At 53.7% G+C, this 70,953-nt stretch overlaps 1 protein-coding gene across 1 annotated transcript; it reads right to left on the bottom strand.

Annotated features, from left to right (window-relative positions):
- Window positions 1-16,690: 16,690 nt before the first annotated feature.
- HS3ST2 (heparan sulfate-glucosamine 3-sulfotransferase 2) lies at window positions 16,691-59,305 on the bottom strand. Its single transcript, XM_038419602.2, has 2 exons — window positions 58,478-59,305; window positions 16,691-18,175 (listed from the first exon to the last, which is right to left on the bottom strand). Exons 1-2 carry the CDS (start codon window positions 58,987-58,989, stop codon window positions 17,557-17,559), a joined length of 1,131 nt encoding a protein of 376 aa, XP_038275530.1. The 5' UTR covers window positions 58,990-59,305; the 3' UTR covers window positions 16,691-17,556.
- Window positions 59,306-70,953: the final 11,648 nt, after the last annotated feature.

Genomic DNA, 70,953 nt, shown 5'->3' with positions numbered 1-70,953 from the left:
AAGCAGGACCAAGTCCCAGTTAAATCATCCCAGCCAGGGCTTTGTCAAGCCTGACCTTAAAAACCTCTAAGGAAGGAGATTCTACCACCTCCCTAGGTAACGCATTCCAGTGTTTCACCACCCTCTTAGTGAAAAAGTTTTTCCTAATATCCAATCTAAACCTCCCCCATTGCAACTTGAGACCATTACTCCTCGTTCTGTCATCTGCTACCATTGAGAACAGTCTAGAGCCATCCTCTTTGAAACCCCCTTTCAGGTAGTTGAAAGCAGCTATCAAATCCCCCCTCATTCTTCTCTTCTGCAGACTAAACAATCCCAGCTCCCTCAGCCTCTCCTCATAAGTCATGTGCTCTAGACCCCTAATCATTTTTGTTGCCCTTCGTTGTACTCTTTCCAATTTATCCACATCCTTCCTGTAGTGTGGGGCCCAAAACTGGACACAGTACTCCAGATGAGGCCTCACCAGTGTCGAATAGAGGGGAACGATCACGTCCCTCGATCTGCTCGCTATGCCCCTACTTATACAACCCAAAATGCCATTGGAGAGTCTTGGAGTCACAGTCCATGAATCCAGGGCACCAGCTCAGCAGCTGCTGTGAAGTCTTTCTTACAGCTTGAATTGCTTGGTTTTTAATGGATATTTTCCTCCGCCGTTTAGCACCTATAACTACAGGTCATAATGAACTGGAGGAAATGTTAATCATGTTAAGGGACTGATCTAACACTGCAGGCGAATTAGCAATGGGGCTTAAACTCTTTCCCCTCTTCCCACCAGTGCCTTGCTATGACATCTAGCTATCTGCAAACCCACAGCAGAATGAGCCAGGCTAGGGACGGTGTTTGAGTCTTTGCCTCAGACATCCCCACTTTCTGGTCAGAGCCTTTATACACACTGTGCATGTGGTTTGCTGAGATTTAATATAACTCATGGCCAGCGCAAGGCAGCTTTGTCAAATGCCAGCGGAGCATGTGTTCATACCCATGTGTGCACCGGGCAGCCCCGGAGGGAGGTAGCTGGCTAGTCTATATTACAGTTACAAGGGCAGTGCTATTTCACTACAGGCTGAACTTTAGTTCTGACATGCTATTACTGAAATCTCGTCCCCCCTCGCTGTGCAATCAGGTGTTAGCATTTTGGACTTGGAATGCACATTAATCATGTCACTGAAAGGTCTGCCTTGTCACCATCTTTGGACATTTTCATCAAGTATTCACAGTATATTGGAGCAAAGCGCACTGTCTCCCTTACCAAGTAAATAGATGGCTTCAATTATCAAAATTGTACACTGGCCATTACAATTTATATGCTAGCTTATAAAATCCACACTCAAAGAAAATATTTTCCCTAAAACTATCCTAGTAGTTAAACAGCGGGGAAGCTGTTCAGGGCCGCAGTGTCCTAAAAGAGGAAATATTGAACAATCAAAGATAATTGGCTTTGGAAAAGGGAAGCCCAGCTCTCAGTTAGGGGCAGGACTGAGTCTTGTCTGAGAGAATGCAAATAACCATAGACAAAAGCTCTATTAGCTCAACTAGCCCACCCCCCTCAGAACCTGGATTGGTCCCTACTGCACATTTATTAGCTTTTCATCCAGTCCACTTTTACATCTGCCAAATAACAGAGCTTCTACTGCTTCCCATGGGAAACTGCCACAGCCTAGCATACCTCACTCACCCCCTTTCGTAAATGTCCCCTTCCTTAACTTCATCACGGGATTCCTAGTTCTACTCCGTGTATATGATGCTAAATAAGTCCTTGGTGTTCACCCCCCCCATTATCCCCATATCCTCCTGAGTTGTTGGGTAGCCAAGCTATATAGGGTTAACTCTTTTAAACTTCCACCCAAGTCAATCCCTCTGCCTCCATGGTCCATTTTATTGCTCTTCTGCGAGCTCTCCAGTTTAAGATGTTTCTGGGAATGAGTTCCTTGGAGCTGAGCACAGAATTCCAGATGTGACGACACCAGAGCCATGTATTAGTGCTACTGCCCAGGGCACCATTATTATTTCTCCGTAGTGCTTGCAGTACACTAAGTGCAACACAACGTCAGTCTCCATTACAGATAACCTCACCAAAGCATTGCATTGGAATATAAGGTCGACCAGACTGGGTCAGACCAAAGGTCCATCTAGCCCGGTATCCTGTCTTCCAACAGTGGCCAGTGCCAGGTGCCCCAGAGGGAATGAACTGAACAGGGAGTCGCTGTGTGATCCATTCCCTGCTTCTGGCAAACAGAGGCTAAGGAAATCCAGAGCACAGCACTGCATCCCTGACCATCCTGGCTAGTAGTCATTGTTGGACCTATCCCTCCATGAACTTATCTAGTTCTTTTTTGAGCCCTGTTATAGCTATGTAGAGAGGCCAGCATATTCTAAAGTGGCCACTCCTTGTTTGGTGGCTCAGTGTGTGAGTGATTCTGTCTGAGACACAGGGGCTGATTCTCAGAGGTGCTCAGCACCTGCAGCTCCCAGGTACTGTACTGGGATTTGTGGTGCTCAGCACTTCTGAGAATCGGCTGTATTGACGGTATCTCCCAACAGTAACTGCCACTTTTGAAGATATTGGTCACAGTGGCTGTTTTTACCTTCCAAACAGCTCCAAAGCTGCCAGGCAATCTGAAAGAACAGGGATAATTTAGTGGTGTCTGGGGGGGTGGGGGGGAAGCATATTCAGAGTTGAAGGTTCAGAACACGTGGCTCGGGGGCGGGGGTAGTGAGAACTCAGCCAGAACCCTGCCATCATCCCCTGCTAGTGTAAGAACACTGTGATTGTGCGTGTCTCCCCCTGCCCCACCCGTGAAAAGGGCTCCGGTTGGTACCTCCTCCGTATCCCCCTCGCGCTGAGAATCTATTGTTACCATATCAACACTGGGGACAAAGAAACCACCACCTCCTGATTTGAATGACTGAGCTTGTCTGTGTCACCAGTGACCTCACCCACGGGTAATGTGACTATGTAATAAGCAGATGTTTGTGTCCTTTTTAACATCAAACATGTAGGAAAGACATAGACCTAATGGCAGCTTCTACGGGCCATGCGGACAGTCCCATTCATTCACTAGAGGTTGTGGTTGTTGGGTTCAGAAGTTGCTCTCACTGGTGTCGGACGAGTTGTCCCATTCCTGACTAACCCAGGATCCTCCGAGCACCTCTGTGTTGAGCCCAAACCAATATGGCTCTACCGAGGGCCTTGCAGCGCATGATCTGGGGGGAATGGCAGGGGCCAATGGCCTCGGGGGATTTATAGCTTTGGAGAGATGTTATTGGCACATCTAGCAAAAGGGAGCAGCCTCTTGATTTGGGGTGGGGGTAGGAAACTGTGTTACCAGACCGGTGAGTCAAGAATGGACGCTGGTGATTTAAATGCCTCCTGATTCCTTTTAAGACTCATTCAGTTTCTGAAGCAGCCATCAAAACTAAACAAGATCTCTCTCGAGTGCTAGTTTTGAACAGGTTTAGCTGCTGGGAAAAGATTCGTCTAGCTAATCTAATCAGTTTAAAACTACGCTTGTCACAGGGGGCCCAGCTCCTCAAAGGTGTAACACCCATTGATTTCCCTTTGCTGTCTCTCACCTTGAGGGCCATGGCCCGGATTCCTATCAGAAAGCACCAGAGAAGCTTGACAATTGCTCAGGGATCTGTAGGGATCAATAACAAGCCTTTGGTTGGCATGTAATGAGGCAGTGCCTGGGGCGTATGTGTGCCCCGTGACTGACTGGTCTAACCAAAGATGTGAAGGGAGCTGAGCCATGGTTAATTCACCTTTCACGGTAAGAGCTGATGTTCAGCATGTCCCAGATCATTAACTGCCTCATTCTTTGGAATGTAAAACGGAGCCCAGCAGGATCTCTGTGTCCCCGGCGGGCTCCCCCGCTCAGTAGAAGCCCCTGGCCTTGTGCCCTCTGGGGAAGGGCTTGCGTGGGAGGGGGAAATGGCTGCTTGCCCTTGAGGCATGTGTTTGAAGTCCCAGTACCAGCCTGCTAGTTCTGGGTTCTATACAGTGCAGCCTGTGGGGATAGGTAGGTAAGATACAGACGTGGAGTAAGGCGCTAATGCAAAAGCCAATAGGTATCAAGCCTATAAAGAGAATAGCTCAGCCAAGCTCAGGCCCAAGGCGTAAAGTTTTGGCGTAAAACCCAACCCAGAAATGACCCTACAGGATTGGAAGCTGTAGTACACAACCGGACTAAACTGCTGACAGGTAGGCAGATGATGCCAGTTGATATCTGCTTTAGATATTTTAAGTTAGGAACATCAGCAGACTTTTGACCACAAGAATGCCATGGTGACTAATTGACCTATATGTGATAAGTCTGAGGTGAAAGGCCTAGTAACCTATGGGAGAAGGGTACCCCAGCATTCGCAAGGTGAGGAAATACAGATAAGGACAAGGGGCTGAAAGCCCTACTGAATAGGCTACGTGTCGTGGGAGATGCCAGCATGACCACTGGTGGTGGTGATGGTGATGAGGAGCATTGAGGTGGTGACTACACTGGGTTTTTCCCCAAGGATGATGCGAGTACATGGATGCTCAAGCGAGGGACGTTTTGACTGTGCTCTACTATCTCGATCCACTTTGCTGGGTTGGAGAGTTTGTACTTTTGCTAACGGTGCTTATAAAAATATTACAAGAACAGACTGCCTTTCCAAAGTGTAACTGTCTGTCTTGTGCACGCTGGGGTCCTCATAATAACTCTAATATTTCTGGCTCTGGTCATGAGGCAGAACCCTGCCAGACTACAGAGTGTTAATTGGTTTTGCTAATTAATCAATAGAACTAATACAAAACCCATAGCTATGCAAATCACCAGTGTTTTAGGGTAGACACCCGGCTGGCTTCCAGAGGTGATGTGGTTTGGAGGAATGAGCACAGGCTGGGGATTCTGGCTGACTTGGGTGAATCATTTCACCTTTCTGTCTTGATTTCTGCTTCTGTAAAATGGGGGAGGGAGGTTCAATAATTTTCACTCCCCTGCCTCACTAGGGGGTTGTGAGGATCAATGAGTTCAGGTCTTTACATGGCTTTGCACACAGAAAACTATATAATATGATAATATTACTTAGCATTTACAGAGTGCTTTCCAAATGGCTCAGTGACCAGAGTGGTGAGTGCAGTGTAACTGGTATGCAGGACCCCAAGCCTCTGCTGCACTTGGACCATGCATGAAAGAAAGACACTTCTGGGGAAGCCCATCTTGGCAAGCAGGAATCAGGTCTTGTAGCTGAAAACTTCCAGCCATAGTGAAGGGATATTCCAGGCACCTTCTACACGTCCAGGCTCAGATGCTCAAATGGTGTAAAGGGGGGCAGCTCCTTTGGAGTCAAATGCATTTGGAAGGCTTGGGGTGTAGAATTCACTGAAGTCAATGGTGCTGTGCTGATCTGTGTCACCTGGGGATCGGGCCATCAGTCTATAATGAGCAATGTGTCAGGAGGTTCCATGCATGCACACAACCTGCAGTGCTTTAATTCCCAAAACACTTGAGAAATCCAGGGTGCGTTCCATTTCCATGGCCTCTGTCACAGGGATGGGGGGGTCCCAAGGTACCAGCTGCCCAATGTGCCCCCAGTGTAAGGAGAGACTTGCAATGACTGGCTGTGGGAGGTTCCTGGCTCCAGCGAGGGAGGAGTACACAGGGCTGGAGAGCCTCTGCTGATAGACCAAGGAGGGGGGGGCAGTTTGATACTAAAGTGAGTCCAAGCCTCACTAAACAAACAGCAGGAATGGAAGGGTGAAGCACATCTCATAACAATGCATAACAAGCTCCCTCTGCCGTGCCTGGAGTAACGAGGACTGGCTGTGTGCATTCTGGGCTTTGCAGGCTCATCCATTTACCACGCAGTGACGTACTGTGTAAGAACCACAGCTCTGGAAACATTTACGTGCCTGGCCTGGAAGATCTCTGGCCAGAGAAGGCATTTTACTGAGGCTGGAACAATCCTGCTTGGACTGCAGCTGATTAACAACCTGCTGAACAATGGCAGGCCCAGGAGGGTCTAGCTCATTGGTGCTATGCATATTATAGGCTCGAGGGCTTTCTGGGCTCGCAGAAAGTGCTGTGTGAGGATGTGTTGAGACACAAAATAGCCCAAGCAGACGCTGGGCTGACCTTCACTCACTGCAGCTTTGATTGCCCTTCTCCAACCATCGCCAGTGTCCCTTAAGGTGCAACTTTAACCCTTTGCTTCTGATCCATCCTTGCGCTGCATGTCCATGGTCAATAATTGATGACAGACTTCTCTGTGTCTATCAGGTATTCTCTGTCATATGGCTTGCAGCCCCACAAAGCCCTGCATGTCTGCCCTGTGCCTGATCCCGCTGGGGATCTGCCCCTGGACCAGGACATCACAGGCATCAAACAGGAGAAAGCCAAAAAGCAAACACGCAAACAGGTCTGCCTTAGGTCCACACTAAGCTCTTTATTTGAGCAAAGGAGGCAGCAAGGCCTGGAGGTTAAACTCTTGGCATGGTAGTACCACTGGGCAGAGCAGAGTGTCCAGTAGCAACACTGCTTGATCCAGGTCAGAGAGAAGAAATAAGTACAGGTTTGGAGCATAATCCCCCCCCCATGTGGCTTTGGCTCATAGCCTGTCACCCCTCTGCATTCTGCTGCTCCCTTTCTGGCCTGGGGCAGTCCTGTGACCCCAGAGGGTTGGAAAAGTTCAGGGAAGTTTCCAAACCGTTGGGTACGTATTCAAACTGAACGTTTGCAACATGTGAGGTATTTCAAGATCCTGGCCAGTAAGTCTGGCTACACATGTAGCCTAGCAAGAGACTTGCCCAGCTCATCCCGTGTAGGTCAGTCTCTGCTCTGTCATGTCATCACAAGGGATTTTCGTCCTCATGCAGTTACGGTTGCTCACAATATGGCAGCGACGCATTAGGCCTGATTCTGAGCCACACCCAGATAACACTCTATTGATCAAGCTGGGTAGAGAAAGGTCATTCCATTTCATGGAAGATTGACGTCTGATTTCACTCCAATTTAGAACAAAACCCAAAATGTCATGCAAAAGGGAATAGAGCCCCGGTTTCAGGGCAGTCTACCTGCCAGGCTGCCCCAGACTCAAAGACCTGGAAACTTGTGGGGGTCCTTGAGGCCAAGGTAGTCCAACAGGTGGGCTGCAGAGGAGCTGGGTGGGTGAGCTGCCAGCAAGTTTCCGTCAGAACTTCGTAGAAATTGAACTGTCTCAGAAAAAGGTTTTGATTTTGACAAATCAGCAAATTCCGATGACAGAATGTGACTTATCTATTGACTGATGTAATCCTGATTACAAAGGGTGTGTCAGAATGAGACTCACCTGTATAAACCCCGAGACAGCTCTCATTTGAATTCCTAAGTACCTGTGAGAATAACTGAGGTCCAAAGTATAAATCAATGGCTAATGTGAAGGTAAAAAAGGAACAACAGTATAATTTAATGCTTCAACAAAGCCTAAAGCAATTGGAGCACAAAAAACCTACTCTTCCATCTTTAGCTTGACGTGGTACTTTAAAACTCACACGGTACCTCCGCAGGAGCCATTTCATCATTGGGATGAAATTACAGTGGAGAAGAAATTGCCATTTCTGTTCTGTGATATCCCTCAGCCATTTGCATTAGGGCTAAACTAATTAGATCCAACCATCTCTCTCCATCTGGAGAAGGAGCAGTTTCCTTCTAAGGCCTTTTGCATTTGGAACAAGAAAAAACACCAATAAGAATATTTTATGTTGTTCAGTCTGAAGGATCCGTTACAAAGGGTCATATATTCAGAGGAGAGCACGACCCAGTTGTCACTATACAAACAATAATTCCATCTACAACAAAACTGACATGAACAAGATGTTCAGGCTGCTTGGCTGAGTATTCAGGTCGGGAAATGCTTGATTTAAAGCCGCATGGCTAGTTTGTGTGCATCACAATAGTGCTTCACTCCCAAGACCCTCTGTTATTTCTCAGGTAACACAGTAGTGTCTCACGCCCTCTCCTTGCATATGCTTCGTGTAGCACCGTGCACGACAGTGTGCCAAACCAGCTGCGAAAGTCACTCGTATGCGTGATGCCAATGTGGCCATGATCAAAAGCCACGGAGGTCAAGGGGAGTCTTTCCACTGACTTCAGTGTGGTTTGGTGGGGCTCATGTTGCCTCCGGCACCTTTCCCTGTGTGCCTTACAAGACAGGTCTCACCAGGAGGTGGACGATCCTGCATGGTATGATCTGATAAGTATTGCTGGACATGTTCTCTGAGAAGCAGTACATAGCCATGTACTAGAGCTGGTGTCCTAAGACAGCTAAGGGAAGGAGGCATAATTAACTTGGGCATTTCCTTGTCTTTTGAATCTTTGCAGTCTTCATTATTTTAAATAAAGTTTTTTGATGGAAATTCCTAGGTGTTTTTCCTTAATCCCCTCCCCCCAAGTTAGAAAAAAGGGAAAGATGCCTCCCCCACTGAGGTTCATAGCAGGGAGCACCTGGTCTGTGCATAGTGTGAGTCTATCCTACAAGACGCCATCCCGGGGACAGTAAATTTTGTTCCATGCTGCTTGTTGAATGAACGGTTGGTCCTGCTCCCTGCGCTGCAAGGCATCCTGGGGGCTGTGTCCCTCGACTTGCAATGCTCATAGATATGTGAGGCAGAACTGTGGGCCTGTAGAAGTGGGCTGGGCCGGGCAGTCTCTTGTTCTGGGCAAAAATGGCTGGGAATGACTGTGTCTGCCAAACGCTAGCTGCATCCTGCTATGAACCTATCTGGGGGGTAGGGCCTGCTGTGCTCACATTGTGCCTTTTCTGAACTACCCCCCTGGGCACATGGGCAAAGGCTGCATCACATGAGCCAGGCAGGGGATCTCCTTGGTCCAGCTGGCTGGAGCAGTGCTGAGCTGGTCTCTACTGTGATTCCCCTCTGGCTGTGAGGGGCTTGTCCCAGCTGGAAGCCTCTCTGGCCCAGCCTCGGCATCATCTCACTACCTTTGCAACAGACTGTTAGCAACCCCGGCTCGCTCTGTGCAAATGCCTCCGCTCGAGCCTTTTCAATTTCCGTCCCAGCTCTCTCGAATGTCTGTTGTCTACACTAATGCTTTGAAGCTGCATTTTAAGAGCACCTAATGTGATAAACATTTTCAGCTTTACAGCCCTTCCTGAGCACTCATTTGCTTACCCTTTAGAAATCTAACACTTGATTGAAGCACACATCTGCTCCCTCCCTTTGTAAGGCCAAATGTAAAGTAACTGTCTGATATTGCAGCGCTTCCCTCAGCCTCAACAGGGACCCCGCAGGCACTTGGGTTCTGTTCCCTGGGTGTGTTTTCAGTGAGTTCCCATGGAAGGCAGGGAATAGCTGGGAGCAGGCAAAGCAGCCTGGGCTGTAACATGCCAACAAGCACGTGGCTCTCGCCTTCCTGCCAACCCTGGCACTGCCACGGGCACTTCATCCAGTCGTAAGCCCAGGAGCAGCGTGAAGTGCTCTTGGCCTCCCGTTGGGTGTGGTGTCTAGGCTGCCTTACAATGTAGCCATCGGTTGTGTTACAGACTGGATCAGGGCCCCTCTGTGTGATGTATTGGCTGGGTCCGGCCTGACCAATGGAACCCAACCCTGACACCTACACCGTGGCTGACACAGCCTGGTGAGTCGATGCTGCAGCCATGGTCTGCAAAGGGGAGGCAGGGAGACAAACTTCTGTAACCCGGCTGAAGGTGCCCTCAAAATGTCCCCACAGCTTCATGGCAAGAGCTCGTTGGCACGTCCTGCCCTAGAGGACTGGAGTGTTACTTCTGCTGGTATCACCGCATGGTGTTGGTACAGTCTGCCAAGTTGTTTTCACCGCATGTGAGCAAGGTTTGCTCCTTTGGGTGCACGGGGCTGCTAGCTTTCGTTACGCGAGGGTGGCTTTAGAGGAAGGGAGCTGTGTGGGCAGCAGAGTTTTACAGTCGGTTCTGGAGGCAGAGCTGCTCTCCAGGAGCTGGGCTGAGACGCCTGGAGGAAGGGACTGCCCTGTGAGCTGTGGGCTCTGGATTGGTGTGTATGTACATAAAGCAAGTGACACGTAGAATGTGCTCAGGCTCTACCTCGCGGGTGGCTTCCTAGTGCCAGAGAAAATCTTCAAGGCCCCAGTTGTCTGTTCCCCCTTGGCAGAGGAGGGGCAACAGGATTCTGTGGCCGTGAGCTGTTCTACAGCTGCTGCGTTTAATGTCGGGGTGGAAGCACTGCGGTGGCGTGTAACTTAGCCTTGTTTGTCTAGTTTAAGGTTACAAGGTGCTTCTGAATCCTTTTGGGGGTGAAGTGGCCTAGGGCAGTGTAAGCTCGTTCTCGCGTATTATCTGTTGTTGCTATTTACGGGCCTAGCTGCAGATGGACCCATTGGGGCTCCAGTCCTGTTTTCTAGTCTGCCCCGCTCATCCCCTAGCTGCCCTCTGACTCCCATCTGACTGGCAGTTCTGGGGAGGGGGCTGCAGGTAAGTGGACAAGTACCACTTGCAAGCAGGAATAAGCAGCCTGAGCTGGGCATGGGAAGGCAGCTTTCTCCTCAGCCTCTTATGCCCTGCTTGGTTCTGTCCTTACAAACGGCAGTTTAACAGCTGGTGGGAGCATCTTGCTCCTACCTGGTTAGGCACTTTGGGAGGGGCTGGGGACCAGAGGTTTTTACACGCTGACGCTGCGATTCCTTTGGCACCAGGAGACCAGTTCAGCCGGGCGTTTCTTGGCCTCCTGTGACTCCCCCGGCCGCCCCAGGGAGAGCGGCTCAGTGGTTTACAAAATGGTACTTTAAACTATTTTTACTATCACACGGAGGAGGCTGGAAGCAGTGGCCACTCCATTGTGATTTAGATGCGAGTGGTAAATTGTAACCTTTGACAGAAATAGCTGAGATTTACTAGGGAAATCAATAGATGACTCGCACAGGCCAGCACTCCACGAGGCAAATAACACTTCACCATCATGCCCATGCCGGCAGGTGTCCGCTTTGATAGTCAGTGAAGGGGCCACTCGTTCCAGCAGCTGGGCACAGGCTAGTGAGATGGATTGCTGCAGGAGGGGCTTGGGACAGGAGTGTGTAATTACACAACCCCCTCTCCCTTTGTGGTGCATGTCTACAGCCTGCCCTACAGTCATGTCACCAGGGCAGTCTAGGCGGCTCCAAACCCACCACTAGCAATGCTTCGCTCCAAAGCCAAGCTGGGCCAGCTCCAGCCTAGTTTTCCTGAGCTGTGGCTGGTTCCCAGGGAAGACGTGCACAATCCCCTGGCAGCTGGGCGGAGAAGACTGAAGCCAGCGGTCATACTGCCCAGAGCTTAGAGACGGGGCTTTCTATTGCCAAAACACTCTCCAGACTTTGACCAGGAGCCCAGATACCCTGGTAACGAGTGTGGTCTAATGACCTGAACAGAATGGACTAGGATACACCACCCCCATGGGCTGGAATTTGTTCTGAATCCCAGTTTTGCAGGTGGGGAAAGCAAGGCACGGGCTTGGTCAAGGCTGCCCCAAGGGTGGTGGCAGAGGTGGGGTTAAAACCGAGGAGCTCCTGGCCCTCCCTCCTGTGCTCAGCCCTCTCCTCTATTGATGAGTGCCCCATAAAGGAGGTTGAGGGATTCCCTGGGCGTGACCGACTCATACAGGCATGTGACTAGCTGGAGAGGAGAGGAGAGGTTAGGTTATTTCCATTTGCAGGCTGGGCTGCTGGAAATCCTGCTGCAGTGACCCCAGGTAGTGGTGTAATGTGCTCGTTGTCAAAGAGGACATTTCAATGAGCCTCTGTGTGATGGGAGGGGCCCCAGGTGTGGCTGGGCAGGGCGTGGGCAAGGAGTTAAGGCAGGCATTTGTCCTAGACAGTTAACAATGCAGCAGTGCATTTCCAGGGGGCCTGGTGGGGAGCGGGACTGCTCAGCACTCAGCTAGCAACACAGAGACAAGGCGTGTTACACCCCAGAGAACTGAAGGAAACAACCCCATGATCATAAGCCTCTTCCCTCAGCCCCAGCCCAGCTGTCCTGGGGCTGGCTCTCTCGAGGGCTCCAGCAGCTGCTTAGTTCATTTACCCCTCGTTGCTTTTTGAAACACCCAGCTGGTCATGGTGCCCACCGCAGAGCAGGTGACCCATAGCTGGTGGGGCCTTGCCAAGGGGGACTGAGATTTTTCCCCTACCTGATAGGGGGCAGCTCATGTTGTTTGTGCGCAGGGGTCTGCAGGCTCATGGAAAGTTGCTCTTTCTCTGGCCATAGCTTTCTGATCCCCTCTGTGCATCTCCAGTTCCCGGGGTATGCAGGGCAGGGCTTGGCTTGGCTCGGCTCGGGGGCGAGCACTGTATCCGGAGGGGTCTAACCCCACTAGCCTAGCTTCTTTCTTCCCCACAGAGGGATGGGGCAGCATTGTGGCTCTTTCTCCTCCCCTGTGAGCTTTTGGGCTGCTCTCTACATAGATGGTGGCCCCCACCATCTCCCCCCACTCTCTGGTGCCTGTGTAACACCCACAGACCCCGGTCGTTGGCAGGTGGGATCAAACCTGGGACCTCTGGAGCTAAGTGCATGAGCCTCTACTGCATGAGCTAAAAGCCATATGGCTCTTAGCTAAGGCTGTAGCAGTCTCATTAATCTCTAAGTGGCCTCGGTACCGCTAGAGGGGTGAGAACACCACACGCAGGAGGTGTGTGGGTTACACCTGCACTAGCTGTGGCGCAGGGGTGCCTGTGTCTCTGGGAACTCGCGCAAGCCGCCGGGAAGCACAGAACAATGTGGAGCAGGATCTGTCACTGTATTTAGAGCAGGTGGAAGTGCTGCTGAGTGATGGCCGTGGAGAGCGGCGTCCTCTCCTGACGGACCCTGGGTAGTGGCTCCACTAGCTTCCCCTGTTTGCTGCCCCTGCCTTGTCCATGGTTGGGGCTCCATGGCCCATTTGATTGGTGGCCTGAGATGAGAGGCTGCCAGCCTTGGCACCTAGAGCCCGGGGTGATGGGTGCGTCCCAACGGTCAGCCTGTGGAACTCCTTGCCAGGGGATGTTGTGAAGGTCAAAAGTATAACTGAGTTCAAAAAAGAGCTAGATCCATTCATGGAGGACAGGGCCCTCAATGGCTTTTAGCCAGGGTGGTCAGGGACATGACCCCAGGCTCTGGGTGTCCCTAAACCTCTAACTGCCAGAAGCTGAGAGTGAACAACAGGGGATGGATCGCTTGATGATTCCCTGTTCTGTTCATTCCCTCTGAAGCACCTGGCACCGGCCACTGTCAGAAGACAGGACACTGGGCTGGATGGACCCTTGGCTGACCCAGTCTGGCCATTCTTATGTTCTTAAGGTTTAAATACAAAGGTGGCCAGCATGCCAATTTACTACCAGTTGGGGTCTGGACACCGGGCCAAGGCCACCAAGCAGGTCTCACCCAGAGCATCGGAGCCACGGGGCAATGACGACTGACCTGCTGCCGGGCTGGAAGCAGTGACCCAGGGTGCAGGTGGGAGCTCCTGTCCTGAGCTGTCACATTATAAGTCACAGGTAGCATATCTTCCTAGTGTCCCTTTGCCCATGGGGGAGGAGAAGGGGTATCTTTCCGGTAGGGGCTGCATTAAAGAAAGGGTTGTCTAGGAGGGGCCTATACCCAGCACTGACTCTTCCTGCATAAAACAGAGGGTGTCTGGGGTATTAGCTGGACGGGGAAGGAGGTGCTAAACCAGGGACATGGCAGGTTTGTTCACTCTTGTGGGGCAGGTTTTTACACCCCATGTAGGTGCTTTTTATCCCTGCCCTGCTCTAGGCCCTGGCACAGGTGCAGCCCTACCAAATTCACGGCCATGGAAAATGCATCATGGCCTGTGACATCAGGTCTCCCCCATGACATCTGGCTGCTGTTGGGGGTCGTGGTATTGCCACCCTTACTTCTGTGTTGCCAGAGCTGGGCGGCTAGAGAGCAGCGGGTGCTGGCCAGGCACTCAGCTCTGAAGGCAGCACCCTGCCAGCAGCAGCGCAGAAGTCAGGGTGGCAGAACTGGGCCCTCCTTACAATAGCCTTGCAACCCCCCCACCCTTGTGGGTCGGGACCCCCATGGTTACAACACCGAGATCTGATAACTTGAAATTTAAGATTTAAAAAATCCTATGACTGTGAAATTGATCAAAATGGACTGCATCTGTGGTAGGGCCCCCGCCACTGGGGCGGCTTTGGGTGCTTTGCCACATTGGCCCTTGTTTCGCCAGAGTCGAAGGCATCATGAGCCTCATCCGTGGGTTCTGCATCCTTCTGACACAGCAGGGCAGGAGCTGGGGGGAGCTGGCCAGACAGTGCTCACTGCAGAGGGAGTTTCTGTGAAGTCCCTCGGGCCACGTTAAATGATCGGGGGAAAACAAACCATCTGGTCCAGGCTCTAGCTGACAAATTAATTTGGAAAACACAGACATCAGTGTCTGTGCTGCAGCATCTTCTGAGGAAAGCACTTCCGAGGCACTAGGACGCTCCGTCACCCGCTGCACGTGCTCCCGCCAGGCTGGATCAGTGCATGGTTTGTTTGAATGCACTAATGCAACAATACCTAGGGACGTGGTGGTGGAATCTCCTTCCTTAGAAATTTTTAAGGTCAGGCTTGACAAAGCTCTAGCTGGGATGATTTAGTTGGGGTTGGTCCTGCTTTGAGGAGAGGATTGGACTCGATGACCTCCTGAGGTCCCTTCCAACCCTGATATTCTATGATCCTAACAACTGCCCAGAGCGGGGCTGTAACTTTCCTCTGTCCCCCCCCCCCCCCCAACCTCCCTGTCGATAGTTACACACAGCAGCATGTGGGAGATTTGACTCCGCTTCTCTTTTCAACGAGAGCAAGGGGCCCGGTGCAGCCCAGAACGAGCCCAAATGTGCCATGGGGAGGAGAAGGCAGGGAGGGGATTTGAATGAAAGAATTAATATGAAAAAATGAACTACACAGTGTGAATCGTTTGGAGACACCATCCAGCAAGAGTCACGGCACTTGGCACAGTTATAACTGTGGGGTCTTATAAAACATCCCATTAAGTGTGGCCATAACTTACTATTGCGTGTGATGCCCTAGTCACTAGCTAGTGCCTGGCCTAAGGAAAAGGAGTTACCAATGGCACCTGTGTCTTGGGCTTGTTCTTCAACGACGCATTTAGTTGTTATAGGGCCGACCCTGGACGCCCTGCAGGTAAGAGCAGGGCTCCGGCTGTGGCAAAGGCCTTGTCACCTCTAGCCCTGCATTGGGCTTGGTCTGAGGATGGGGCACAGAGAGACTGCCTTGACCCAGTGCTGGCTCTGTTCATCCTAGGCCAGGCAAAGTGAATCATTTCCCTCTGCCGGTGTCCCCGATTGCCCATGTCTGAGCTATTCCCGTGCCAGGCTCTGGAGGCGCATCACGTTCAGCTGGGTGCCGTAGGAAACCAGGAACGGGTGGGCTGAGTGGAGCTGGGTGGGGCTAAGTGTGAGGCAGGTGTGTGCTATGCAACCCCCACAGCTCTGCCAATGCACCTCGATCCCGACCCTTAGCTGCCCCCTGCTATGCCAGGCCTGGGCACTACCCCATCTCCCCCTCCCAGCCAGCTCGGCTGGTGCCCCTCAATCCTGACCCATGGCTCCCTGCTCTCCCAGCTCTGGGCTCCCCCTTGGGCCTTCTGCTGAGCCTTAGTCCCCACCCAACGCCCCCTGCTTGTCCAGCGCTGGGCACCCCTCCACACAGCACCATGAGCCTTGCCAGGCTCGATAAACAGTCACCTCTGGCCACTTCAGCTGGGACCTTTGGGGTTTGGGAGCCTCCCCTCAGACAGGCCTTTCCCTCCCAGCACATGGAAACCCTCTGGCAAACAGGAACTGCTGGGGCTATTCATGGCTTGTCCCACTCAAGGAGCAACTTGCCCCCCAAAGTACAAGGAAGGCCTGGGTGAGGCGCTGGGCTGGGAGCGGCTGCCCGGTGCTGCTGTGCACCCTATGGGGCTGCTTGCTTGAGTCTCAGCTCTGCCTGGCGCTTGGGTCACTCTCCTGACTGTGCAGGCCAAAGTAAGGGGGTCTCGGGATAGCCCCAGGCGATGTTCCAGGTTCCCTTTTGGGAAATACGGCCACCCCAGGCCAGCAATAATCTCCTTTGCCAGAGCCACACGAGCCTTGAACATGCAGATTTCTGCATCAAACAAGTTCCCCACAAAACCCCCAAACAGGAGCGAGGGACCAGGCTCATAAATGTGCTGGGTGTGCCCGCAGAGCCCATCTGTCATTCTAACAGCGGGCCAGGCACAGAGAGGGCCCGAGCCCGACGACAGGAGAGTTTTATACCTGTTATCAGTTGGGATCAATTGGGTGCCTCATCAGTGTGGAAAACAGCAGCTCCAGCAATATCCCCTGGCCATGGAAACCTGTCACCTTTAAAGCCTGAAAATGCTGCCTTTCCTCTGACTCCCTGCCACCCCGGGGTACCTGGGGACTGCTCACCCTGGTGCCCATAGGCTGTGTCAGCCCATCCCATGTGTGTCACATCTCAATCCACCCTGGATGGGACGGTTGGGATCTGTCACCTCCTATGTGCTCTGAGAGCACTGGTCCATATGGCCTGGGTTTTCTCTCGCTTTCTCTCCCTCGTTTCTTCTCTGGCACCTGTCACTGCAGAATCCGGCCGGCGCCTGATGCTTTGGCGGTTTTGCATCGTGTCTGAGGGCGTGTTTGAACACGGACTCTGTGCTGGGTGCAGGGCCAAGCCAGCTGTGGAAAGACCATTCCTAAGAAAAGTACTTTAATAAGGACCAGTTCTCTTCATCTTTATTTCACAGGGAGTCACATGCTGAACAAGAAAACTAGTGGCCCTAGAGTACCCGTACCAGCAGAAATCTGTGCTTTATTCACAGGACAAAGTATCATCACAATGTGGTTGGAAACATTTTTTTTCAAGCATACACATCACCATCTTCATGGGTACATACTTCACTCAGGTGACAAAAGGCAAAATGGAGAGGCCCACCCCAGCCTGAGACCCATGGCTTCCCATGGGTCATAGAGCCTCATGCAGGCCCCAGCCCCTTCGGGTGTGGGACGTTCATCCTGGTCCTGGTGAACTGGACTAGGCAGCGAGAGGCTGACCCACCCAGAGCCTGGGAAGCTTTAGCCAGGGAATGCTCCAATTGGTGGTTATTTTCGGAACATGCACAAAGTACATGCCAGGAAGATGCTTGAGCCAGTTTGCACATGGGCAGCAGTGTGTATCGACCAGCCATTATTAAAAATCAGATGGCCTGTGGCCTCCACACAGCCCCTGGGGCCCTTTTCTGGCTGCTCAGGGTGTGCCCAATCACAGTATAAAAACCAAATGCAAAACAAGCCCCCCAGCTGCTGACAGAATCTGGTGAGGACTTGGCTGTGTCCAGCGGTCTCTGCCTGGCACGTGTTGGGCTGGGGACATAACTCCACATCCTCCTTGGCCTTTGGCCTGAAAAGACCTGGCCTCCCACAGGGTCCGGAAAGCCGCTCTTGCCAGCACCCGCGAGGAGGGACAAGATGGCCGACGGAGGGGGTGGCTCACCCGTTGGCCCCCAGTTTGCCACCCTCATGGAAGACTGCGTCATGCTCGCCTCACCACCGCTCTGGGCCTCGACATTTATTCCCACCTGAAGTCCTGCCCAACAGTTTCATAGAATTTAATATTATATGGTCTATAAAAGTCCCGGAGCTGCTCTATCACCTCAGGGTCTATCTGCACATGAGTTCTCCCTTTGGACTTGCCCAGACAGCGCGGTAAACTGCTGCTCTCTGTTTTCTTCAGGCAAGGAAAACCTTTTGTCTTGTTGAAGTAGAAGTGCTTGTCCGTGATCACCCGCTTGATGCCCAGGAAATCCTGCACTTTGCCCATCTCCCCGGCTGGGTCTGTGATCAGCTTTTCCCCACTGACAAAGTGGATCTGGGAGAGGGGGAAGTACTGGAGCCAGCTGTCCAGGTGCACCACGTACATCCCGATGCGGATGGCGTTCCACGAGGTGTCCACCAGCCCCAGGCTGCGGTTCTGGAAGGACAGCCCTTCGAAGGTGGGGATGTCGGGTTTCTTGGAGAGCGTCTGCGTGTAGTCCGAGATGGCCCTGGTGACGGGGTTCCGCACCACCACGATCAGCTTGGTGTCTCTGGACATGTTGAAGATCCGCCGTGGGGCCTCTTTGGTGACAAAGTAGCTGGGTGTCTTTTCCATTGTGATCTGGCTGCTGAGCGTCCTGGGCATCAAGCTTCTGTAAGCAAAGAAGCGAACAGGTGAGGACAGGAGCTGGGAGCCACACGAGGTGCTTGCAAACACAGCCCAGGAGCCCCATTTGCAGAGCCCAGGCAACTGGGGACTGCAGGAAGGGCACCGATAGGGGTTCAGCTCCCTAACAGTCAGACTAACACGCACCAGACAAGAGACTCATTCCCATCCAGACGGGACCACACCACTGAGAGGCCAGGAGAAGACAGGAGCCCCCAACAGTCAGCTGCAGCATGCAATGCCAGATGAGGGACACGGGAAACTTTCCCTGCACTGTAGCTACTGATGGGACAACTGCCAAAGTCTGGCAGGTTCAGAGAAGCACCCAGGAGTTCAGGCACCCTTCTTTACCGGACCGAAGGAGTGAAACCGCCATTGCTTAAGTCATCTCACTGACAGGACAAAGCCCCAGCGAAGGCACTCTCGGGATTGCTTTGGCCCCAGGGAGATGAATTATTGATCTTCTAAGGCCTCCCACCTCTTGGGCTCAATGAAAAACCCATCCAGGTTTTTTTTCCAACCATCCAAGAATGTTAATCCCACATTCATAAAGTTTCAGCCATTCCCAGCCTCCCTGTTGTGTGCGCTTGGGCTTTGTAAGGTGGAAAAGGACTTGAGTTCAGACAGACAGCCGGACATTTAGAACATCTGTCTCAGAAATAGAGAGCCCAGCTCAAAGTCCCCACCGTGGAGGTGGCCACAGGGACACTAACCAGGCTCGTGCGGGGACTGAAAACAAGACGGTGCCTGATTGAAACTTCTGGAGGGATTGAGAGAGGCCCAATGGAATTGGCCAGGACTTGGGTTATCACCCCTACTCCTGTGAAAAGTCTGAAGGGGCCTTCAAATGACCAGGCCCTCAGACCTACAGCTCAATAGTGCACCTCCAGCACGACAGTGCCCCTAGTACCAAAGCGGGGTGTCGGCGTCAGCAGTAACGCGACCTACTGACTCACCCACATCATTTCCAGCTGCACCGGCATGTAGATGACCCTGGCAGGGCTCCCACCCATGCACTGACTCAGCCACAGCAAAACCTGCCCAGCCCACAGCACAAGGTTGTATTAATTGCTGCCCGAGAACTAACCTGTGAAATGGTAATCTGCCGCTTCGCCCGGGGCAGTTCAGTAACACGGCGTTAAGGCTAAGGTTGTGCAATGCACAGAGGGGTCGAGGAGAAGCTGGCTTTCCACATTACAGGCAATTATGCCGCTCTGGCAGACTGCAACAGGGAAGCTTATGCACTCTGAAAAGGAAAGCCCTGGGTTTTGAATACAGAGGAGCTGGCCACACCTGCTCCCTCCCCAACCCCTCAGCTAGGACATGTCACTGTTCAAACAATGTAGGCTTCAGACACCAACGATGAGGTGGGATATTCACACACCCAGGGCTGCTCCCTCTGAGCGGCTCGCAGAGACTAAGACCCAGGCCAGAGCCATGCTGCACAGTGACCACCTCCTGCTCTGCTCGGGATCCAGACAAGCTGGCTGAGGTGCTGGCAGCAACATGTGAGGGTATCTCCGAGCCCTGCACACTCACACCAGCTCCAGCCACAAACAGAGGCCAGGCCGGGGTGCAGAAAACAAACCCAGTGGGAGACCCTCACACCGTTCTGCCACCGGTCTGGGCACCACAAGCCAGACAGTCTCTACGTAAAAGAATCAATGGACATAAATCAGACATCAGGAATGATAACATTCAAAAACCAGTTGAACACTTCAATCTCCCTGGTCACTCGATTACAGACCTAAGAGTGGCTATTCTTCAACAAAAAAACTTCAAAAACAGACTCCAACGAGAGACTGCTGAATTGGAATTAATTTGCAAACTGGATACAATTAATTTAGGCTTGAATAGAGACTGGCAGTGAATGGGTCATTACACAAAGTAAAACTATTTCCCCATGTTTATTTCCCCCCCCCCCGACCCTCCACTGTTCCTCAGATGTTCTTGTCAACTGCTGGAAATGGCCCACCTTGATCATCACTACAAAAGGTTCCCCCCTTCCTCTCCCCCGCTCTCCTGCTGGTAATATCTCACCTTAACTGATCACTCTCGTTACAGTGCGTATGGTAACACCCATTGTTTCATGTTCTCTGTGTGTGTATATAAATCTCCCCATTGTATTTTCTACTGAATGCATCCGATGAAGTGAGCTGTAGCCCACGAAAGCTTATGCTCAAATAAATGTTAGTCTCTAAGGTGCCACAAGTCCTCCTTTTCTTCTTGCGAATACAGACTAACACGGCTGCTACTCTGAAACCTCTCAGGGACAGTATCTCTGCTGACAATCTCTCTGCTGCAGAACCGGCCCCTCATAGCCACCAGCAGCGTCCGCAGGGGCGTGACGGGGAGATTGCCCCCTCGCAGAGGATTACCAGTAGGGCAAGGTCTTGCTGTTGGCTAAAGTCAATCGCCCTGCTAAACAATCAGGAGGCCCGGGGGGGGGGTGTTCCTGGATTTATTAGGGCTCGGCTCAGTCACACAACTCCTTGAAGGTCCTTTCAGTCCCTTATAGCCCATAGCGTGGGGGAGATCGTCGCAGAGACCTGGGGCTGTGAGAAACGCAGAGCTTCCGAGTGAGACCTCAGCGGTGGCTTGCTGCTGCAGGGCCCCATCTGCCCTTGAAATAGTCGTGATGGTATTTGTCCTAGTGCCACTGGCCCTGCCTCCAAGCAGCCAGCCACCTGAGACGGGCATGCAGCTGAGATCGTTAAACAGACCCTGAGAACCTGGGCAGGCCCCAGACATGAGCTGTTAGTGGTGCGGAAAGTCCTGGGGCTCAAGCTCAACGACAGCTCTAAGGCGAGGGGTGTGTGCTGGGTATCTGGATGTGCCATAGCACTGTTCACAACTTGGGGCCACAACTGCACTGCTGGGCTGCATCGGGGGCTGGGAGGGTTGGAGACTAGCAGGAGGGGGGCCATGGACATACGCAGATGGGGCGATTACCCCACTGAGCATCACTGGGCCAGCGGGATGGGGCCAGCTGAGCCTGCTCCTCTAAGCACAGATGCGTCAGCTCTGTTTCCAGCTAGGGCCGGGCCCCATGAGGGCCTCCCAGACCAGCAGGAACCATAGCATGGCAGAACAACGGAGACAGGGACGTGTAACCTCATGGGCTCCAGGCCACCAGCGCAGCCAGTAACTTTGCCAGTGCCTAGGATGCTTGTCTCCATAGCCCCCTGGCTGTGCACTGAGGTCTGGCTCATCCAGGCCCAGGCCCTGGGGCTGGAAAAGCTTTTCCAATAACCCTACAGTGTATCAGGTTCAGTCCTAGCCCAAAGTCTGCCCACTACATGCATCCCAGGGCAGCTTCCACCACTGGCGGGCAGGAGCCATGGCACCAGGCAGGAAGCTGTTATTGCTAAAGGCGCTGGATGCACCTAGGCCATGCACTGCAAGCAGGCAGCCTGCCTGCTTCTCCTCTGTGTGGATGTGTGGCACACTCCTCTAAGAGGCACTGCCAGCAATGCCCACCTGAGCCGGCACCCAAGCCGGGCTGCGGGGAAAGGATGGTGCAGAATTAAAGCCACTGGGGGACGGGGGTTGGTTTAAAGTCACATGGCTTAAAACCCAGCAGGCTGTACTGATGCCAATTGCTCTCCATCCTCCTAATGGGCTCACTCACGCCCAGGTTGGCCTGGCAGCCCCAGGAGAACAGGCACGCAGGAGGAGACGGAGCGGAGCTGCCCGTGCTGCGTGGGGCTAGGCATGGAAGAGGGCTGGCACCCAGCCCTTCTGTGACACTGGGGGACCTCGCTCAGACCTCTGCCCAGCACCAGCCCCAAGGGCTCTAACATGGAGTCAAGCCCCCCAAAATCTGGAGCCTGGCTTGAAAATCAGACCATTTAAAGCCATGGTCACTTTGTCTGCTCTGGTCACATTTTCCAGCCTTCTCCAGAACCACAAGGGCTAGAAACCTACCTCTGCTGAAAGCCACGCACCTCCCAGGCACGAGACTCCAGGCTCCAGGGCTTTACCCCGTGTCCTTGGTCTAGTGATAAAATCACAAGCGCTCACAACGCTGCCTCCAGTACAGCACCAGGTGGCACTGGGGCGTGCTGCCCAGATCGCTGATACAAGTAGCTCCTCTGCGTCCCGCACATGAACTCAGGGCAGTGGAGCAGGATTAGGCCCTTGCAACAAGACCAGAACCCGGCCTGCTGTGCCGGACCCACATGCCCCCGCTTCATCAATTGGCCTGCAGGGAGGGCCCTGGCAGAGCCATGGGGCATGCAGAGCGGCAGTAGTAGGGGGCTGCAGGTCAGGCCCGAGGGGCATGGGCAGCGCTGCAGAAGGAAGCCTGCACTGTGGACTTGAGCCCAGGCTGCTCTTCCTTCACCTTAAAGCAGTAAATTGCTTTGCAGTTTTAAAATAAAGCAGCCTGAACCGAGCCAGCACAGTGTGTCAGGCGCCTGCAAGCCATTCTGCTCACAGACCCCGCTCCACTCACCACAAGCCTGGCTCCACAAGCTTTCCCCCTTTGTTACTACAGCACTTTTGCCATTTGCAAAACAAATTGTAGCTGGCGCCATCTGGAACGATTGCCGTTGCATTGGTTCCCTGTGCCTTGATTGCATTAACGAGCCAACAAAGCCAGAGCTCTGGCCCCGCAGCCTACTCTTCTGAGGAGCAGAGTGCCAAAGACAAATCAACTGGCCTCAAAGGGTCTGAGACCATGGCAGGAGCCACAACCCAGCCACTGAGCTGGGGGCTGCACTGCTACTAGCCAGCGGTGCAGCCCGGGAACACCGTGCTAACTCTCAGGGGGCCCCCCCCAAACTAGATCTATTGGCCAGATCAGTGCTGCCTAGATCCAGCCCAGCTACCTCGGGGTGAAAGCAGAGCCGCTACTGCATTCCCCTCCGTCCTGGGGCAAGCACAGGACAGCTGTGCCCATGGTAGGTGCCTAGTGAGAAGGGGCAGGGCCTGGCCTCAAGGGACCGCTCCTAGGAACCCAGAACCAGACCCTGCTCCCAGATACACCCCCTGCAAACACACACACACAGCACCATTGTCTGTTGGGGGGAGGAGGAGGAACGGACACCTCCACCCCCACCCTCTGCACTGCCAGCAGGTCTGACCCTTGGGGACCAAGGTGGGTTTCCTCCTTTTCACGGCTGCTCCCGGGCCCCCTCCACGGCACACACCCTGCCCTAGTGCATGTATCTGGCTGGGCTTTATCCTGCGGGCCCCTTGCCCAGTGGGGCTCATGGGTGGGGGGGCAGCACCAGCACAGCCAAGTCGCAGCCCAGGCTTTGTAACCAATGGGCGCCCATTGCCCCCCCCCCCCCGCAGTCTCTGCGAGGCAGGGCAGAGACTGCAGGGGGGCCAAGCCCCTTGGAGGAGCCCAGTGTCCTGCTGGCAATAAAGGGGCTGACCCAGGCTGGCGATGGAGCGTTACCCCATTGCATGGGCCACGGGAGGGCTGCACAGCACCGGACCCCTGTATCTCTGCACCCCCCTGCCCCTGGGGACACACCGCACCGAACCGGCAGGGAGACTACAGGGACCAGCGCGCCCCCCCATCCTCCCCGACTGCAGCAGAGCTGTGCCTGATTTACACCAGGGATCGTGCGTGGTGACTCCATCCCCATGTCTGGCCCCCAGCTCAGGCTCCAGCTGTGCACACAGCAGGTGTGACAGCAGCTGCCCCCACCTGTGCTCAGCACCCTGGCAGCAGTTTCCTAGGAACACTTGCTATGCACAAGAGCCCTATCCCTAGTGCCCTCTGCCCGCGTGCTGGCTCCTTGGGGCGGACGCTGCCTGCCTGCGGTGCTGGATGGGGGAGGCCGGCAGCAGTCGCCCACACAAGTAGAAAGAGGCCAGTCTGTGAGCGCTCTGAGCCAACTGGGTCACAAGGGGCCCGAGCTCCGGTCTGCTGTGACGCTGCTGGTTTCCGTGGCTCATTCAGCCCGGGGGGTTGACAGCAAAGTGCTGAGCAGTTCAGGAGCCAGTGTGGGGCTGGCTCTGGACCCACTGAACAGGCCAGGCAGGGGTGCGGGGGGGGGAGGGAGTGTCCACGCACCACCACTCAGCAGCCAGAATATTCAGCCAAGTCATTGCACTGGGGCGGGGAGAAGAGAGGTCCAGGGCTCAGAGTGGAGGGGGCCAGGCCCTCTGCAAACTGCGACTGCCTTCCCAGCTTGGGGCTAATGGAATCATGGGCTTTGACAGCTGAGCAGCACAATCAAATAAAACCAATCGGCAGGCCAGATTTATCCACCAATCTTGCATGTTATGAGTAAATGATTAAATCAGACAGGGATGGATTTATTACCGGGTGGGTGGCTCCCGGCTCCAGAGCCTGCAAACCGGGCCCCGCCGGTGGGCGCCTGACTGAAAGCCGCCATGCCGACAAGTTTGCAGCCTCTCGTATTTGCTTTGCAACCTGAGCGAGGAACAGGAGCGGGCAGGCCATGGCTCTGTGCACGGCAGGAGGTGTTTGCACCAGAGCGTTCCATGCCACCACACATGCACTGTGTGAGGCTGGGAACCTCCCTGGCAGGGGGCAGGTGTGCCACCATGTGAGATGGGTGCCCCATGACTCAGTGGCTGTAGTCACAGGAACAGCCCAGGGGCTGAAAGTGGCTTCTTCAACCACTACCCCGATCGCTCAGCTCTGACAGCCACGAGCTAGTGAGGGTGCAATCCTGTGTCCACTGCTGGCTGAGAACGGCTTGCCCGGCCCTGCTCCAGACAGACCAAGCACTCCTGCAGCTGCCAAACCTCGTGAGGGGGGCTGCTGATGTCCATTCCCAGCTGGTTGTGGGCTGCCAACCCTGTCTATTTCCCACCCACGAGGCCTGGGAGCGAGAGGAAATGTAGGGACAATGCCTGACTGCTGTGTGTGCCATGGGGCCCTGCTGCTCTCAGTGACCCAGGGGATTGAGATTCTTGGGGTGGGGTGGGGAGGGGAGCCCCAAGGGATGGGCCCACAAGGAATGATCGCTCTCTGGGATGCCCTGGGCTCACACCTCCTGGACAGCATGGAGATAATCCTGCTGTGGGACTTGCAGCCTGAGAATTAGCCTCACGGTGCAGACAGTGGGCCGTGGCCCAGCCCTGGAGCTGTGCTCAGAGACTGGCCCCGTGGGAGAGAGCAGTGTGTGCACATGCTGCATGGCCCTTTCGCACGGTCTGCGGCAGGCTGCTGGAGACATTGCACCCAAATTCCGCCCCCCCCGGACTCCCTCCTTCCAATAACCAATGGTCACAAGAACGAGGTGCTAGCACCAAAAGGTGTCTAATAACATAGGACCTGCCCTGTGGGTAAACTGTGTCACTGCTCCCCCTCTGCTGGGGGCGGAGGGTGGCACCGAGCGGCCCCAGGACAGGCAGGGGAATTGCACTCAGCCTCCTGCTGCTTGTGCCAGGTGGATCATGACGTCTGCTGACTTTTCCAGGTGTGACCGAGACGGCGGCTGATTGCTATGGATGATTAGTGGGATGGCAGCTGGTGTGGAGGTGAAACCGGGAGTTGACCTGCAGGGCAGCAAGGCACGATGGACTCTGGCAATAACCCTGCTTCAGAGGTTTCTTCAGGGCAGTCCATTCTCCCCAGCTCCCCCCGCGGGAGCCACCTCCACACCATTCTTGTCGTTTCCAGACGGGCAGGCTCCAGGGAGCCGCACTGCTGGAGACGCTTTGTGCGCGTCCCGTGGGCTGTGGTGCCTGACCCGGCACTGAGACTTTTCTGTACCACTTGTGGCCCTCAGCACCAGAGCCATTCAGCCGGGTGCTCGGCTGCCCCTGTCTGTAATGCCCTGACTTCAGCCCTGTCCCTCTGCACGATTCCTGTGTCTGTCTGGCACTCTTCAGGCAGTGACCCAAGGAGGATGCCTGGGCAGAGAGGGGCATTCCTTGCTCCTGTCACACCCCACATTTTCCCTGCTGCAAGCTGATGCTGACTTCTGTGTTGGGCCCCAGCCCCCACTTTCTCTGTGGAGCCAGGAACCGGCTTGCTGGGCAAAGGAGAGATTTAATTTCAGCTGCCTTGTGCCCTCAGACAATGCCCATGCCCCTTCCTCTGCTTCAAAGCAGGAAGTCAGAGCTCGCCATGGCCCCTTCTCCCTTGACACATGCGTGTGTAACTCCCTCAGCTTTAATGGGTATGTCTACACTGCAGTACAGACCCATAGCTGCTCCCCACTGGGAGGAGGAGGTCCCACAGCCCATGTTCCAGCCCAAGCTCAATATCTATACAGCAATTTGTAGCCCTGTAGCCAAGCCCTGGGAGCCCAAGTCAGCTGTCCCAGGCCAGTGGGTCTCTTATCCCAGTGTAGACATACCCAGTCTGGCTCCTGCTGCACCCCAAGGAGCGTGTCACGGCCTGTTCCGACAGAAGGCTGAGGTTCCCCAGCACAGGAGCTGTGACCTGGGTCTCCTGCTGCAGCTCTTCAAGTTCAGGTGCATGGTTTTTGGTAAAGGACAGAACAGCTCAGCAGATACAATTCTGTTATCTCAGGGTCTCCACACAATGGCAGGTTAGCGGTTACAGGCTGGAATGTATGTTTAGTGCTCAAAAGCAGCGGCTACGTTTTCCACTTCGGGGTGAGCTGGTGACTTTCCTCAATGTGCAGCTTTGACTTGCACTGTGCAGCAGCACACAAAGGAGCCAGGACAGTCAGGGAGCTGCCTGGGGAGGATGCTGCTCTGGGGGCCTGGGAAATGTGCCTCCAGGAGGGGCTTGTTTAAAACAGAGTCCAGTTGTGTAACGGAACATGCTTGCACGGGCCCTGCACGGAGCACATGGCAATCCTGACGGAACTAGAGTGAGGCACAGCACAGTTCCCCTTCCCTGCCCGCACTGGGGCTCTGGCCTTGAGGAGACCCAGTACTGGGGCAGCTTTGGCCCCCATCACCTCTAACTTTAACTCTCTATTACAATTTATTGTGCAATAGCCCTTAGGCCCCCCAGCCGCAGTCAGGGCCCCCCAGGCAGTGGGCTGCATAGCCACAGCCCAAGAGACAGACCATGGACCCCAAGTGATTAAAATGTAAATAGAGAAGCCAAGCAAAGGGGACCTGGACGTGAAGCGATGTGTTCAGGTTTACGCCGCTGGACAGTGGCAGAGCTGGGAACAGACCTACGGCCCCTGGACCCCACTAGCGGCCCAGGGGACAGCACTTTAACTGACCTGGGGACTGCTCCTCAGGGATGGGGCAGCAGCACCCACAGCACCAGAAGAGCTGGTCATGGGGTGGCAAGTCCAGGTGAAGGCTGCAGAGACAGGGACATGCTCGGAGCCAGCATTTTAAAAGCGCAGTTTGCATGTACTCAAGAACTACTGCCTCTCAGAGAAGCTTAACTAGCTGGATTCAATAGCTGTGTCTGTCTGTCATGCTGTCAGTCATCGCCCCACAGACTGGTCTCCCAGCTGAGATCCATCCCATCCCATCACCTTGCTGCCAGGTTCACAGCACACAACACTAATTATGGGTACTGCGTCTGCTGCGGGAACACTAGGGTCTGAGGGAGGGACTCTGGCTCCCAGCAATAGGCATAATAACTCATGAACTCCATCCTGACTGAAATGCCATAGGTGGTAATGGGGAGGAGACAGATCTGGGGAATGGGTGGGGCTGGTTCAGGGCTTAATTTGTAATGAGAGAGGTGCTGGAGCTCAAGCAAGTTTTTTACTTTCATAACTGATGTGGCAGGCCTTTGTTGCCAAGAAGGCCAGCAGCATATTGGGCTGTATTAGTAGGAGCATTGCCAGCAAATTGAGGGAAGTAATTATTCCTCTCTATTCAGCACTGGTGAGGCCACACCTGGAGTATTGTGTCCAGTTTTGGTCCCCGCACTACAGAAGAGATGTGGACAAATTGGAGAGAGTCCAGTGGAGGCCAACAAAAATGATTAGGGGGCTGAAGCACATGACTTATGAGGAGAGGCCGAGGGAAATGGGGTTATTTGGAGAGTTGCTGAAGAAAAGAGTGAGGGGGGATTTGATAGCCGCTTTCAACTACCTGCAGGGGGGTTCCAAAGCGGATGGCGCTCGGCTGTTCTCCGTGGGAGCAGATGACAGAATGAGGAGTAATGGTCTCAAGTTGCAGTGGAGGAGGTTTAGGTTGGATATTAGGGAAAACTTTTTCACTAGGAGGTGGTGAAGCACTGGAAGGGGTTACCTAGGGAGGTGGTGGAATCTCCTTCCTTAGAGGTTTAAGTCCTGGCTTGACAAAGCCCTGGCTGGGATGATTTAGTTGCTGTTGGGCCTGCTTTGAGCCGGGGGTTGGACTAGATGAGGTCTCTTCCAGCCCTAATATTCTATGATTAACTTATTAAACCCCGACACAGAGAGGGGATTTGGTTCCCCCCAGAGTCCTTCACTTACACCTGGCTGTGGGAGACTGAGCAGGGCTTTGCCAGTCACTCTGTAACCCTGCACTCAGCCAGGCCTGGCCGAAGGCTCATGTAAGCATAGGTGCCTGTTAGCACAGCACAGAGTGCTGCTCGCGCCTCTGGCTCAGGCTAGTAAAACAGCCAGGGAGGCCAAGTAGAAACAGCTGTGCTCTGTGGCTCTGGAAGGGGTGGTTTGAAATGTCAAAGACACATGACAGGTGGCTGTCTGGGGCAAGGGGTCCATAGGACGACCCCCCTGCATTAGCCAGGCCAGCGCACCGTAGTCGTACCCAGATCCTACAAAGACATTTCAAGCCAGCTAACACTGCTCAGGTGCACCATTGTTGCAGGGGGAGACAGGCTGCCAGGTCTCAGCTCCATGCGTTGTAGCCCATGCCATCAAAAAACCCCATGCCTCATAGTCCCCATGCCGCCCCGGCTCCAGGGGGCCTGCCTCTCCCTGCACCCACCCTGGCCCCAGCCCTAATGGGCTTACCCCCCCCCCCCCAACACCAGTGTAATCCCAATGGGCCCCATGCTACCCCAGATACCATTGCAAGCCCCTTGCACTGTTTGTATCATCTTCACCTGGCCCTGGGCGTCACGCACTCGCCGCTCTGATCTGATCTGGCAGCATTCACACAGGCGGTAGCAACCAGACAAGCTGCAGGGCAGGGCGAGCCAGGTCCCTGGGCTCCAGCAAGGTTACTGTGGCAGCCAGGCAAAGGAGGGTCCCGCCCTCCAGAGAAAGCCTTGCACGTTGGCTCCCAGCATAGCAAACCTATTCCAAGGCTGCAGCGAGGCAGAATTAGGCAGCCAGGACGCTGCCCTCGGATTAATTTACACTCTGGCAGCCCCCATGAAAGTGACAGCCTGGCGGATTTCAGGACATGCAGGGAGCCCGCCGCTCTGGGAGCCAGCTGCATTAACGCTGGCACTAACAGCTCGTGAGGCTGCGAGCGTGCTCTCCCCTGCAACGCACAGCTCGTGAAGAGTTAATCGAATGGAACACCTGTCCCAGCTCAGCCGTGCAAAGTGCCACGTCCCTTGCAAACGCGGCCTGGCTGGACTGCTGACCAAGGTGAAGTTCTGCACCCCCCCTCCCCGTTTCTCCCCATGGCCCCAGGGAATCTGCTTTACTCTGCCCCTCTGAGCCTCCTCAGCAGCACAGTGCAGGCCTAAGCATCACCATTTGGACCACCGCTGGGTCAGCTCCAAGAGACTCAAAGATTAATTAAACCTAATGATGTGCTCCATGGACATTCTGCAAGTATGGGGGAAGAACAGTGGAGGTTCTCAGGCAGTCCTGGCATGAGATCCCTCTGGGAGGGAGGCCATGGAACAGGGCAGAGAAGGACCCAGAGCACGAGACATTTTAGTAGATGAGCTCTGGTGCTGTGCAGTCTGACCAGGATCAAGGCCGACAGGGAAAGCAACCGCAGCAATGCTGCCTGCAGTTATTCGGTGGGAGAGGGCCACACACTGATCTCTTTGTGGGGGTAAGCCCCAGCCAAACCCTTACAGCCATGGCCCGCAGATAGAAAGAAAAGTATTTTCTAAGGGCTTGATCCTGGGAGGTGCTGAGGGCTCCTGGGACAGGTCAGGCACCATCTGCTCCCACTGAACGGAGGGAGTTAAGAACACTGAGAACATCGCAGAACTTGGCTCTCTGCGGACAGACCCATGGGCACTGGGTTTGCACAAGGGGCATCTCAGCAAAGAGTCCAGGGAAACTCAGGTTTAGAAAAGGCTTCTGCTAGAGGGACCAAAATCCCCAAGGGGAAAATGGGGCCCCGCACGGGGCTGGCCAGAGCCCTCCTTCTCCCCAGGCGGGGCTGGCCCGACCCGCTAACCCAAGCCCTGCCTGCCCCCTGCGCGAGGCTGAGGTCACAGGTCGCTTGAGCCTGACCCGAGCCTAACCTCCCCCGCTGCACGGGGCTGGCCTCACTGCTCGCCCTCTGACACCTCCACACTTTCCTCCACTTGTTTGACGAAGTGGGCACGTGTCCCATTTGCTCTTGTCAACTGACCAAGTCAGCAAGAGCAAATGGGCAAATGCCCGCTTCTGTCAAAAAAGTCAGGGTGGCGGGGACAAGGCTTAGAAAAGGGACTCTCCTGCGAAAACGGGGCCTATGGTCACCCTAGCTTCTGCCCCGGAGCCTGCCCTGCTACCTGGCTCTGCCCTGGGGTGTCCTCCTGTGAGCAGTCCTGCCACAGGATAGCAGCACTAGGGTCACGTGGAATTACTGCCAATAAACCAACCTGCCACTCGTGCACAGCTGGAACGTTCTCTCCAATCGGCCAGGAAGGGACATTTAATCTTGTCTGCAAAATTCTGCAGAAAACGTAAATTGCTCCAACCCCGAGTCGGTTTCGGCGGATATGGACCTGTTACCTGCCCAATTGGGCAAAGCGGAGCATAGCGGAGCATAGCAAGCTGGGTGCTCCCACCCGGACCCCACCCCATGCAGACATGTGGTTGCAGGGGCTTTTGGGGAAGAAACACCAGTTGGTGAAAACATGACATTTTGCAGATAGGGGAACCGCCCAGAATTAAAAGGTGCAAATTTCTGTGAGAAAATCCCCTCTTTGGGCCAGCTCCATTCACTGCTCTCTGGGCCTTTCCCTCCTGCAATCCCCTGTGCATTGCAGGCATTATCGCAGCTTGGAGGGACCAGACACACAGCAGCCATTAATAGTTTACAAATAAGTGGATGGGGGACAGCATACCAACTGAGCAATGCCTGCAATAGGCTCCCCTCTAATCCCCCGATGCAGGGTTCTCAGGCACCTGGTGAGGGGGGGTCTAAGTGCTGCCCACATCTATCTGGTTTTCACTAAGCAGGTCCCGGTGACTGCATCTCCTTCAATCAGCCTGCAGCCATGTGGCCAGCATGCTCAAAAAGCCGACCGCGACCGTCAGCAATTACTGGCCCCCAGTAGTGCAGACACCCCTCCTTGTTCCTGCACCAGAGGGCTAAGGCCCAGGGACTGCAGCAGCAGTGTGGGGACCCTGCTGTGCCACCGCTTGTGGGGCCCCGACTGCGCCACAGCTGCATTCAAGCGTCTTTCACTAACACTGAAAAGGAAACTAGCTGCATGGGTTGCTGCAGTGCCCACAGGGACCCTTTGCATCAGGGACAGTTACAGGGCTGGAAATAACCTGCACGAGACCCTCTTCGGTTGACCCATTTACGTCAGGTATTAGCCCCACAGCCACGGTCAGCATTTCCATCAGCCCCCAGCGTTGCCTTTGCCATGCGCCAGGCTGTCACCATAGAACCCAGCCAGCACCCCCCCAGCCGGGATTTGCAGCATTTCTAGTGGTCTGTGCAGTGCCCATTTGCTCTACCAAATTTCTCATTAGAAAGAGACCCAAGTAATTAGTTTGCATAAATTAATAGGCCTGTTCTACATAAAGCATGGGCCTGGCTTAATTGGCCTTTCCCACTGCCCAGCTTTAGACCCCATAAATCCAGGTTATGAGTCCTATGGTTTAATGACTGTCAGGAAATGCTAATTTAGTGCCAGGCCCCACTGCTGCTCTCTCTAGATCACAAACAAGTTTTTGTCATAAATCAGTGCAGGGCAGCTTGATAAGCGATTCACCATTACAATCTATTGGCAGAGAATCATAAAACTGCTGTTTCATTAATGGCCCATCTTCAGGGTCGTTAGAGTTTCATTATGTGAGCTATTAGATCTATGTATTTAAAAATGAAATTACACGTTCTAATCAATTATGAAAAATACAAAATAACGGCATAGTAAGTTACTGAAATGAGACGAGGATTTTTTTTTAAAAAAAAACGGACTCCTAGTTCTTGCTGCAACGGAGCAACAGAGATTGCTGAGACAACAAAACACACCCTGACTAGAGGCATAAATCACTCTGAAAGCAGGCAAGGGGGAGAAGTGTCATCCAGACTTCATCTTTATGGTAACGGTGGGATCCCAGGCCTGCGGGAGCTGGAACACGCATTGCAAATGTAATGACAGTTTACTTTAAAATGATAGTTCTGGACTGCTGCATTGGCAGAGTTATTTGCATGCAAGTAGCAGGTCACAGTCTTCAGCTTTATTTTTCATGGATGGTTTAGATTTGAAACCTTTCAGTGTCCTGCTCTTGTGGAACACACTGAGGACTCACAGCAGAGATCCAGCTTATGGTGCTTGTGTGTGGGGGGAACATCCCCGGTGCGTTACACAAGGCTACCCGGGCTCATGCTAAATGAGCCCCTCCCAGGAGTGGGTCCGAGCTAAGGGCAAACATGGGTATGTCTTAATGACATTTAAGGGAGTGATGATCAGGGCAGGGAGACACATTAGCCAGCCAGTGGGCTGTGCAAGGGAAGGTGAGGAGGAGGGGCTGACCCTGCGGTTTGTAGAGTGGAAGCAGGTTGGCCAGTGGAGTTGCTTTGCTCTTCATATCGCTCCGCACTGAGGCTGGAGTGCAGGGAGAATGTTCAAAAGATGCTGCTCCTGTCAGACCCTTCAGTCCAGGGCAGCCCAAGGGGAAGCCAGGTTTCTCATGGTTCTCACTCGGGTTGACGTACTGGCCAAGAGCAACAGGTCCAATGCTGCTCTGGCTGCCCTTCCTGCGCCGCTGGAGACTGAAGGCAGGATGGTGCAGCACGCTGGCCGATGCAAGCTCCTAAGGAGTTCAGAACAGGCCTGGGAGGATGGAGATCCTGATTTCAGCTGCACCTGTGGGTGCTCAGCCCTGCAGAACATTAGGCCCGAGTACAATTATGCCTCACTTGTGGAGCTGTATATAACCGTCACCATGGAAATGTCCAGGTCCAATCAGACTCCTCTCCAGGATCCTCAGACCCCCCCAAAAGCTCTGGGACAGCAGGTGCACAAATGCCATGGGGATGGGCCTGGAAGAGGAAGGACTGAAAAATAAACGAACATATCAAGCAGCCCAGCAGCACCTTGAGCCACCTTGGAGCCGATTTGACAAGCACTAGGCCATTGTACAGCCCCAGCACTGCCTCCGGGAAAGGTCAACGACACCTTGGAGAGGAGCCACAGGGTGTGCGCTGTAGGATGAAATGGTTCGCCTGTGGCCCAAGTGCCCCGCCAAGAGATCTGACGCTTCTAGTCCTCTGATGCCCTGCCTTTAGATGCCTCTAGTCCTGCCCCTCCTGAATGAATAGCTTGTTCCCTTCATCTGATCTTTTCTTCTTGTCACAAGCCATTTCGTGCACAGTCTCTGATTTTCTCACATTATAATGCACCAAGCTATGCCAGTGAATCGTCACCTGGATCACAATGGTAGTTACAAGTATTCGCTATCCAAGTTCTCGGCTGTGAATGGACCCACGGGTCACAAGATGCTGCCTCTCTGCCCTGACTGCATTAGCAGAACTGCCACCATTCAGCTTCTGCATCAAACACCTGATTTAGGAAATCCAGCAGGGCTCTCTGGAAGCATTCTCTACACCCTGCTGTGTCCTGGACTGCTCCTGACAGTAAACTCCTTTGCTTGAGTGCTCAGGGAAAGTGAACATGCAGGGCCATGAACACAGCACAAGTCGCTGCATTGTTTTAATGGCGTGAATATTTGTGGACTGTTTCAGTGTATTTCCCCAGCATTGGTGTTGGGAATGCAGTTTATCTGCCACTCCTGGCACCCGCTTTTCAGCATCTCTAGACTCTCCGCTTCATTTGTTTCTCATCATTCTTCCCAAGAGGCTAAAACACAGGTCACCAGAGGTGTTTTAACGTCTGAAGTTCCGGCGCTGTCCAGGCCAGTCAAACTCTCTGGCTAGGCTCCTGTGAATCCACCCAGAGAAAACTGTGTCCAATAGCACATGTGTCACACACGGTTAGAACACATGTGGTGTGCGTGCGTTTCCTCATGCTGGCCTGTGCAGACATCCCAGGTCTGCACACGTTGGGGCCTGGCAGGGGAAGCAGCGGGCTCCGGGTCTCACAGGGTGCATTCTCCCACCAGCTCAATGTTCTGTCTGGCATTTAAATCCAGCCAGACTGATTTCCCATTCCCTGCCACAACAAGAGAATTTTAGGCAGGAAAAGGAGAGTACTGAGAGCAGAATTTGGCTCATCTTTATCAAGTTCTCTTTTGGCTCAGAAGTTGGGAGGACTGGAGCTGGGAATTAGGCACAGCTCAACACACCGGGGTTTCACCCAAGATCTCCCAGGCACAGCCGGACAGGCCTCTTCCAGAGAAATGCTAGGTTCTCAAAGAGCAGAGGCAGGGACCAGCTGCCTGATGGGCTCCCCTCCAACCGGAACGTGTCAGCTTCCTGAAAACCACATCGAGTCAAACATGGCCCATTTGCTGGCGCTGCCCAGCACTGCCCCCGCCTTTGCTTTGGCCTCTCTTTGCCAACATGCTCTGCCTTCCTCCTAGCATGGCCACAGATGTGCCTCCAGCCCCAGCGCTCCAGGTGACACAGCAGCCGTTCAATGACACCAACCCATGGACTGCAGGGGGCACATGGGGAAGAGCCCAAGGAGTTTCCCTCTTGGGTTTGATACTAACTTGGGGAGGAGGGATTGTCTGACACTGGCTAAAGCCTTGGTTAGACACATTAATCTGGCAGCAGGTGCAGCATTAATTTCTCTTGAATGAGAGATTATTTTTTACTATAGTTACTAAGCTTCTAAAGCCTTTTAGTGCCATACATAAACAGTAAAGCTCTTCAAGCTTTGAGATTTCAGGACTGTATTTGGCCATGTTACTGGAATGAGCAGAACAGACATGTCCTCCCGCCCAACTAAGAGTAATCAGAGAGAAGGGGCCCATGGTAAAAATACCTGGGGTGGACAGGAGTCTCCATTGAACTCACTGGGCCCAAGATTTCACCCTTGGTGGCCCCAAATCAGCAGTCAGGAGCCCCTGCCCCAGACTGTACTGCGCAACCCAACAAAACCTGACACATTCCACGGACAAGCTAGACCTGGGGCTTGTGGGCAGGCACCTTCCCAACCTGCTCTAGAACAAAGTCACACGCTGCACAGAGTGAAGGGCTCAACCCCCTTCCTGGGACATGACTTTATGAACCAACAAATTAAGTCAGCCCACACTCCCCCCCAGGCTGGGCTGCTCCTAGGGTTTCTTGCCAGGAATGCTCAGCCCGCCCCCTAGATCCTCTACCTGCGAGGCTGACCTAACCCCCAGGGCAGACACAGCTAGGTCAACGGATGAATGGTTCCGCCTGCCTAGCTACCGGCACTTGGGGAGCAATGGAGACGTCCTCGTCATCGCTGTGGTAATGTTGACACTCGGCGCGGCCGTGGCGTAGCTAAGGCACCGTGGCTGTGCCGCTGTAGCGTAGCCATGGCCTGACATGGTTATCGAGAACAGCAGCCCAACAAGCTTTGCTGATGGAAAGTCAGAGACTCAAGCAGGATTAACAATGCCCTGCATCTGTCTGCCATGGGGCCTGGTCTTTCATGCACCAGACAATGCTGATTCCTAGTGCGTCTAAGGCCACCAGAATGTGAGCTCCTGCCTGCTGTTGTCCAGCACTCGAGGGAGCCCCTGGGACCGAGGCATGGCCCGTCTCCAGCTACTTAGTCTCGTGCTCAAACGGCCTGTAGCATCAGTCCCTGAAGGGCTGGGCACACTTGGGGAAAGCAGAGGTAGGCTTGGGAGGAGCAGCTGCCTACCTTTCCCTCCCAAACCTGCATCCTGAGTCACGCGCTGCTAACCTGGCCAAGCTGCTCTGAGCAAGGCTTTTGCAGCCTGCCTATCGTGTGGCTCTAGCTGGGCACATGGTGTTGCAGCTCAGTGAGTGCTGTCACTTGGGCGCTGTCAGGGCTGGGGTGCCAGGGTCCTGGTCACTTTGCCAGGCTGCCTACATGCCAATGAATATTGCCCTTCGCCCACAGGTAGCCCACTGGGCTGGGTGGTCGTCTTTCAGCAGCCCCACAGCCAGGCTGCAGCTGCAAAGGATCCAAACACAACATGGTTTAGACAAGGCCCTTTACCCTTCCTGGCAGCAGAGCGCGGCTGTCCAGCTCACTTGCTGCAGGCAGACGAGGGGGGCGGGCGCGGGGAGGTGGAATCAGGACTGTGTTTCTTTCAGCTGGTCTCGTCGGTGCACGCTGCTTTGTGCTACTGGGGAGAGCTGGGCCAAGAGAGGGCAAGGTGCAGGTCAGGTGGCTGGGAACCCAGGCCCTTAGGGGAGCGTCCCACAAGATGAAGGCTGTTGTTTCGGTCAGTGACTAGGAAAGCACTTACCCATCAGGCTCCCCTCAGGTGGTAACGTTCCCTGCCTAACAGTCACTGCTCCACCCGGCTAGGTGACCCAGGCTGGGGGTGATGTGCCAGAATGTAACCACCCATGTCTTGGGCCGGTCTCAGGCAGATCCTCCTGTGAACTGCCAAGTCCTCCAAGTGGGCAAGGGGCACATGCTATGTGCACAGCAATCACTGCCCCGTGCTGCAGACCCACACTCCTGCCATGCAGCAGCAGGAACATACCCCTTTGTCAGCTGCAGTCACACGGCTCAATGGCCATATTCTAATCCAGCATCGCCACCTCCCCCACTGTAGGCGTGACACTGGGATTTGCGAGGGGGAAGAGAGGAGGCATTCGCTACAGGTATTGAAAGTCAGCCCCATGTTTGTTAAACTGGCTCAGCCCCCAGGAAGAGTTAATTCCCCAGCAGCACCTTTCTGAGACCCTGAATTATTAATCTTTATAATTTGCCTTCAGGCACCCTATGGCCTGTACAACACTCCCACATTAAAGAAACATACGCTCCCTCGCTGGCTGCATTGCTTTGATGTCAAACATGCACGAAACACCCTCCCAGGGATCAACTTGTAGAAAAATTCATCAGCTGATGGAGCTATTGCTGATAAGCATGTGCGTGTACGACACACTGCATAATCCCATTACATCACGGCTTCCTTCCTCGTCGGGCTAACTATGCAGAATGGAGTTGGGGGGGAGGCTCTTCAGTAAATATTTGCTCGTGTAGCTCATTGTGTACAGAGGATTCACAGAGTTGACAGTTGACTCTTCTCAGAGGTGATAGACTGAAGTGTGCATAATCCTGGAGTTTAGCCACATGCAGGCATAGAAACAAACTGTTTAGTTTAGCAAAACACGAAGGTGAGCTCCCCTGGTGGTGACCTGCCCCCTCCAGCTGCTGGCACAGCTCCATTGCTCATGTTTAAAAGATCTTCCAGGAGAGTGGAGCTGGAGAACAGAGGGACAGCCAGGGCTAGTACTGAAGAGACAAATTTCTTCCCAATACAAGATGAGGAATGTGCTGATATCCCCTTGAGACCTGCACTATGGGGTGCTGGGCCTCTGAACACTAAGGCTGGGAGGCAGCAGGACTGAGGTGGAGCTTGCAAAACCTGCATGGAAAAGGGAATCTACACAACACAAAATATGAACTCTGGAGAGTTTTAAACATCGGAGACGACAACAAACACCTTCTGAAATGCACCTGCGCCTCACAGCTATTAACGCTGCTCAGGGTTGCACCCACGCACGCAGCGGGAGAAGAGACAGACAGCTGGAGTGAACTGTAGATCATTCCCTATTGCAAGTGTGAGAACAGCGCAATTTGCCCAGACTATTCCATAGGCCAGAGCGTGCCCGTTCCCACACTCCAGGCAGCAGCTTGCACTGGCACAAAGCAATAGTGATGGACGGCCTGAAGAGAGAGAGATGCCAGCGAGCAAGCCAGTGGTCACTGCAAACAGCCTCCCTCCCGCTCATCCCCCTTGGCTCTCCAGTGCTTCAGGACAGGGGCGGTCTTCACATTGGGCCATGCTGGGGCCTCAGCACTGCTTCCCAGCCGGTGCCGTTCCCCGTGACACTGGCTGCCCCCTCTCACAGCAGCTAAGGCAGGTCACGGCAGCCAGGCAATGCCCATGTTTTCAGTCATTCAGAACCAACTGGGACTCAAGCCGACATTTCCCATACTTGGCCTCTGCCCAAAGGAGAAGTGTTTGGCTTTTTAAATGAAAGTTTGAGCAGCACTGGGCCAGGTTTCTGGAAGCCTGCACTGTGTGTGTGTGTGTGGGGGGGGGATTTCAGAGTAGCAGCCGTGTTAGTCTGTATTCGCAAAAAGAAAAGGAGTACTTGTGGCACCTTAGAGACTAACAAATTTATTAGAGCATAAGCTTTCGTGAGCTACAGCTCACTTCATCGGATTCCCTTGCAGAACCCTTCGATACAGGAATTGATAAATAATTAGCAAGCGTTCATGCAGTTAAAGACTAATTGTGACGTGTTCACACATGCAACCTTATCAGATTCCTGCCACAGACCTGTGCTGTCTTAGTGCCCTCCCATTGGGCCTGGGGTTGGTTTATAGTGGAATAAAAGAAAAGGAGGACTTGTGGCACCTTAGAGACTAACAAATTTATTTGAACATAAACTTCCACTGAATGCATCCGATGAAGTGAGCCGTAGCTCACGAAAGCTTATGCTCAAATAAATTTGTTAGTTTCTAAGGTGCCACAAGTCCTCCTTTTCTTTTTGTGAATACAGACTAACACGGCTGCTACTTTGAAACTAGTGGAATAAAGTGATCCAGGTTTCATCCACCTGGAGGTTGGAGGTTTTGGGGACTGTGATTTTGGTTTGGCCCATGGGGGACATAAGGCCTATCTGTGGAGCTGAGGCCCAGATCCAGGTTAGGCTGTGCAGGGAGGTTCTGATCCAAGGCTTTGCTGTGGCTCTGATTCTAGATTCAGAATCTCCGGCCTCAGTGGTAAGAGAGGTTGGAGCTGTTACCAAAGGATTAACTCCCTTTAATAAATGTTTATGTTCAAAGAATTTACGAGCGTGCTCACAGACAGATAATTAGGGACATTTCGATGCATGCCAGCAGTGCGAACACAGTAATTAACTTTGTTGCTGATTCATTTTTAATCATTTCAGTGCTCTGGAGATGTCTAAGTGTCCTTTGAGCCAATAACTTCTCTTCGGTGGGGCCCACGTCCTTCATGCAGTGCACGCATACTCCTAATTCCTCTCCTTCTAAACAGCTGGTCACTGTGAAATTAAACCGAACCTGGCAAAACAGAGCAGTAGCGAGAGGAACCTGGCAGGCAGAACCAGCCTGGAAATGGGGGGGTCTACAGGCACCTGTGCTTGCATTACATCACACTGCACAAGCCGTACTGACAGCGTTCCAAGGACAGGCATTGCTAACACCACCCATTGGGGAAAGCACAGGCCTGCAAACAAACTGCTAATCTGCATATTTTGAGCGGCCATCACAGCAGCCATGGGGTGACAAGTGGGTGTTGGGCTGCAAACCCAGCAGGGCTTACAGGAGGGAAGGTTTAGGCCCTGAGTTGGCCACAGGGGTGCACAGGGAGAGAGACACATTGAAAGCCCTGATTCACATCAGAATCGAGTCAAGAAGAAAGACTCAAGTACCAAGAGTAGAGGAACCCTCGTACTTGCCACATACTGGAGGCGTCCCTCACCAAAGACGCCCTGGAAAACGTGGACAAGTCAGGCTTCATCTGAAGGCCAAGCAAGGCAGCAGAAGGGGGCAGCCAGGGCTGGGACATGTTCCCTTGGCTCATCACCATCCTCTTATTCAGTTTCATTCCCTGTTGCCATCAGCGACTCTCTCAAGCCTTCATCTCCAGCCTTCTCAGGGACAGCGCCAGCAAGCTAGGCTGGGGAGATGAGCCTGGCTGGTGCAGGCCCTGCTTTGGGGAGTACCAGGTTACACAAGAACCTATAGTTTTGTTGCTGATGGACTCTGAGTGACGCATAGGCAGTCACGTGGCTGAGAAGCCCCTTGGAAAGGGCAGCGTTTGTCTTCCGAAGCTCTCGTGGGAACGTTTCCTTGCCTGCCAATCTGACTCCCCTAGATTTGCTCCATTTTTGCCAGCAGGGGAAGGTTTTGGTCTCCCAAAGTCACTAATGAAATTGCTGTCCAGCTGTTGCGCTGATCCGTACACTGCTCCCTGAGGAGCTCCTGGCCCTGCTGTCTTCAGAGCACTGCTGCTGCTCAGTGCCACAGCGGGATGATCTGCCTTCCCCATGCTGTGCGAGCACCGAATCAGAGGCCCCTCCTGCTGGGAGCCTCTGCACAGATACAGCTGGGACTTGCTGACAGCTGCCCTGTTCCATCAATCCCACCAAGCCCCCAAGCCTGCACCTCAGCTCCAGCAGCTCCCACATCCTGCTCACTGCTAATACAGCCTGACTTGATATTCTACTCCTGGGGGTATTTTGTGCCACTGCGCATGCACAGAATTCATGTCTTCTGCAGAAAATACATTCTGCCAGAGAGGCGATGCAGTTACGCCCTTTGTCCACGCGGGACTTCTGTGGCACCCGGACAGAGGGCAGTTGGCTCAGTCAGCCATGGCAACGAGCAGCCAATAGGGAGGAAGAAAGGGAGTTCTTTCCAGTGCCCTGCCAGGTGGGGAGGCACAGGATGAGGGTGATGGACAGAAGGGAGCACAGGGGGCTGCTGGGGGAGGGTCACCAGTGGGTTCAGAAGGGCTAGTGGGGAGGACAGATTTGGGCAGGGGCTGAATGGGAGTAGGGGTGCAGGGCCACATGGGGACAGGGCAGGAGGGTGGCTGAGTGGGGGTGCAGGACCACATGGGGCCAGGAAAGATGTGCCTGAATGAATGGGCGAGGCTAGGGGTCAGCCAGGGTCTGCATGGGGGAAGCTCCCCAACAATACCTCCCCTCCATCAAAAAAAAACCCCACAATGGTTCCACACCTCTCCCACCCACACCCAACATCCCTCCAGGTTCACTCCGAGGCTTCTTCCCAGCAATTACTTTCCTCTCCATCAGCTCCTCCATTACCCCTGGCCCCCCCAAGCCTTTGCACTGCTTCTGAGGGGTGCAGGAAATAGGTTTCTGTAGTTCAGTTTAAATGAATTATTACGTAAAGTTCTGTATTAATATGCCTAGTAAGGAATTTATTTGTCAAAAAAAATTTCCTGAATCTTTTTTTGTTATCTATTGAAATAAATGACCAAAATAATTGAAACTGGTGATTATATTGTGTTATTTTGACAAATAAACTATGCAAAATTTTAAAATATTGTATGTAGAACTTGTAATTTTTTGCACAGAATTCCCCCAGGAGTACGATTCCCCTTGTGGGGACTCAGGCTTTTCTCATGCCACAGCGTGTGCCTGGCACAGCCTCCTGGACCCTGCACGTTGTGCCACCACACACCCTCCCAATGCACTACTTCTGGTCAGCCACTGCCCCCTCTTGCCTTCCGTAGCCCTGGCCTCCCCTCACTGATGCCCCCAGCACCGGGGTCTCTCTTTTCTGACTTCCTGTCCCAGCCTTCCCCAACCTGACCTCTCCTCACCGAGCCTCCGCTATCCACCCTGACCCCAGCTCTGGCCTCTAACCAGTCACACATTTAAATCCAGAGAGTGACTTCAGGTAGCAGGCAGGATCGGAATCAGGGTACTGAAGATGAGTGATGAACAGAGGTGCCCCATCTACGGAGCTCTCCCTGTTGTACTTTCCCTGCCCCTCCCCTGTCTTAGCTGCCTTTGCTGTGTTGAGCCTCATGGAGACTAGGAGCTCCTTGGGACAGAGCCTTGCCATGCACCTTGCAAGGCACCACGCACATATCTGCCTTTGTTAGAGCACCATAGAGCACTGTTAGAGCAGAGACACTTCACCCTGTGTAGGGACAGGAGACCTGGTGATGCCGGATCCATGGGCACGGGCAGAGAGCCACAATTCCGCCCCTTGAGCACCTGGCCCGCGTGCCCGCATTGCCGCTCCGGAGGCCGCTCCCACAGGCAGCTCCCCAGTCCCTCGTTGTTCTGGGTTTGCTCAGAGAACAGGGAAACTCTAGGGAGGGTAAATCGGTGCTGGGCTGTTGCCAAGAAGCTTCTTCTGAAGTGGCTGCAAGGCTGTGGCCTTGTGCTCCTGACCAGCGCCACGGTAGGTGCTGATGGAGGACAGCCAAGCAGCCCTTGCCAGGTCCCCCAGGGTAAGCCGTCCCACGGCTCCCAGGCAGGTGTGCCGGGGTGAGCTACGCTCTGCTGGAAACGTTCACCAGACACATGGACGACAGGGAGCTGGCTGCAGCAGCAGGCAGGTCTGGGTCCAACCTCCTGGGGGAGGAAAGCACTGGGCCAGTTCATTATTAGGGTGGCAGGGATGGGGAGCAAATGACCCCAAACTTGAGCAGCCGGGGGAATTGGGGGTAGGGGGCCAGAAGGCTACAGCATGGCAGAGAATAGCAGAAACCTCTGGATTTGGGAAGCATCAACATGAAGCCTCAAATTGCCAGTGTGCTCCTGGCACCTGGCTGCTGGGGTGGCCGGGGACGGCTGCTGCAGAGCAGGCTGGGTGGGTGGGATGGAGCAGAGCGCCTGGCTTTCTGCCCTTGTTTCGTAGGTCAGCTGAGTGGTTGCCCGTGTGTTCCCGGCTGCCTTGCCAGCTGAGCGATGGGCCAGCTCCTGAGGCGCTGATGAGCCACGCCGCTCCCCGCCCCCCCCCAGGAGACACCACCAGATGGATAGACATGGAAAGCTACACCACAGGCTCCCCAGCACAGCCGTCGCTCTTGGTGACAGGCTCGGCACTGGCCTCCTGACCCCAGGCAGTGCTCCCTGGGCATGGGGGGGGCAGCAATCGGGACCCTGGCACTGTTACTGCCGGCACCTGGGGTGCGTCTCTAGGGCTGGCTGGCACCATGACCGCCCGGGGTCTAGTTTCTCTTAACAGCGTTTCCCAGCGGTGGGCCCAAGCCCTGGCATAAGGAAACGTCCTATCCCTGCGTGGCTTCCCCCATCATCACAGCTTCCCAGCAAGGAGGAAAACAATTCCGGCTGGCAGTCGACGCTCATGAAAGAACTGTTCTTGATGATACACAGAGCGCGGTGTAAAAGAGCTGGCGCCTGGGGCAGAGGGAGAGAATTCAATCCCAGCCCAAATGGGCAGGCAGAGCGCCGGTCTGAGTAACGGTTTCAAAGTGAGCTGCCGGGCGTGGCTTGTCATGGGGCATTCACTCCCTGTGCTGTGCGGAGGGCTGGCCCTGGCAGATTTCCTTCCTTAACCAAACAGCCCAATGACAATAGCAGGGGCATTCCCATCCCCAGAGGGCTCTGCTCAGCTGGGAGGCCACGTGCTCCTCATTAGGCTACTGCCAGATTTGAAGCACTAAAACTAGGAATCAATTCGAGCTCACAAAGTCAGTGTTGGAATGAATTTCCCTGAGCCCTCCAGATGTCAGAGCTGCCAGCCAAAGGATGGTCAGCTCCCAAGGGCAGCCAGCAGGTCTGAGCATGGCTATGGTACCCCTATGGCCAGGATGCCCTTGGGCTCACTTTTTGCCAGAGCAGCCCTTGGCTTAGCATGCTGCTGCGTCTGCTCCCAGTGGCTAAGGCCGGGCGAGCACTGGAGTGAGACTCAACCTCTGGAGTACTACAGACAGATGCCGACTTTAGCTTCTGGAAGGCATGGCCCCATCTGCAGGTGTGAGAAGAGGAGCCATCAGCCTCAGCAATTGGAGTGTGCAGTCGACACGTCTCTCTGCCCCCTTTTGATCTGCCGAGAGACCCAGTAAAATCTGTCCCCTTTCTGCTCACAGGCTCTGTACAATCCCCCTCTCCTAAACCCTGGTCTACTGGCCTATGACCTGCCCTCACCCAAAGAGCCGTTCCCACCTTTGCCGCTGAGCGGCACCTACACCTGGCTGGAGAAGTCCGGCCGAGACATTCCCAGGCGTGAATATGCTATAAACAAAACCACCAAAGTGCTTCCCGGGCATGCGCCACCCCTGCTCTCTCAAACGCTGGAGTGGGTGAGCTTCATTCCCAACAATACTTGTCAGAAGCCAACAGGAGCTGCACCAATGCAGGCTCCGAGCAGGGCTGAAAAGCTTTTTACTAGTCACACGAACACTCTCACCAGACAAAGGGTCATGGACACTTTTATAAGTAGACGTCCCTTTTCTAGTTCACAAAGATCATCCACCAGGGAGCAGGGACAATGCCACAGGATTGATGGGACCAATCACGCAGTGCAAACAATAACAAATACTCCTGGTCACTAGGCTGCAAACAATCCATTGGCTCAAAGGGGCCCACACAAAATATTTACAGCAGAGCAAACGAAAGAGTAAAACTCAGGACCAGTCTGTGGGTTGTTTGGAACCAGGATGAAATGAGCGGAACAAAAAACTTTTCACTACAGATCTGACCTGCTCTTTCCCTCAGGCCTGGTCCATACTATGAGTTTAGGTCAAATTTAGCAGCATTATCTCAATTTAATCCTACACCCGTCCACACGATGAATCCCTTTTTTTTCCAATTTAAAGTGCTCTTAAAATTGATTTCTTTACTCCCCCCCCGACAAGGGGATTAATGTTGAAATCGGCCTTGCTGGGTCGAATTTGGGGTGCTGTGGACGCAATTTGACGGTATTGGCCTCCGGGAGCTATCCTAGAGTGCTCAGTTGTGACCACTCTGGACAGCACTCTCAACTCAGATGCACTGGCCAGGTATACAGGAAAAGGCCCATGAACTTTTGAATCTCATTTCCTGTTTGACCAGCATAGCAAGCTCACCTGCACAGGTCACCATGCAGAGTTCATCATCACAGGAGACCATGCAATCCCAGAATCGCCAAAGAGCTCCAGCATGGACACAATGGGAGGTACGGGATCTGATTGCTGTATGGGGAGACAAATCCGTGCTGGCAGAACTCTGTTCAAAAAGACGAAATACCAAAATATTTGAAAAAAATCTCCAATGGCATGAAGGACAGAAGCTATAACAGGGACCCGCAGCAGTGCTGCTTGAAACTTAAGGAGCCCAGGCAAGCCTACCAAAAAACCAGAGAGGCAAATGGCTGCTCTGGTTCAGAGCCCCAGACATGCCACTTCTATGATGAGCTGCATGCCATTCTAGGGGATGCAGCCACCACTATCCCAACCCCGTGCTTTGACTCCATCCAAGGAGTGGGAGGCAACATGGAAGCAGATTTTGGGGGCGAGGAAGAGGATGATGATGAAGAGGTTGTAGATAGCTCACAGCAAGGAAGTGTAGAAACCAGTTTCCCCAACAGCCAGGATCTGTTTATCACCCTGGACCCAGTACCCCCCAAACCCACCCAAGGTGGGCTCCCGGACCCTGAAGGCGGAGAAAGGACCTCTGGTGAGTGTACCTTTGTAAATATTACACATGGTTTAAAAGCAAGTGTGTTTAATGATTAATTTGCCCTGGCATTCATGGCCAGTACAGCTACTGGAAAAGTGTGTTAGTGTGTCTGGGGATGGAGCGGAAATCCTCCAGGGACATCTCCATAAAGCTCTCCTGGATGTACTCCCAAAGCCTTTGCAAAAGGTTGCTGGGGAGGGCAGCCTTATTCTGTCCTCCACGGTAGGACACTTTACCACGCCAGGCCAGTAGCACGTAGTCGGGAAACATTGCAGAACAAAGCATTGCAGCATATGGTCCCGGTGTTTGCTGGCATTCAAACAACACCCGTTCTTTATCTCTCTGTGTTACCCTCAGGAGAGTGATATCATTCATGGTCACCTGGTTGAAATAGGGTGCTTTTCTTAAGGGGAGATTCAGAGGTGTCCGTTCCTGTGGTTGAACAGAAATGTTCCCCGCTGTTAGCCACATGGTGTGGGGAGGGGTGAAGCCATCCTCCCAGAGAATTGGGCGTGTGTTTGTGTGTGTGGGGGTGTTAGTTGGGTTTCTGCTGCACGTGAACCCAGAAACCGCAGCCCCTCCTTTTAAATTGACAACCCATTTTTAATGGCCGACCCAATGGCTACTTCGTATGGGAAATGAGGGTGCTGCTCTTTGAAACCATTCCCACATGTTAGGAAGGTTAAAGAAGCCAAAAGACTGTGGCTTACCATGGCTGCCTGCAAACCGAATTCTGTTGCCTGGCCCTGCGTGAGTGATCTCTCACACCAAACCGGCAGACCTTCAATAACAGGCAAAATGCGACCTTGTAATGAAAGCACATGTGCTATGTAATGTTAACAGCAAGCTTTACCATGGAAGCGTGTACCATTGTTCTATAAAATGTGTCTTTTTAACTACCACTCTCCCTTTTTTTCCCCTCCACCAGCTGCATGTGTTTCTCCTTCCCAGAGACTAGTGAAGATTAGAAGATGAAAAACGCACTCGTGATGAAATGTTCTCTGAGCTCATGCTGTCCTCCCACACTGATAAAGCACAGCAAAATATGTGGAGGCAGACAATCTCAGAGTGCAGGAAAACACAATATGACCACAAGGAGAGGTGGCAGGCTGAAGATGGTAGGTGGTGTCAGCTTGCTGAAAGAAGGCAGGAGCCAATGCTGAGGCTGCTGGAGGATCAAATGCATATGCTCCAGCATATGGTTGAGCTGCAGAAAAGGCAGCAGGAGCACAGACTGCCGCTACAGTCCCGTGGAACCAACCGCCTTCCTCCCCAAGTTCCATACCCTCCTCACCCAGACACCCAAGAACGCAGTGGGGGGGCCTCCGGCTACCCAGCCACTCCACCCCAGAGGATTGCCCAAGCAATAGAAGCTAACATTCAATAAGTTTTAAAGTGCTGTGTGGCCTTGTCCTTCCCGCCTCCACCACCCCTCCTGGGCTACCTTGGCAGTTAAACCCCTATTTGTGTGATGAATAAATAAAGAAAGAATGCACGAATGTGAAGCAACAATGACTTTATTGCCTCCGCAAGTGGTGATCGAAGGGGAGAGGGGAGGGTGCTTAGCTTACAGGAAAGTAGAGTGAAACCGGGGGTGGGGATGGGGGGTATTCCATCAAGGAGAAACAAACAGAACTTTCACACCGTAGCCTGGCCATTCCTGAAACTGGTTTTCAAAGTTTCTCTGATGCGCACTGTGCCCTCTTGTACTCTAACCGCCCTGGTGTCTGACTGCGCGTAATCAGTGGCCAGGCGATTTGCCTCAACCTCCCACCCCACCATAAACGTCTCCCCCTTACTGTCACAGATATTGTGGAGCGTACAGCAAGCTGTAATAACAATGGGAATATTGGTTTCACTGAGGTCTAACTAAGTCAGTAAACTGCGCCAGCGCGCTTTTAAACACCTAAATGCACATTCTACGACCATTCTGTACTTGCTCAGCCTATAATTGAACAACTCCTGACTACTGTCCAGGGTGCCTGTGTATGACTTCATGAGCCATGGCACTAAGGGGTAGGCTGGGTCCCCAAGGATAACTATAGGCATTTCAACATCCCCAACGGTTATTTTTTGGTCTGGTAAGTAAGTCCCTTGCTGCAGCTGTTGAAACAGACCAGAGTTCCTGAAGATGCAAGCGTCATGTACCTTTCCCAGCCATCCCACGTTGATGTTGGTGAAATGTCCCTTGTGATCCACCAGTGCTTGCAGCACCATTGAAAAGTATCCCTTGCGGTTTATGTACTTGCTGCCTTGGTGTTCGGTGCCAAGATAGGGATATGGGTTCTGTCTATCGCCCCACCACAGTTAGGGAATCCCATTTGAGCAAAGTCATCCACTATAACCTGCACATTTCCCAGAGTCACTACCCTTGGTATCAGCAGCTCAGTGATTGCGTTGGCTACTTGCATCACAGCAGCCCCCACAGTAGATTTGCCCACTCCAAATTGATTCCTGACTGACCAGTAGCTGTCTGGCGTTGCAAGCTTCCACAGGGCTATTGCCACTCGATTCTCAACTATGAGGGCTGCTCTCATCTTGGTATTCTTGCGCTTCAGGGCAGGGGAAAGCAAGTCAAAGTTCCACGAAAGTGCCCTTACGCATGCGAAAGTTTCGCAGCCACTGGGAATAGTCCCAGACCTGCAACACTATGTGGTCCCACCACTCTGTGCTTGTTTCCCGGGCCCAGAATTGGCGTTCCACGCCATGAACCTGTCCAACTGACATCATGATGTGCATATTGCAGGAGCCCGTACTTTGTGAGAAGTCTATGTCCATGTCCTCATCACTCTCGTCACCGCACTGCAGTCACCTCCTCTTCGCCTGGTTTCGCTTTTCTTGCAGATTATGGTTCTGCATATCCTGCTGGATAACACACGCGGTGTTTATAGTGCTCATAATTGCTGCAGTGATCTGAGCGGGCTCCATGTTCCCAGTGCTATGGTGTCTGTGCTGAAAAATGGCGTGAAACGATTGTCTGCCATTGCTCTGACGGAGGGAGGGGCGACTGACAACATGGCTTACACGATTGGCTTACAGGGAATTAAAAATCAACAAAAGGGGTGGCTTTGCATCAAGGAGAAACAGAATGGCCCCCTTAAGGATAGAACTCAAAACCCTGGGTTTAGCAGGCCGTTGATTTCGCGAAGGGAGGGAGGATGGGAGGAGAAAATGAATACAGAACAAATCTGGTCTATTTCTTGTTTTGATCCACTTCATCTATCTTTATACATCTTGCTGGCAGCAGACAGTGCAGTATGACTGCTGGCAATCGTCATCTCCTGGGTGCTTGGCAGAAGACGGTGCAGTATGACTGCTGGCCATCATCGTCTCCTGCGTGCTCATTAGAAGACGGTGCAGTAGGGCTGCCAGCAGGACTGAATCGCCATGAGACGAAACTTAAAAGGGAGATGACCTGGCTGAGTCACTCCCATGTTTGCCCAGGCGCCCCTGACCGACCTCACTGAGGTCAGCTAAAACAGCTCCCTGGAGCATGGCGACGACGGCTACCAGTCATACTGCACTGTCTGCTGCCAAAAGGCAATGAGCTGCTGCTGTGTAGCAATGCAGTACCACGTCCGCCAGCACCCAGGAGACGTACGGTGACGGTGAGCTGAGCAAGCTCCATGCTTGCCGTGGTATGGCGTCTGCACGGGTAACCCAGGAAAAAAGGCGCAAAATGATTGTCTGCGGTTGCTTTCACGGAGGGAGGGAGGGAAGGGAGGCCTGATGATATGTACCCAGAACCACCCGCGACAATGTTTTAGCCCCATCAGGCACTGGGATTTCTACCCAGAATTCCAATGGGCGGCAGAGACTGTAGGAACTGCAGGATAGCTACCCACAGTGTAATCCTCCGGAAGTCGACAGTTGCCTCTGTACTGTGAACACAGTCCGCTGACTAAATGCCAACTAAATGCACTTAGAGCATTTGTGTGGGGACACACACAATTGACTGTATAAAAACGCTTTCTACAAACCCGACTTCTATAAATTTGATCTAATTTCGTAGTGTAGATATAGGAGACACCAGATTACAACAGTCCCAGCCACCCATGGCCTGTCATACAAAACTGTGGAAATCAAGAAGAGAAGAAAAGACTCATGAAATCTCCTTCCTCCCCAGCTCCTGCTCTACCCTGCCAGTGCAGACTGGTCTCTACAGCACATGATCCCCAGAAATAAGAGACCGGGCACAACATGAGCCTCAGGGCACGATGGGAATCCCTTGAGTGCTGGGCAAGGCCCATAGGCACTTTACCCAACCGGAGCCCCATGGTATGCAGTAGGGATCAGCGACAGAACTCATGGGATGCGGAGACGTGGCAGCCAACAAGGAGGGTCTCCACTTCCCAGTGGTTTGGGTGCTGGGGATAGGAGAGCAGCAGCTGTTTGCCTTGTTGTCATTGGGCCAACATCTGCGAGATATCCTTTGTCCTCAGTCTCATCAGGATCTGACAGATCTGGGCACCAGTCCCCCAGGGTAGTCTGCTCAGTTACAGGGAAAGAGGGATGATGAGGCCATTGTTGGGGGGCAGCCTGGAGCTCCCCCCCTTGCTTGCCCCCATCCCATCTCGAAGGGCCAACTGCCCCCCCCCGAGCAATTTTTTGTAGGTGAAACAAACATGGAAAATTAGAATTAAAAACCACCTAATAAGCTACAGCTGCTGTAACTATTCCCTAATTAAAAGCTCATTTAAGAGATAAGTTATCCACTCAATGTAATGTTCCAGCACATACAAATGCACGTGGTAGTGGTTGGGAGGGGGGTGTACAGAGGAAAGTCCCCAGACAAGTTTGTCACCAAGAACACAGAGCTTTTGATGTTAAACGTGCCTTGCCCAGACAGCAATGGGAGGGGAGTGCTGTGCCCACGGCAAAGGGCAGCTGCAGCTCCTATCTTCCTAATAACAGCAAAGAGTCCTGTGGCACCTTATAGACTAACGGATGTATTGGAGCATAAGCTTTCGTGGGTGAATACCTACTTTGCCACAGGACTCTTTGCCGCTTTTACAGATCCGGACTAACACGGCTACTCCTCTGATACTATCTTCCTAACGTGGCCGTCATGACAGAATCCCCTGCCCCAGGTGTACAGGAGCATCCTGCAGTTCGCTGAGGCCTGTCCACGTGGTCATTAGCAGAGCTGAGGCAGAGCTCCAGACACATCTGCACCAGCCATGGGTACTGGTCTCCTCGATGCGTTCCTGAGGGAGGATGGGTATTCGCCCATCAGCCAGTGAGCGTCCAAAGAGGAGTCCTTGTTAGGGAGAGGTTGCTGAACCAGGGGCACCATGGATACAGGGCTTGAGGGTCTGCTGGTCTATTCTGGTGCAGCAACTCCTGAAGTCAGAACATATCCGGTTGAATAAAATCTCTAGCCAGAATCTGCTGTCAGGACCAGGACGACGATGTTATGCAGCTCTGGGTAGTGCTAACTGGTTATAGTTCAAAATGTGACCACGTACCAATGGCACCTTCTGACTCAACAGCCCGGCTCCCTGCCTAGATTCAGAGCCATATCTGTTGGCACAAGTGGGAACCCCAAGCACTTTGCCCGACAGAGCCAACGCAGTCACCCGGATTCCACTCTGACTCACACACCAGCCACAGAACATTGCATCAAGTCCTAATTGTGCAGGCCTTGTTACTGGAATGCGGAAGCCCGAAAGCACACAGCTTGCATTTCAGAAGCAGGGTGAGCATGCAGCCTAGGCTGCTAGGAAACCCATCTCCTAACACACACATCAGCTGGAGCATCTTGCAGGTTCAGGAGTCCCAGAGAGGCAGACTTTGAATCCGGTAATGCCATAATTAGCGTCTCTTCTCCACGTATAACTGCAAATTAAATGGCACTATCTTCCGTGTGTTCTGGGAAGTACTGAAGGTTATTGGCACACTAGATTTGCAGCAGGGAAATAGATATTTTGACCAGGATTGGTAATGAATCAATATTCCCCAGTCACTGGCTATTTGGTTTCTGCTGTTTTAACACAGATCTTTCAAAAATACCGCTCTGGTATTGGATTTCTGGTTAATGAGGTGGATTAAAGAGGCTGATGGGAATTGGGAAGGGCGTGGGTGCAGCAGATATGGAGTCATTAGATAGACAGCTCTGGTGCATGTTAATACAGCGTGGAGATTTGGGGCCGCGGGAGAAGGGCGAGATCTGGATCAGGGTCAAGTCGACCTTACATCCGTTCACTGAAAGACACAGAGAAAAGGCTGCCTTTTGTGAAACAGGCCGCAGCATGGAATTAGCTTGTTTGGATAAGCAAGAATTCTGGTGCCCTCTGGGAAAGAAATATCAATAGTCTAATCCACCACACAGATTTTGATACCTCCATCTCAGACTGCACTAGGGGGAGGCAGAAGGTGGATGGAAGTGAAAAAACAAATGACCCTTTAGGAGTCTCATAGAAGGTCCAGTGTCTGGTTCTCATTTTCATTAGAGCCATCTGCTTCTCCTTATCAAACCCCATTCTGGGTCATTTACACGAGAGGGCCTGAAACCCAAAACAGATGCTTAGGCACCACTGTGGTGAGTGTCATGGAAATGCCTTTAGGAAGACAAACCTGTTAAGTAATCTATAAAACACGCAAGGTGTGGATGAGAATCTGACATAATCTACTTTGCTATGAACAGTGTTGTGCTAAATAGAGAGTAGCCCAGGGAAGGGAAATCAGATGCTCCTGTTAACCCTTCTCATAATAAAAGAACAAGGGAGTCAATTAAATTGAAAGGCAACCAAAAAATAGATTGAAAATGTATTTGTTTCTAACATGGCACAATTAGTCTATGGAACTCATTGCCCCAAGATATCAAGAGGGCAAGATCTTATCAGGATTCAAAGAAATGGATTAGAGTTTTTTATGTACAGCAAGAACATCCACAATTATACCACATAAGACTAAAAGAGATAAGGGATTTAAACCTTCATTTTTCAGGGCACAAACCAACCACTCAGTGCCCAGGGTCATGATGAAATTTCCCCTATGGACACAAGATTCCTGTGGTTGGTGCTGGCCACTGCTGGGCTAGATGGATGCAGGTCGAGGGGTCCCTCCATTCTGTTGCAATGACTTGGCCAAAAGGACACAACTTCTGGCCAAGACCTGAACAGTCCAACTTCTGCCAGCAGGGACGACGTGCAGCTCAGCCAGCATGGCCAGGAAGGGGCGGACCCCAGCCAAGGCCTGCTCAGTGCAGCTCCTAATGATGGAGCAAGGGGGGAGACTCTCAGCTGAGACCTAGCCAGCGCAGCAGGAGGCAAGGCTGGGCTACCGACTAAGCCCCAGAGAAGCCAGATGGGATCTCAACTGCGGTTAGATGCATGAGGCGCACCCGGCCTGGCTGCGCCGGATGGGAACCCTGCTGGCTGGTGAAGCCTGCTCTAGCCCCCTACTGACAGTCATGACGTGTGTGGTCCCCACAGTCTAGATTGTAGCAGAGGCTTCTCCAGACCACAACCGCTCCCCCCCACCATGTGGCACCCTAGCCTAGGTGCTCCGAATCACACTCACGAGGCTGTGCAAAGAGGGGCTTTATTTCTCAGGGACGAGGCAGCAGGCTAGCAGCTGGTGTATTCCAAGAGTCTGGGAGGTGCGGCCTCCTCCATCCCCAGCCCCTTTGTGCTGGATCAGCACAGCCCGCCGGGGCTCCCAGGTGAGGAGAGCTGCAATATCCCAGGTAATAAAGGACACTGGGCTGGGCTGGTTAATTACATTAGCGCTGCGCTTCTCTGGAATCCAGCTGTCAATATGAAATCTCCTGTTCGCTTCCCTGTGTCTATTGGCAGAGGAAGGAGAGCTAATCATGTCGCTGAGGTTACAGAGCTCACTGAACGGGTCTACTTAATTGCTTCACTTTGAGAGAGTAAAATCAATCCAGCATTTTATACTTTAGGGAGCTGTGCACTTACGTTTTTGGCACATATGTGAGATACAAAAAGTATCTAATAAAACTCGGGAAGTGTCATTTAATTGTTTTATCTGGCGAGATTTCTGCGTTGATCCGAGCACAAACCCAGACCTCTGGGTAGCAGTTCAGCCGCTCTCCCTGCATGGTTAAGTCACATTCATCAGGCAGGCACTGAGCTGGCACTGCCTGGCTCAGCAAGTGCCCATCACCATCCTCAGAGATAGTGGTGCTAAATTATTAACGCGAGTCTGTTCCCTCTGTGACAGGTTGGATCACAGAAACCCCCTTGGGGCTGCAAACTGATGCACTGAGACTACTTTTGAGCCCGTTTTCTTTGTCAGCTTGGGACTTTCAAACAAGGTAGGGTTCTAGCCAGACACGCTCGCCTGCTGCAAACACAGACCCAGGTCTGAACCACATTTCACAAACTGCAGGTTTAACTGAAAATAGCTTAAGAAGTGATCCTGCCTCCAGCACTTAGATGCCCAGCTTTCAATGTGGTTCAAACCCTAAATAAATCCACTTTACCCTGTGTAAAGCTTATACAGGATAAACTAAAATTGTTCACTCTCTATAACACTGATAGAGAGATATGCCCAGCTGTTTGTCCCCCCAGGTATTAATGCATACTTTGGGTTAAATAATAAGTCAAAAGTTATTTTATTAAATACAAAAAATAGAATTTAAGTGGTTCCAAATAATAACAGACAGAACAAAGTGAATTACCAAGTAAAATAAAATAAAACTCACAAGTCACTGACAGATTCCCTCATCACTCAGATACAGAAGCAGACACATGCAGACAGTGGCTCCCAGCCTGATAGGAACATGGATCTTTAGGTGGATTTAGGAACACAGGCCATAATACTGGAAAGGACCTGCTGGGCCATTGAGTCCAGTCCCCAGCTATTTCAGACAATCCCGTCATATAATCTTTCTAATAAATTTACCAACCTCCAGCTTCAAACTAGGTAGGGTGTTTGCTCCCCACTACTCCTATTGGACAGTTGGTCCAGAACTTCACTCCTCTGAGGTCAGAAACCTTCTTAGCATCTCCAGCCTAAACATATTCCTGTGTTCTTGTGTCAACACTGTCTTCTAGCTTCAGCAGCTCTTCTCACTCCCTGGTGCATTTATCGAGAGCAAGCAGATCCCCTCTCAGCCTGCGTAGGGTGAACAAGCCAAGATCTTTTACTCTCCATTCCTAAAACAGGCTCTTCCTTCCCCGATCCTCTTAGCAACCGTCCTCAGCACCTGCTTCAGTCTGAATTAATCTGTCTTGAACGTGAGTGACCAGAACTGTGCACATGATTCCAGAAGAGGTCTCACCGGTGCCTGATACAATGGCATTAATACCTGCCTATGGCTACTGGAAATAGCTTGCTTGTTACATCCTAGGATCACACTTGTTTTTGACTTGAGACAAGCCCTGTTTTCTTACTATCCCATCCCTCATGTTGTGGGGCATCCTTCATTTCCTGCAGTGTTAGAGCTGGGCAGGAAACGGTTTCCCCACCTTGTGAAAATGTTATTTCAAAACTAGCCTGTTCTGCACCAGGATAGAACAGACACCTTTTGAACTTTGCACTAAGAGAGATCAAAATCCCAGAACAGCCATTGTATGAGCGTCTCCCATTTTGACCAGAAATTCCATCCTGGGCCTCAAATCGTTCTCTACAAAATCATCATCAAAACTGGTACGTTCCCCACACAAAGTGCCACTTTCAACAAATTTGCATTTTCTAATGAAAAACGATGTCAAGAAACTCCTGAGCAGCCGTACACAGTATATAACCCCTGGGGCCGATCTTCCAGACTCAGAATGGGAGGGTGTGGCAATGCTCATCCTGTGCTCCAGAATGAGCTTTCACTGGAAAAGACAGAGCGCATCTCTAGCCCCTAGGGCTGTGGAGAAACCCTTCAGAACCTGGCCCAAGTACAAACTAATGCAGCAATGCCTGCCTGAAGCTGCAGAGAGCCTGGAATAGGTCTGAGGACGAACTGCCCCATTCACCCCATGGGGCATTAATTCAGCCGCCCAATTTAAGTTTCCACTCGGCAATTAATTGTTTCGCTGCTGATCAATACTCATACGGAAGGAGTGGGTTTCGTTATGAAGCTCTAGCTACACAAATGACTGTGTGAGACCGCTCATGTTGGCACGGTGAGCACGTGGGAGACAGCACCACTTATCCTTCCCCCCAGCCCGGAACCCAGCAGAGCTCATGTGACCATATTTTAAATGACAATACAATCTCCTGAGAGAGGCATATCATTTTGGTACCACAAATGGGTGGGCTGTGGAAGAATACCAATACCTCCAGGCCCCCATTTGACACCCGAGCTGTGCCTGACAGTTCCTGGGGGCTTCTTTCCATTAGTGGCTTGCTGGTAGGGCAGGCATGTGGGACTGGAGCAGGGCTGCCTGCCCACAGGGCCATTGCAAAGACTGCTTCCAGCCACCTGGCTCCTGTAGGCACCAACTAGTGCAGGGAGCTCTTCCCTTCCACATGATTCATTAGCGGACACAGAGATCACAGGCATAGCCCTCCCCACAGAGCCCTCCCTCCTCACACAGACCCCACGGACATGTGAGCCAGAGAGAAGATTGCAGGGGCTATGTGAACACAGCCCCACCGCAGTGACCCCCTGCAGCGTCTCAGAAAGGGACTCCCTGTGCAGCAGGTACATGACACTGAGCTCCCATCAGAGACACCCACCCCTGAAAGCATGGAGAACAGCCTGGCAACTGTCCAACTGAACTGCAGGGGTCTGTGCTGGCCTCTGAATGCAGAGGAGAGGGGGTCGCACCCACACACAGGCTGTTCTTATCCAACACCCAGAAACTGAACTGCTTGGTATCTCTTAGTGCCTCCACATTTTACAAGAAAGCCTTTTATTTAAATTACATTCTCCCCCCCATCTCCCTTGGTCTCTTCCTGGAGATGCACTGACTACCCTCTAAGGGTTGATTTATTAGAGATCTCAGATATTTTACACATATTTGATTTCAGAAAGCAGACAAGCAGACAGAGCACATGAGATACTGCACTTCTGTGGAACCAACAGCAGCAGCTGGTTTCAGGACCCTATAGAGCAAGTGATGGGTGGTAGGATGGTGCTCACAGAGGCGGTGGAGTGGTCACCACAGGGTCACCTGGAGTGCAGTCTGTCAGATAACAGACCATACAAGTTGTGGAGGTACCTTCACCTTAGCTTAGTTTATATAATGAGCTGGGAATTTCATGTTTTCTGATTGGCTAGGGCCCCAGCCTCCCCACACAGCCAGGTATGGGATGTTCACACAGACTAAAACCATCAGGCACCTTGGGTTATTGCTGGTGTAACTCACAGCTGGAAATAGACATAAGCACAATGGGACTTTTTGATCCTCCAACAGGCAGCAATAAGAGTTTCCCCCTTAGCCAGGGTCAGCACTTCTTTCTGACACAACCACCTCAGGGAAGTCAAGCAACAGACTGATCAATTATTAGCACAAAAACCAGACCAGGGCAGCCCGCTTGCATGGCCCTACATCCTGTTGTTCTGCCAGCCTACCGAGGGGGTAGTCTTATGAAGAAAGCCCACAGGCAGTGATCGATGTGCTAGGCAGTCCCCCCTCCCCAAGGATAAACCACCCCCCAACCCTCCTGGCTACATGACAGCCCTCCCAGGGTCTCTGAGGCGGGGAGCGGCACTGACCAGGAGCGGGGAGCAGGGGAAATGAATAAGGTGCAGACCGGCCCAAGGGAGGCCGCTGTGGGAAGCAGGAGCGGGGCGAGCAGCTGATGATCAGTGGGGTGGGCAGACACGTCCCAGGTAGGAACCAGGGGCCAGCCCCTCACGTTTTAACATGGGCCTGAGGGACCCAGCCCGACCCCCACCCCAAGCCCCCTGGGCTGCCCAGCGCTGTATCTCCTGCGGGCTCCCTGGGGGTGACAGGGTCACTGCGCGCCCCCCACCTGAGAGCCCGGCCTGAGCCTGCCGCCGCTGGCAAGGGGCAGCACCCTGCGCTAGCTGCTGGGGAAGGGTGAGCCAGGACTGGGCTCTCCAAGCGAGCGGTGGGTCCCGATCCCTGGCAGGGCCACGCTGACCGCTCCCTCGCGGGGCGCCAGCGCGAATCGCCCCCCCCCAGCCTGGGGAACCGGCGAGGCGCTAGGGGCAGCGGGGCTAGGATGGGGAGAGTGCGGGGGACAGGGCCGGGTTCCCCCGTCTCAATCCAGCACACACGGGGCCCCAGTACAAGGCCCCCCTGCCGCCTGAAGCCCACCCCCGGGCTAATCCCGAAGGGGGTCCATAGAACAGGGGCGCCGAGGGATCCAGCCCTCGCCCAGCTCCAGGAGCTGCACAGACCCCGCTTTGCACGGCCATGGCTAGCGAGGCCGGCGGCTCACGGTGCAGCGGGCCCAGAGGCACCCCGGGGTCGCCCCTTTCCGCGCCGACCCGGGGTGCTGGAGGGCAGGGCGGGTCGGCCAGCGGGGCGCGGGGCTGCTCCTCCAGCTCTCTCGGGTCCGGGCAGGGGGCATCGGGAGTCCAAGGGCCGTTCCCCAGGGACCGAGCAGGACACCCGAGCCGGAGCGAGCGGACCCGTGGCCACAGGGATCTCTGGGCTCCAGCGGGGCGGTCACAGGCGTGGCCCGGTACCAGGCTCCCTGCTCCGCCCGCGGGTCCGGCCCCGGGGGAGAAGGGTCCGGGGAGCCACCAACTCAAACCTTCCCGGGGAAAGGGGCCCCCGGCAGCCGGCCCCGCAGGGCCCCTCCGCCGCCCCTGCGAACAGCCCCAGTCCGGCCGCTAAGCAGCTGGCTGGGCACCTCCGTCTGCCCCGCGCCCCCTGCCCCGCGCCCCAGCCAGCGCCCCGCGGAGCCGGGCAGGAGCCAGGCAGGAGCCGCTCACCTGTACCACTCCAGCCCGCGCTCGTAGTGCCGGTCGAAGAAGTGGGGCTCGGTGCCCACGGCGCGCACCTCGGGGTGCACCCGGATAAACTCCAGCACGGCGCGGGTGCCGCCCTTCTTCACCCCCACGATGAGGGCCTGCGGGAGCCGCTTGCTGCCCAGCTTGGCGGGGCCGGAGCTGTTCCCAGCCAGCGGCGCCTCCTGGCCCGCGCCCCGGGGGCCGCTCCACGCCGGTTCGCCGCTCGGGTTGCGCCCCCAGGGGCTGGCGGCCGCGCCCCCCGGCTCGCCGGGCTCCCGGCTGCAGGAGCGGGACTTCTGCAGAAGTTTCTTGGCGCCGGCGCTGCGGGCGGGGAGGCAGCGGCGCTCGGGGCCGGGCAGGGGCCCCCCGGCGCACCGCAGGAGGCTGTAGCACAGGTAGGTGCCGGACAGGGACAGCGTGAAGATGAAGAGGAAGCGGCGCGTCAGCCTGGGGGAGGGTGGCCCGGCCCGGCCGCTCAGCGCCCTGCACGCCATGGCTCCATGGGGCCGGGGAGCGCGGCGCGGCGCTGCCGGCGGCGCATGGGGCTGGGGCCGGGCGGCGCGCAGCGCACTGAGGCTAAGGCAGGCTCCGTGCCCGGCTCCCCGCGGCTCCGGGGAAGCGACGGCGGCTGCCCTGGCATGTACCGCTCCTAGGAGGAGGGGCGGCCCGGGAGGCTCCGCACGCTGCCCCTGCCTGCGGGCGCCGCCCCGAGCTCCGGCTCCGGAGCTCCCATGGCTGGCTCCTGCAGCCCGGCAATCCGCAGCGGGCGCGACTCCGAATCCGGGGCCCCGCGGCCGGCTCCAGCTTCCTCTGTCCCCGGGAAATGCTGGGGCAGCGCCGGTGCCGCTGCTATTTAAGGGGCCGCCTGACGTCAGCGCTTCCCGGAGCCCCCACGAACCGCCGGAGCCCGAGTCGCCGGGAACCCTCACCCCCAGCCCGGACCCCAACCTCGCACCCCCACCGCAACACCAGCCCGGAGCCCGGACCCCGAACCTGTCACCCCAGAGCCCGAAGCCCCCTCCCAGAGCCCACATCCCAGAGCCCCCTCTTGCACCCCTCAATCCTGGCCCAACCCCAGAGCCCACACCCGAACCTTTCACCCCGAGCCTCACCCCAGAGCCATCACCCCCCTCCCACACCCTTAGCCAGGAGCCCGCACCCAAAACTTCCTCGTGGCCCCACCCCAGAGCCCACATCCCAAGCCCCTCACCCCCACCCCAAACCTTTCACCCTGACCTCATACCGAAGCCTGCACCCCCCACCCCAGAGGCCCCCCGTGAACCCCTCAATCCTGGCCCCACACCAGAGCCCGCACCCAAGCCCAGAGCCTGCACCCAAACCTCCCCGGCTAGGTTGACCAGATGTCCCGATTTTCAGGTCTTTTTCTTATATAGGCTCCTATTACCCCCCACCCCGTCCCGATTTTTCACATTTGCTGTCTGGTCGCCCTACCCCGGCCTCACTCTAAAGCCATCACTCTCAGCCCCTCACCCTCTCCCATACCCCCAGCCCAGAGCCCACACCCCAAACTCCCTCCTGCACCGCAACACCCTACCCTACCCTGGAGTCCTCTCCTGTATGCTGAACCTCTCACTTGGCTCCACCCCAGAGCTTGCACCCCCGGCCTGAAGCCTGACTCTGAACCCCCTCCTGCACCTCAAGACCCCTACCCCAGGGCCTGTACCCTCCTCCTGCACCCCCAGCCCTTCCTCCCCCCCGAACACTTCCCACAGCTCTTCCTAGAATGCCCCAGCTAGGTGGCCCTGCTCCCCACAAGCCACCTGCAGCTGCTTGGGGAGGAGGGGTCAGGTGGAGATGCTCCCAATTTGGCTCCCTTCTCCGGGCAGTCCCGGACCCCAGGAGCCTCCACTTCAGCCTCTCTGAACCCTCTGGGGTGTGTCTACATTGCAGTTAACCCCCCTGCTGGCCTGGCTCAGCAGACTTGGGCTGTAACATTGCTGTGTAGACCTCTGGGCTCTCTAGGGCCCTCCCCCCCTATGAGGTCCGAGAGCTTGGGGTTCAGCCAGCTCAAACACAGCAATGTTCTAGCTCCACAACCAGCCCCGATCAGGCCCAGGAGACAGCCTGGGTTTAACTGTTGTGTAGACACACCCACCCACACCTCCTCCAGCAAGTGGGACCTAGGTGGCTGTTTGTGCAGGCCAGTCCCTCTGCATGAGATGCATGCAGGGTTAGTGAGGTTTTGGGTGTGTCTCTGTCAGGGGGTTGGCATGGTCTGGTCTGGCCAGAGTCAACACACTCTGCCTCAAGGTCTGTTGACGCTGTACTGTTAGCCCAGGGTTAATAAAACTCCAGTTAGCAGATCTGGGTTTGTTAACCTGGGGCTTCAGTGTCTACACAGCATTATGCAGGCTGAGTGTAATCATCCATATTCCAGACCTCCTAGCGCCCTCCCAAAACATGGCTGCTCTAGCACTAGGTTCACTGTGCAGTGTGGGGAAACTTGACTGTCCAGAGGAAAAGGAAGGTGTCCCGTGGGATTGTGGGGTCCTTTTGGCAGAGTCCCAGAGCATGAGTCCACTGGGGCTGCATCCACACCACAGAGCACTAGGACTTGACTCCTGGGCCCGGCTTGCTGTAGGCCGGGACCCTCCACCCCTGTGGGTCCTGGGACTATGGGTCTGAGCCGTGTGTTAGCATGATTTGTGAGTAGATGGAAGAGGGGCTAGGCTTGAACGTGAGCTCAAACCCTGGCTTTACTCTGCAGTGTAGACACACCCTGAGGGTCGCCAGCAGCCTGTCACCAAAACACACCCTGTTCTCCCGTTCTGCTTTGCTCAGGCGCCCTCTCGTGGTGGATCCGGGATCCTGGAGAGTCTGAAGGAGGGAGCCCGGAAAGACTCCTGCAGACTGCACAGACTAGCCGGGGGCTCCTCAGCCTATGTCAGGGACAGGGCCTCCCTCCAGGGAGCAGCGGCCCTGCTGCAGGTTCAGGGCCAGGATTGCTTAACAACTTGCTGCGCTGTTGGTTTTCTCCCCCGTGCGTCTGGAGTTGCTTTCCCAGAGACAGCCCGGCAAGACCTCTGCCCAGCGCTCCCGCTGCCCTGGGTGGGGAGATTGGGGGTGTGGTGCCATCAGGGGCAGACAAGGCAGAATGCCCATGGCCCCCCTGGAAACTAGCACTAGGCACATCTGCCTCGCCCTGCACCAGCTCCAGGGGAGCCTCGTGGCAGTTCCCAGCTTCCAGAGCTGCCGCCCAAGCTGTCCACTCTGGAATGGGCAGCGCGTCTCGGGGGCGGGGTTGGCGAACGCCATGCACACAGCTCACGCTCTGAAAAGGGGTTTTGGCTGTGTTAAGTGACCCTGAGCCTCTTTCCATCTGGCTGTCCCTGCCTTCCAGCCTGCTATCTCTGCCCCTGCCCAACTGTCGGCTGGAGATTCCCTGGCAGGCCAGAGTAGCAGAGGGGCTGGAGAGAAGTGGGGAGGCCAAGGGAAGATGACCAGGGGGCTGAGAAGTGAGAACAATTTTGCTCTGTAAATACCAGTGTCAGGGAGCAGGTGGTAGCCGTTTGACTGGCAGGCTAGAAAGTCTGGACCCACTCAGACTAGATGGCGCAGCAAATTCAGGATGGTTTGTGGAGCCTCTCTCCTGTGTCTGTATGAATCTAGTCCATGGTCCCATGTCATGGGGGAAGGGGGGGCAGCTGTTCAGTGGCTTATCTGTAATGAGTTTGAGAGGTCTCAGTCTAATTCCCAGGGGACAGGTCTCTGCATCAAAAAAAGTCATCACTACAATTCCCTCTTGCTAGACCTCTTGGAGGGGACTCCATCTGAGCGGAGAACGCATTCCCCTGGATCTGTGGAGACTGGGTGGCAGCGTGCTAGCAGGGCAATGCACATGTTGCTGTATCTGCTCTGTGCATAAAGAGAGGGCTGTCAATCCAGCACCTTTCACCATCAATACATTCACTGCAATGAAGACGAGGGGAGCCGTGAGTAGAGGGGTGTGTGAATGAAGCTCTCACACTATGTTTAGACATTGTGTGCTACAAACCTGCTCTCCCAGCACTTTTCTGATGAGCGTCACAATTAGGAGATTAATTGAGTGGAATAGATCCCCGCTGACAGGGATTTTATAAACCAAGATGGAGACAGGCTGCATCCTGGCAGATGTTTATCACTGTAACTAGCTTTGATTTCCTGGACGCAAAGCCAGTTTTGTAGACGGCAAAACGGAGACTTCAGACATCATGAATGGCAGGGCCAGGTGGGCTGGTGGGGGCACTATGCAATGCCCTGCCCCACAGGCGTGCTGGGCAGGCTGTGAACACTGCAGAGGCCCTGGTGAAGGGCTGGCTGCTGTGACAGCTTGAGGTCAGTGCTGTAGGGGTAGTTTGCAGCCTTCTGCAGCTATATGTGCCCTTCTCAGTTAGGGCCGTATATCCTGGACTGAACAGGGCTGGCTCCTGGGCATTTCTTGACTTAGTGTCCTGGTCTTTCCTCCCATATAACATAAGACAAAAATAATGCCTGTAGTGAGAGTACTCTGGACAGCAATCTATCCCTCCCATCCACTTTCCATCCCTACAGAGCTTAGCCTAAGCAGGGTTGACATAAATAGGCGACCCAGAAATAACGGTGTCCCAGGAACGTGACAAGCGCCTGGACTGGCTGATGTCTTGCTACCAAAGCTAAGAAGCTCCCCACTGGACTGCGTTACACGTGCTGGGCCCCTGTGTCAGCTGCCACCCCACAGCTCCGGAGCGCTGAGGAGCAGCCCCACGGACCCATTTCTGAGTTCTACACTCACCGTAACAGCTCACACCAGAGACCCAGACATCACTGTGGGCAGCTCCGTGGAAGCCTCTGTGCAGTCTGCAGAAAAGCAAATGAAATTAAAGTGGATAGGAAATGATTTCCCATCCCTGCAATACTTGCCATCCCCCTCCAGCACACAAGTAGCCTGTGGAACTCATTGCCACTAGATATCACTGAGGCCTATACCCTTAGCAGGATTCAATAAAGGATTGGACATGACTGTGGGTAATTAGAATTTCCAGAGTTACATTAGTACAGATTAAAAAACCCCAAAAGACAACACACACAAAAAGGCCTTCTGCTTCAGGACATAACCAGTCACTAACTAATGAGGGGTAGAGAAAGCTGTCCCTGGGGCAGGTTGCTCTATACTGCCCATAATGGGGTTTCTGAGGCAGTTGGCGTGGCCACTATTGGTGCCATGAAGTTGAATTAGAGGGATCCCTGCTCTGACCCAGCCTGGCCATTCCTATGTTCCATGCGGGCAAAGATGATTCCGCTAGAGATGAGCCTGAACGAAAGACCCAGATTTTAACATTGAATCTGAATCCAGAGGTTGCAATCTTTTCATGTGACCAGACCACCCCAAATTCCTGAAACCCGGAGCTGGTTCCTAGTTTTGCAGCTCGATCCACCTCTGTTTACTGTGTATTCAATGCTGCTTCTGTCTTCACACTCAAGGATGTGGCTCTGAGGGTGTGTTTCTGTGACCGCTGTTCCTGTTCTGAGCAGAGACCTTCTGCTGAAGAGAAACCTGCTGTGCGCCTTCCAAAGCGTGAAAACCAGCTCAGTTCCTTAACAAGCTCCCATCAGCTCACAGGCACCCTTTCCTCCCCGCTCATTTACAAGTAGCAGATGGATGAATATCCAAGGTCGAGTCTGTCGCGATAAGAGACATAAGTGCGCACAGCCATGGCTACTGTGAGTGGACACAGAGGGACAGTGGAGCAAAGCTCTGGCAGCTCCAGGTTGAAGTGGGGTTCTGGAGAGATGAGTGAGAGCTCTGCCTTTGTTTGGAGAAAGGGGCTTGATGCGGCACTAGGGAGAAGCCTTGGAAAAGGAGTGCACTCTAATGACTGTACAAATGGGCATTTTGGGCCTCTCTTGCCCTGGCCTGCATGTGTACGGTGCCTGGAAAACACTCTGAGCCAATGCAACTGCAAACTTATTGATTGTCCTGAGATTGCCCACTGTAGGCCTGGCTTGACCTGGGTAACTGGACATGGGGAAGGCTGCACTTCTTGGGAGACAGGATTAGGGAGGTGAATGGACCAGCAGGCTGATCACAGAATGGCTGCACTAGCTAAGCTAAGTGGGACACCCAGGGAACCATTTACAGTGGCGAAGGGAATTTGGGAATGGAAAGATGAGGTAATGAGTAAGTTGGCCATGGACAGAGAGTACTGGACAGGGATTGGTTCCTGCAATGGAACCAATCCCATCCCCAAATGTGTCCTGCAATGGAGCATGTACAGGTAAGAGTGGCAGAGATGGACTGTGTGACTGTGGATGTGTGGCATGCCCTATGCCCACTGCCTACACTTGAGCCTCATCAACTCAAGTGTAGTTTAATTGGATGCCTTTAAAGGAATCTAAGTGACAAACCCCCTTCTGTCTGACCGCCTCCCTTCCACACACCTGTGGGGTTGTTTCTCAGGCTGCTGATGCTCAGCTTGCTCCTGCTAGACCGGGACTGCGTGCAGAGCCAGTTTAACAATAATAGTTATTGCCTCTGCTTTCTCAGCACAGAGAGCTCATTCAGCTGCATAAAACTACCTGCCTTGTTACTTGAGAAGAGGGATGATAATAGGATGAGATAGGGCAAAATATGCTAGCCCAACACAACAGGATGCTGCCAGCTCCTTGCCAGCCCGTTCAGGGCTGGAAGCTGCAGCTTTGTTTTATGTAATGTTGTCAGATGAGTTCAAATTTAAAGAGAAAAATGTTTCCTGAAAAGCACCATTCTATCCCTGTGTTCGGGTGCAAGGAGTGACACAGGAATTTGATGGGGATTTTGCAAAGCAGTTATTGAGAAATAAAGAATCCACTCGCTCAGAAGAGTCCTGGACCATAGGACAGGTGCCTGAGTCCCTGTGGGACAGGTGTCCTCATGTGATCATTAGGATTCCCAAAGAGCACTCGGGTCTGGGTCATTTGGTCCATTTTCATTTTGTGCATTCTCAGCTGTTGGTGACTGGAAGAGGGCTGGGGTGGCTGGTGAGAGCTGCCGAGTGTGAACGTGGTGGTGACATGTAAGAACAGACCCACTGCGAAGCTGTGCTTGCTTCAGAGCTGCTGATCACCTGTGCTGTCAGGCAAATGTGTCCGAGTGAGTCTGTGTGTGGCAGCGTGACAGTGTGTGTGTGTGGGGGGGGGCGGGGGGGAGGCAGGAGGAATTAGACCTCTGGGACAGGTGCCCAGCTGGGGTAGGTCAGTCTAGTTTCATTAATTTCAATTGGTAGATCTCCAGCTGGGGACCTGGCCCATTGGCTGCAATGGAAATACCCCCATTTACACTAGCTGGGGATCTGGCCCATTGGCTGCAATGGATCTACCCCCTTTACACCTGCTGGGGACCTGGCCCATTGGCTGCAATGGATCTACCCCCATTTACACCAGCTGGGGATCTGGCCTGTGTATTCCAGAACAAAGTGCCATGCAGAAAGCCTTGAGGAGGCTTGCCAGTGACTTCCAGCCCCTCAGCTGGTGGCATTCTGCCCTGGCTTTCCTCCTAGATGCTGAATGGGACTGGTGCAGACCTGGGGGATGTTCTGAGCAACATGCACAGGAAGCAAGAGACAGGATCTGCTACAAAGAGACAGACACATGGCAGGCTCTCCCTGTGCAGTCACAGATCTCTCCGTGGTCCCGGTCTCATAGCGTGTGTGTGTGTGTCTGTCTGTCTGTCCGCACTCCTCACCATCACATGTCGCTACTCTAAATCCAGATCCTGGGGTCTAGCCCGAGTTGCTGGGGTCTAGTACTGGGGACATAATGGGAGAGCAGGTTGGCAGGTTCCCGCATGCCCTGGCACAATGACACTGCCTGGTTCTGCTGCAAGGGGCACTGCGGCCACAGAGCCGGGGCTGGGATTGGCTCCTAGGGGATGACACCAGGGCAAAGAGGGTTTCTGTGGCCTGTAGCGAGACCAGATCGTAGCTTTCCTCCTGCCACACCTGGCTGTGGCAGGGCCCTGCGAGCGGGGGAGGTGCTCGCTGAACCAGCCCATGGAGCGTGCAGATGTGCAGCCATCCCAGGTACAGCTTGCTGCATGCAGACAAGGGGGCGTTAGTTACATTAGCCATTCAGGGTACAGTGGGGCCCCTCTCAGCCGCTGATTCGGGCCAGCCCCTTTGCTGTGGCAGCAGAAGCATGGGTCATTCCAGTCTTTCCCGTTTCCGGACAAGCAGCCACAGTGAAGCCGCAGAAAAGTTGTTTTTTCCACGTTTAGCCATTGTATTATCTCCATGCGCTGATAAGCCTCAGCAGCAAACATGCTACTTAAGCACTGGAACATTAGAGGAGCCTGGATAAATAAAGCTGGTGTCTGTCGCTCAACTCCCCCATTTCCCCACTTGCAAGGGAGGAATGTTTCAGAAAGTTGACAATTTTGCTTTCAGTCTTTGTCTTTTGCAGGGTTTTTTCCCGTGACATGTTTGCAGTTTGCATCAGACATCACGTAAACAACAGCTTTGGGGACCTCCTGCGCATTTCTGACCCTGGCTTTTGTGCTAACAGGAGCCACAGGGAGTTGGGCCTGATTCTGATCTCACCTCTGCTGGTGTAAATCCACAGACGTCATTGGAGTAACTCTCAAGGAATGGAACAGGCCCTCTGAGGCTAGTGAGAGAGCATCTCCCCTTTCCGGGCACTAGCCGCAGTTGTCGGGCCCTAACTTGTTCAAGAGACAGGAGCCACAGTCCAGCGGGGAGACCATGTGTTCTGGAAAAGCATGAGCTCCTTCCCCGTCCGCTCCTCTCCTGATGTCCTGTTCTCCTTCACCCACCTCTCAACCTGAGGTCTCACTTTCCACCCCCACCCATGGGTGCTGGAACTAGAAGTGTTGCGGGGAAGGGGGTGTTACACCCCCTGGCTTGAAGTGGGTTTCAGTTTGGTTCAATGGCTCCCAGACCCCCCCCCCACTGTACACACTCTTCCAGCGCCCCTGCCCCAGGCTCTCCACCTATTCCCCCAGTACCTTCCCTTGCTAGCTACTTGCCTCCCTTGTTCATCCTGTCCCACTACTTGGCCTTTGTACCAGTCCTCTCTAGTATCCCCATCCTCTAGCCCTGGCCCCTCATTCCCCTCCTCCTTCTCCCCAGCCCTTCTTACAACCACTCCTTCATCTCCTGGCCTCCCTCCAGCTCGGCGTCTGCACTCCCCAGCTCTCCAGCAGCCTCCGCACGGCTGAGTCGGCATTCGCCCAAGACCAGAGCTGTCCAAACCGCAGCTGCTCTCATCATCGTCCTTGCCCAGCTCCCTGACCACGTCACTCCCCTCTCCGAGCCCCTCCACTTGCTTCCCATTTGCCACAGGCCAGATTCCCACTTCTTCTCCTTCCCATTAGGGCCCTCCGAAGCTCTGCCTCGTCCCCGGCTTTTGTCCCTCCTCATGCCGCAAGGCAACCCCCCCACCCCCCGCTAGCCTTGTGCCTGCCCACCTCTGCATGCCCACCTCTCCCACGGACAGCTCCATGTCTGCCTCCGCACTGCCCCATGTGCAGAGAACACCATCCCCGAAAGAGTCCATGAAGCCACCACCCATTTCTCCTTCAAATCCCTCCTCCAGACTCACCCCAGGCATCAGCCAACTAGCGGCTATTGGGACCAGCAGGTGCCATTCGCTTTCATATTAATAAAAGACAAAGTGTGAGTGAGTTGCAAGTTACTGACCCAGGTGACCATGAGATCTCATGCCATTCCTTGCTGTCTGATACACTCACTGTGATATCCTATGGCAAGTTCTCCAGACCACAGCCCATGTCTTAGTGTGTCTTTGTGCAGCGCCTAGCACAACGTGGCCCCAGTCCTGACTGAGGGCTCTGGTTGCTCCCACAGTACATAGAAGAAATGCTAGCGATAACGCTTCCTGCTGGGGTTTGTAAGGGAAGGACTCTGCAGCCAAATGTGAATGTAATACATCCTAGCCTCCCCTCCGGCACAGACAGCTGGTGAAGCACGTTGAAATGGAAAGGGCTATAGAAATGCAAGGGATTATGTAAGAGATTTTTACAGATGTAGCAGAGAGAAGATCTGTGCTGAGATACACATAACACTATTCTATAGGAGAACAGGAGGCCAATAAAATACATGCTGAAAATAGCAAATAAGATTAAAGGCGATATTTTAGCCTTGATGTCTTCTTCAGGTTGTGAGAGAAGAGATCAAGGTTAGAATTTATTTCCACAGTCTACAAAAGACCTCAGGGCCAAAATATCAGGGCTAATCCATTTTTCTATTTCTAATGTGTTTGTCATTCACCAGTGTTTGATTCTGGAGCCTACAAGCTGATGTATTTTTCTAATCCTCTCGGAACTGATCCCTGTATCATACACATCCCATGTGTGAGTTGGGAACTCCAGGAGCCATGAGGCAAGTTGGGGCTGCAGGGTTTACAGCCATGTAACCTTGGGAATATCTATTCACTCAAGCACTTGCATGAAAGCAAAACCCACTCTGAACTGGTCTGAAGTTCTTGCCTGTCTCCTAAGACAAGGATAAGAGCAGTCCTTTCTGACGGTGAGAGACTGGGTCCACTTAAGGATGTTAAAAGAAAACAATGGGCTTTGCCTGTGTGTTCTGGTGCATTGTGACTGTGCATGGCCAAGGCCAGAGCGATGGAGTTACTAGACAGATGGCATCTGCAACCACCCTCATCACTGGGGTGAATGAGCCACTTCCATTAGCCCATTGATTAGTTCTAGTTTTATACTGGAATGGAGCCCCCTAAATAGCCTCACTTCCTGTGTCCATCAGCAGCGAAAACAAGAGTCTAATTAAAGGGCTGATACAATTTGTTCTCATTTAGCAGAACAAACTCGTCTCTCGGTGGCCCTGGTGGAAAACCAGGCGGGTGCCGCTGCAGACAGGAGAGCGGCCAGATGGAAATTGCAGCAGGGTTTAGCCCAGTATATTCAGACATCATTGATGTATCCTGACACCATTCCCTGGTCTCGCTGCTTCCAGCCTGGCCTCCATTCCATTCAGACCAGGAGATTTATGGAGGAGAGGGGACCCAATGACAAACACCAATGAATTTACTACAGCAAATGCCCAGTTGTGCTCAGGACTGCACAGTTGGGGAGGTCCCAGCTCATGCCTTGCTGGAAAGGAAGCTCTCCAGGCACGTTGCTGAGCAGGGGACACGTTTGTGAGGTGGACCGTGGCCAGGCTCCACTGCCTTTGATTTAGCCATCGGAAAACACTGATGTTTGCAAGTCTGCAGCAAATCTCCTGCGAAGCTGGTGGCCCTGGTGAAGCCGGCTGGGAGCAGGTTTGTGGCCTGACACTGACACCCCCACGTAGATGGGGCCTGTGATACACAGGAGGTCACGTCCCACAAGTTGGCTGCTGCCCTGAGGAGGTGCAGAAACACCAAGTGCTCCCAGAGACCCACACCTCACTGTCTCCTGCTGGTGAGAACCAGGCCTGGCTTGGTGATTGCCCAGCCTGCTTTGACAGAGGCCCGGAGGCTGGCCCAAGCCCAGCACCATCTGAATGGCCTGCAGAGCCGTCTGGGAGGCGCCCTGTTTGCTATGGTTAGGACAGCGAGAGCCAGGCAGCTGTTGTCTTGGGCCATCTCCATTTCTTTTCGCTTGCCCATGTCCCCCAGCAGTGCGTGGAAGGTGGGTGGGATATTCACCCCATTAGCTGCCACTGTTTTTGGTTCCCTGGCATGGCTATTCATTGCTAGGGCAGGCAGGTTGTAATGCAGAGCAATATACATTTTCCTCAAGCCACTAATTAATTTGCACCACAACCAACTTCCAGACCTGCTGGCCAGCTTGTGAGTTCTAAAGCACCAGGATCTCACTCCTGCTGGAGCCAGAGGTTTCTGTCCAAATGCAGCTGGAAAATGAATCCCCAAAGCTTCAGTGTCATGGATCCAGGCTGAAACTTCTATAAGGCTCATGAATCAGTTCTGAACACAACCTGCTCCAAACAAGGTCAGAGGCAATAAATTTCTTTCTGACTCCAGTTCAAGCTACTTTAGCCTCAAATCTCAACTGCTTGCCCAGCCGGAGTCGCTGGGCCTGGCCATGCTGCACAGACTCATTGCATTCGGAAATACATTTTTGAGCAGGATGGAATGGTGCTTAAAAGCTAAATGGCTCCCCCCAGACTTAATCACTTCTAGTGGAGTCCAGGGATGAGAGGGATAAAGAGCGGGGGGGGGGAAGGGGGGCAGCTTTAATCCTGCTGAGTAGATTACAGAGATTACTTCAATCTAATCCTTACCTATCTGTCACTGACGCTGCAAAGAGCATAACTAAATGAGGGGTGCGTGCTGGCCCCCTCTGTGCAGCTGGGGCCTGAGACCTCAGGAGCTGTGGCTGTAAACACGTTGCTGCCTTCATTGGAGATAAAGACTAACACCTCCAATGTGCACAGCCTCTGACTGACAACAGCTGTATGCCCACAGGCATGTCACAACCACACACAGCCAAGAGCTATGACTGA

Source organism: Dermochelys coriacea, chromosome 10 (assembly GCF_009764565.3).
Source record: "Dermochelys coriacea isolate rDerCor1 chromosome 10, rDerCor1.pri.v4, whole genome shotgun sequence".
Taxonomy (NCBI): Eukaryota; Metazoa; Chordata; order Testudines; family Dermochelyidae; genus Dermochelys; species Dermochelys coriacea.
This window is presented reverse-complemented; position numbering and strand designations above follow the sequence as displayed.

Excerpts from the sequence above, each read along its gene's own strand:
- HS3ST2 (XM_038419602.2), bottom strand. The coding sequence starts at position 58,989 with ATGGCGTGCAGGGCGCTGAGCGGCCGGGCCGGGCCACCCTCCCCCAGG. Across the intron at positions 18,176-58,477 it reads CGCGGGCTGGAGTGGTACAG|AAGCTTGATGCCCAGGACGC; the intron begins GTGAGCGGCTCC and ends CTTTGCTTACAG.